The following is a 65,080-nucleotide window of genomic DNA, read 5'->3' on the forward strand; positions in this document are numbered from 1 at the left end:
GCTAGGTTAGAATATACCTCAAACTACCGCACATGATGACCAGTATTGAAAAAAATTATGCAACTGTTTGTTGATTGTCAAACAATTCGAAGATGGAAATAATTGATTTAAATCTTGACTTATTTTGTACTGTTTATTAAACATGTATTATATTCTTTTCCTATGGTATCTTTTTCTCCCTCCTTTCTACAATGTATGATAGTACATTTAAGAGAATACTGTTAAATCATTGCCATTATCATTGTCATTACAAAATTTGCAAATGTCTTGAGAATAAGAAAATTGCTCATTATGGGCCCGGGTTCGACTGCCTGTCTGTCGGTGTTATTTCATGCACGTGATAAAAAAAATTAGGAGATGAATAATGTTATACATTTTATATCCATTAAGAGTTCGACCTGAATACTAATTAAACAATACGTGAAATTAGTCATTATTGTACAAAGCCACGCCTTCGGTCTTCATTTCCATCAAAGATTAATTGAAGAATCAGTTAGTATTCAATCATTACTCAACATATTTTGTCTTATAGACAATAAAATTTCTTACTAAAATCTGGTTCACACTATAGGTTTATTCTATCTATATGAAAACGTAAGGAACACAAAAAGTTCACTTTTCAATAAATGCTGAAATATAATCAATATATCTGACCTATATGATAAGAGTTATTAAACTGAATGTTTAAATTCACGTATAAGATGAATGACATCACTATGGACTCAAGATAGCCTTAATCTCATAATTCAGTCGTTTAAAGCCACCACTTCAGAAGAACCTATATCTTTAATGGGACAATTTGAAAGAGTAAAAGTGTTAATGGTATCTAAAACATATTCTGTAAATAGTTTTATTAAGCATTTATTTTTAAAAGTCAATATGAATCAATCTATACAATTCATGATGCCAGTTGTGTTTTAATTTTCTGCAAATATAGAAATAGGTGTGGCTTTAACAAACGTGTTACTTGCAGTAAACGTACGGTACACATGGACCCTAACTATGGTATCGATAGTCGGTACAACAACAGTATAATATCTAAGGTTTACGAAAAACCTAAGACAGTCCCTATTTGAACAAAGGATATATAAGAAGAGTAGCTTACCCGTCACTAGGCACAAGATGGCGGCGCCTGTTGCCACTTCTCCGTTACCCTTACATTGGCCAACAAACAGGTAAAGAATGACTAAAAAGAACGACACTAGTATACCAAAGAAACCAAAGCAGCTAGCAGCCTGTGTAAACGCCCACCAGTCTGGAAAAAATGAATAATGTTTACTTTTTTAATTTAAAAAGGAAATATTATTGAAAAAAAGGATTAAAAAAGCACGAATTTCCCATGTTAATTTATATGGCTACGAAAATTATGAAAGATATCATTCTGCAATGTCATAAAATCGATTTGCAAGTTTACTTTACCACAAATTATATTGTTAAGTCTTGTTCTACACTAAAAAAATTGGTAATGTTATTTTATTGATTTGCAATGTAATTATAATAAGACTTGCACCGTTTCCACTGATGAGCATGATTAATGTCGGCGTGAAAATCAACACATTTTTTTAAAAAAATTAACCAAAAAAAGATGAATAAAGTAGGAAGGATCATGCGATGTATTGATGTTTGTGTACTCTGTACAATGCAAACACTTCAGCAAATAGCTTTGTAAGTGTATGTTTGTGCTATAAATCTTCATAGCTGCTGAGTTGGAAGTAGATATTAGTTTATCAAATTGTGATGTTTGGATCCATTCATGTAGTAGTTTATAAAAAAAATAGTTACCGTTTTGTATTATACATAGTTCATACCAATTTCCTATATATTGTGAAAATGTCTTTTTAGACATGAAGTCTCATATTTTAATACATTTTTCCTTTGAAATTTATTTGATTAAAGTCCTAGACGTTTCTCATTTCAATTGTGGAATAATAAGAATTAGGCGAAACTTGATTTTAAGAAATAAATTTTTTTTATTGAATTTGTAAATTTCAAAAAACACAAAAAACAAATTTGTTTGTATTATATAGTAAACTTACCATTTGCCCATCCATCAAGATCGCTACATGGCCCACCTGTCATAAACTCCTGATTAGTACACCTTCGCCACAACCCCCAGTGAATTTTATAACCACCACCAGCAGTCTCGTTGCTTTCTCCCCACCCCGTACAAGTAAATGCAATTAAAATGCAAAAACTAGCAAGGAAAAGCAAAATAAAAACGATTTTTCCAAAAATGCTAGCTGATTTAAATTCATCAAGAAGTCCCATGTTGATTGCTGTTTTATGTAATTTGATTCGTTAACCTATCTGATCAGTCTCTTCAACATGGACTTGGTCGATATTTATGTCGAGGCAAAGGGATTTATATAAATTATGGTTGCTATCAACAGATGTTGTTTGTTTGTCTCGCCGAATACCTGTTCGTCATAAGAAGCGTCTTCGAGATACTGTTGAGAGTAATAGTATGAGGATAGAAATGGTTTAACGCCTTTTGAATCTATGCCCTGGTTTGCTTTGCATATTTTATTAACATCAAAGTTAACTCAGTCATTGAATTAGTCTTGTCATTCACGGGAAAAAATTTGAACGTGATTTAAAATTTAGTCTATATTCATTTTTAACCATGCGTGTTAAACCTTTTCAGAAAGTAAATCTAATTTGTGAGGATTTTTTCCCCTAAATTTTAAGTTAATTTTAAGAGTCTATACATAATATTGGGCATTGTTGTCTTGATACGATTATAAAAACTGTAAATGCACTAAATTTTTCAAAAAGCAAAGTTGACAGACTGTCTTTAACATATCAGTGTCATAATTATTATTTGATTTAGCTTTAAATCTGTGTAGGACATTTTTCCTTGTTTTATGCTTCAAACACACTGCGCCACGTGGGTGAATAATCTATCATATGTTGCATACAATGATATGTCCTTTTATTCTTATATTTAAATTTGTTGAAAACTCCACGTATGGTAATTTTAAATAATGGCAACAATTATGCTTTTGAATCTTTTTAATTAGTTTTTGCAAAATTGATTTACGTACCCTTTTTCTAATTCAGTTGAATCATCATAATCTGCTATCAATTATTTTTGAGTGCATACGTTTTAGATTGTTCAAAATTCTATGGCGTCTCCAAAACAAAGTGTTGTCAATTGTAGCTTATGTGCATGCATATTAATCGTCCATGGAAACAAACATAAAGGAGAAAACGATGCAAATGAAAGATCTCTTTAACTTGTAAATACCAGTGCTTAGCCATATCTTTAATAATCATTATATTTTACTCAATCCTATTCAACAAAACTTAACGTGCTATTTTCACGCATTTTTGTACTATCGGTATTATGCACTTATAATTCTTTGTGTAAATGCAGAAAATGTAAAACCAATTAGTCGTTTACTTTTTGCGATCTTGCTTGAAGATAAAAATAAAAGTTAGATAAAGCTACTTGTACGCCCTACATATTATAAAATAATATAAAGTTAACGATAGATTACTTCAGATCTTCAAAAAGAGAATGAAAAAAATTTTCTTTTTCTTTCATTTTGGTGGATAAATTGAAATATTTCCATTTCTAATTTTTCTCTCTGTGATAACTCTTTGAAAGTTAGCGGAGTTAATTTCTTGATAATTCTACCGGAATAGGTCAGGTGCTAAGGAGGCCTAATATGCATGCAAATCTCGTGCGCATCTGTCTCTGTGTCTGACGCTAAGGATGCCAAATATGCATGAAAATCTCGTGCGGGCGAGGGCTATGGAAATTGGCATGAAAGTCCTCTTGTAATTTAAATCTATGTTTGCATTTTTAAAGTCTACAGCTGCAATTTTATTTCACAATGAAATGGAAATATAACCAATTACTGTCTAGTTTTAGTTTTTTCAACAATAGCTTGAAGAAAATGGGAAAAGTTAGCATAACGGGCTTCGCCCGTTAAAAAATTATAATGTTTCCCACTATTGTTGATTTGCCCTGAGCATGAAAAAAACTAACTAGACAGTGATTCCTTAAATAATTTTAATTTCAAAGACACAAAAACCAATTCTAAAGTTTTAGTGGTTGGTTCAAAATACTTGTTAATTTTTACTAATGTCTCTGCAACCAAAAAAAAATTAACTCATTCAACCTAAATTTTACCGGTTTGTATAAACTGTACTTAATAGATTGTTTACTGTGCCATTTGCGATTTACAACCTTTCATATCAATACTGTAGCTTGAGCGCATCGCAACGTAACAAGAAACATAAACAAGGTCAAGTCAAACCAGTTACCAGCTAGCCCCCTCTACTTTCAAAAATTTAAAGAGCAAGGTTTTAGAACCACCTCCTGAACAAACATATCTAGACTACGGAGTACACGCCTATAAGTACGTAAGAACCATACTGCATCAATAAATTCTTTTGAACACCAAAAACTGCTATAAACTTGTTAATAAAACATAATGGTTTTATATGACAAGCCATTAATATTGTTATTTGATTTCTTACGTATCTTGGATGTAGGCTGATCAGAGTATATTAATTTGATAAAAATATTTATTTGATAATTAGCAAATTTTAATTTTTTTTTCAAAACATCTCCTTTTTGCAAATACAATAAATATTTCATTAGTAATCATAAAAAAATCCAAAAACAAAGACAGAAATCGATGTTAAGTGGGAAATTCATTTAGAACAAAACTTAATGAGAATCAATGTGTATACCGAACCAATGCATTCTTGATGAATTGATTTTTTTAACATTGAATTTTAAAGTACAGGTCTCACCCACACATGATTTTCAAGGTTATTGTATTTAAATTGACAAAATCTTGAATCAGAGTCAGAGAGACTTGGTCACGTTCCTCTACATGTAAATACATGAACTAACATTACTTCTCATTGGTTGGTTGCACACAATAGTTGATAATTGATGCATGAGGTGTTTTAATGATTTTATGGTAACATTTTTCGGAACTTTAAATATGTTATTTTGCTATATATAAGAAAAAAAACATGCATGATTATTATGTCAACATGCAACAAGAATATGTCAACATGCAAAACAACTAAGATGACTTTGGGAAAAATTTAACAAATAATTGCCGCAAAAATATAGCTTATATTGTACGTGATCACTCCAACATAAACTAGTGCTAATTGTAACGGGGACCGTTACAGATGTTCCCCAAACGCTCCCCGACTCCCTTTTGGTGCCATATTCCCTGTAAGCTTCATTAAATAGGACAAAATCTATGCATTTTTGACTTTAACAACGCCAATTTCATTCAAATTTTAGCATTGCAGGCGTGCGCATGTGAATGCATGTGCGTAATGACCATATCATGTTGTCTACACAATCTATATATTTTGATATACTAAATACATGTATTAAAGTATTTAATCCAAAAGTATTAAAAAAAAACGCTCATTCAAGTGTATTTTTAATTTTACCCATTTCACGTGCACGCACGTGCATACATGAGCATGGTGACCATACCTTCTTGTAGATGTCCGTTACATATATCTATGTTCTAAATCCCACACCATTTGGTTGAAAACCAAGGGAGTTATAGCTGTTTAAAGTTTCAGCCAATCAGATTGCAGCGCACGTACATGCACGTGTATGCATGTGCATGGTGACCATATTTTCTTGCAGTAGACCAGTATATCTATCTATGTTCCAAATCCCATCCTGTTTGGTTGAAAATCAAAGGAGTTATAGCTATTCAAATTTTAAGCCAATCAGATTGCAGCGCACGTGCATGCACGTGTTTTCATGATAATTGCTATATATCATGTTGTATGATATTCTAATGCATGGCTATTTTTAAATTTTCAAAGAATTTCGTCAAAAAACAAGAAAGATATTGAGACTTTACTTTCAGCCAATCAGAGCAAAGCGCACGTGCATGCGCGTGAGATCTTGCTATTTTGACCATGTCATATTGTCTATGCTACTAATATATCCTTATTTTATAAGTTTCAAAGCATTTCATCAAAAATTTAAAAAGTTATGCCTATATCAATTAAATCGGTCATTTCACATGTTGCACGTGCATGCTCTTGCAAGCACGTGCGCGCAAAATGACCTTCGTTCCGCAAATCTACATAACATGTCTACTGACCCTAAAAACATTTCACCTTAGTCGGATGTATAGTTTACGAGATCATTCCCGGACAAAAAAGTACCCAGGAAGAAGAAGAAGAAGAAGAAAAATAATAATAATAAGAAACAGAGTAAAAACAATATGTTCCCCAACTTCGTTTGGGGAACATAATAATGAGTGGTATATCGATATCATAATATATATATCACTGAAAAAAAATGACTAGTAAAAGTCACTGAGAACACTTCATTCCGTAATTCGTTATATCCGTACACGGAATTCGTTAAATTTATTTAGCTGGGAATCCAAGATAACTTCGCTATATCCGTGAATTCGCAATATCCGTGTTCGTACTAAATGAGTTTTACTGTAGTAAATTTACTGTCCATACAATCACTACTTTAAAAGTAGTTTTTATCAGGTATTGGGCAGATTTACTAGATAACATTAGTAAATCTAGAATTTACAAGTAATGAGATATCTATATGACCCCCGCTTCACGTGACACCTACTACTCACTATATTTGCCGGTAAACGAAATGATTAATCACGATGAACACATCACGAGGCATACTAGTTAAATAAACTAGGTATTTCTTTCATTGATATGGTATTTATCCCCATCTTTACCGCGTACGTCAATATGTCACAATATTTGATAATTTCGGGGGAAAAATCCAAATTTTTTATTGATTACATATTTCTTGCATATCAACATAGTTATGTTGCATGCTGACAAATCCATGTTGCTTATTTTGAAGTCAACATAATTCATAGAAAAAACTTTTCCAAATTCTTAATATATCCTAATTCTGTTTTTTGAAAATTGCCTTTCCGTATTATCTTTCTTCGGTTTCTTTTCATCTTGGAAATATACACTATTTTGAGAGAATAAGACAGTGTACGATTTACTACATGGTCATAATTAATTGTCGATAATTAATTCGTACAATTATGTAAATCACACATAACCACAGTACACCCGATAGACCGGAACCATTTCTCAGCGCTCCGGATTTCTTCATCAACAACTGATTAGAAACTTCAAATACGAAGGTTGTTCAATAGGTAATGTCCTGAACTCCATGACATACAACGTAGAAATCATATGACATTAAGCTTGACTTTCTCTCGTGATTGAATCTTTGATAAATTGATTACCGTTTATGTGACCACTTTTCATCACATCATTGTGAGAAGCTGGAAAACAAGGGCTATTCGAGACACTGCATTAAAAATGAATGGTAAAGAATCAGTAAATTAGAGTGAAATTAAACACTTCCTGAAAGCTGCTGTGATGCTTGTTTAGATTCCCAAAGATATTTTTACTGAAATAATTTATGTGAAATTAGCAGTAACCAATGTCTGATTTATAGACACATTAGCAGGTGGATTTCAATGAACAAAAATGACATAATGGGCATATAAAATGGATACCGTCCTTGGCTATAAGGACTTACAACAACCAATGTACTGTTTGCCAAATTTTAACAAATTATCACTGTTGATGTTTGATTGACTTTAAGACACCTAGCAAAATTGATAGGCATCATTTTTGGGGTAGTTTACACTGTTTTAAAGAAACATTTGACAGTAAAAAACCTTAGTGCTCAATTGTCACCCTATGTTTTGAAAAATGAGTGAAAAGGACAGCGTGAAAGAATATCTGAACAATTATTTTCAAAAATCAAAAGTTATAGTTATCCATGTTTGTTTGAAAATCAAACAGATAATGAAGTTTGAATCCATTACTTTAAACCCTTGAAACAAATTTACAATAGGATGCACTTGACAAAAACAGCCAAGGTCTGAGAAGGGCAAAGAATTGCAAAAGCACAAATAACAGTTTTATATGCCATTTTCTTAAATATTAGTGGTCTTGTTTTTGAAATTCTTATTCGGGGAGGCAGTTCAATTTCTTGAGAAGCCTAGAAAGCATATTGTTGCAAAAAATCGTAAGATTTATGAGAGGATGGAACCAGAATCAAGAATCAACCACTTCCTTCATGACAGCTTCTAAACCCACACCCCATGAAGGGTAAAGAATTTTTGGGGATAAACAGATAATTAATGTTTTGTCTAGGCAAAAATATTCGCCAGATCTTTCACCCTTTGACTAGTTTCATTTTCCAAGTTTGAAAAAAAAAAACCTTCCAGAATGAAGTACCAGGTCCAGGAAATCATAGGATTTGACATATTCCAGTATACGTAGGGCCATAATCAAAAATGATAATCTAAAAACAATCAGAAATTGGATAAAAATGTAACGGACATGTGTTTCAATTAAAAGATAATATATAAGTGAAATCATTTAGAATAAATCATTGAAAAGTGTTTTTGATTTCTTTCCGAGCACCGAGGACATCATTTCTTTAACATACCTTGGGAACATGTAATACTGTAAATATTTAGTGTTTAGCAGTTTAGTAGTAGTGCTACTTGTTTTTTGATTTTTGTTTTCTTTTTTCCTGTGATTTTTATTTGACTTTTTTTTTTTTACTTTTTCTTTGTCCTGAGGAAGGGACAGGTCGTCCCCGAAAAATCGACAATTCTTATTGTTCGTGTCGTTGGTCATTACTGAATAATTAAATGCATATAGTTGCTGATTTATTTCTTTGGAACACTATTGACTGAAAAATACTAATTCAGTCATTATGAATTCATAAAACAATAAATTCCAAGGTTTGTTGTTTATTTCAAAATTTGTCATCAGTTTTGACGAGCCTATATCTACCTTCATAATAAGAGAATTGATTTGTTCGTAAACTTGAATATATCTGCACTCATAGTATAAAGAGAATTGATTTGTTCGTAAAAGTGAGTATATCTACACTCATAGTATAAAGAGAATTGATTTGTTCATAAAAGAGAGTCTAATTTTATGCACTGTTGAAGAACTGTGCTTTTTATAGCTATTGAACCATAAACAATGTTGTTGCATAGTTGTTTTGTTATTCTTGTTTTCGATTTTAATTGACAACAACAGTCCCTTCGAAAATACTTGTTTGTTTCGATTATGCACTTCTGTATTAGATATTCTGTTGATCAAATCAATACATTTATGTATACTCTTCAGCAAAAAAATTAACAAAGAGCTAATGCAATATTATTGACTTCACAAAATTAACTGGTAACGCCTGAATATTTAACGATACGATTTGTCTTGGCGTTGATTTGTTTTCAAAATAATTCTAGGTCTAAGTAGATCTAGGCGCGACTTAATATAGATTTGTAGATGTTAGTGGGTGTTTACTAGTGATTCTGTGACGTAATTATTATATCAAACAGATGACACTTGATGACTCATAAAACAGGTTTTAAGCAAAATTTCGATTTAAATGAGTTTTAGTTTTTTTTAATACTTTTTATCAAATAAGTCTTTAAAAAAAGTAATAAAGGGAATTAATACACTAGCCAATTGCAAGAAAAGGCCTTGTTTAAAAAGCCTTACAAGGACATTGCATTGTCCTTGGAAAATTTGGGTATCTTTTTTATTGTCTATTGCATACATTTTACAAATATTATCAAAAATATTTTTGAAGGTAGAATTTCAAAGAATGTTAAAATAAATCATAAGCGAAGTATTGACTATAGGCTGGATTAATGTCCTTGTATCATCAACGTATATGGAAATAGGTTGTCTCATTTTAGAACTTTTTCGTACGTAGAGCATGCTCTTGCATATTTTAAATTAGAAGTCATTCACTATATATGCCGGTGAAAATAATATAAAAATTATTTTAACATAACTGAGAGGAGTTGACGACAAAAAAGTTGAAGTCATAACATTTATCACAAAACCATGTTGTTAGACTGCAATTAAAGTCTTTTTCTTAAAAAAATACAAATATAGAACAGAAAATTTGTACAGTATGGTGTGTTATATTTCGACTTCAAAGAAACACATTGAACCCACATAGGAATAAAGATTATTATATCGTGAAATCAAATGAGAGACATTAAACAACTAGAGGAACTGTGAGCAATGACCTCACTAAATGACACCCCCCCCCCCATATAAATATACTATCAGTGTCCGTGTTTTGCTATGGGAAACCCAAAATATGTGTCAGATCAAAAGGTAAAATAGGAGGTGCACAAGGCAATATGTAATAAAGATTCTGAGAAAATTTCATCAAATTTCATTCAGTGGTATGAGAGGAGTTGCGGATAGGAGATGAGTACCCCAAAGCGTAACAGACGGACGTACAGACGGACGGATGAACATCCCGATTACTATATACCCTCCCGTTTTTCAAGCGGAGGTATAAATATACAGGTGATAAAGATACATGATGCTACACATGTAAGGGAAGTTGCAGCCAGAAAAGTAAAAATCATCACGTTTATCAACGAATTTTGTTTAAAGTTACCCTTAACAAATATTTTTTTTAATTCGATGGCTAAATATGAATCGGAAGTGTCAAACACCGTGGAATTTTTTAATTCAACATTCACTTGGATATATATCGAGTCTACATATGAATGAAAGTTACTATTGTTAATTGATAAATCTAAATGTTGAGTTGAAGCTCATGACAAGTGTATTTTATTCTTCCCATGTACAAGGTTTTGAATTATTCCTACTTCATGTAAACACAAAAATTGGTCTATTTACATTGTGGCACAATAGGTTTCCATTGGAATTCCAACTGACTGATCGAAGACCTAATCTCTTAAAACTAAAAAGCGACAAGAAACTCAAGCATCCTTTTTATATCAACTTCAGAGTGCTTATGTGTACAATCAGAATTTTTTAACTTAATAATTTTGAAACTAATCGGTCAGCAAATTTACGTGTTCCATTTTTATTCCATGACCAGTTGTCAATGATATCAAAAACCCTTTGCTGTAATTTTTTGAATGGAATGGTTTTATATACCGGTAGTGTTTAAATATTATTTTTTCAGAGGTTTTTCCATGTAATTCCTTTTAAGCATCCGCTTCTTGAATAAATTGTTAGATTCTTCTTCGTTGTCACTGTTTATATTTTGGTGAAAGTGAAAACTTTGTATGTAAGTTGTTTAACGTCCCGTTCGAGAATTTTTCACTCATATGGAGATGCTTGGTGAGAAGCAAAGAGACACTTTGGAAAATTTAATGGAAGGCACTATGTATCTTTATATGGACTTTAAGTTTAAGAATCAATTATAGGTATGGTAGTTTAAATTCAAGGATATGAGCATACCATCTCCTTTATCATTAGTGACTCGAACGCATGTCCACCACAATACTTTTTTACCTTTCGTTGTTAGTATTTTAAGAATATTTCAAATCGCTGAAGAGTTTTAAATGATTTATCTGGTGAGTGTGCTGGCAGAAAGTGTTGCCTATCCAAATAAGAATGTTTTTCGCCACGGGTGATGGTGCATTGCGAAATTTTTTTTTTCATTTTTTCATTTAGGAGGAGGTATGGAACAATTACCATTGCACTTTTTTCTCTTATTGTATTTTCTAGAAGGTCCCTTTACTCCATCTTCCCATGCGCCTCAACAAGCTTTATCTTGCTTGTCTCCGGGTTTTGTCCTTCGTCTCCCAATTAAAATATGCCATACACAGTTTATTTATAATCTATGAAAAATTTGGTACGGTCCTGTTACGACTACATCTTTCCCAAGCTTTGTAAATTGCTTGATAAGTGCCATTAGATGATCTTCCCGGGTATATTTTCAAATCCAAATTTTAGATAATATTTTTTCTGTATCAATGTATTTGGAATAGTTTCTTGTTTTAGTCCTTGGTCCATGACAGGAACATAATTAAGACCACGAAAGTATTTGAAGATTCTGATAGATCCACATTTTTTCTAGCTCTAACTGCTAGTGAAACACATACTGAAACAGTTGGTTCAAAAGTATTTCTGACTCTGTTTCGTCAGATTATCCATTGGTAGCAATGCTTATTCGGTTTCTCCTCCTCGCTGGAGTCAATAAGCATTATTACGTAATCATAATGAGAGCACCTAGAGGGTATTTCTTCATGAGCTGTTACCAACAACTTGGGGTGAAGTGTTTGGTTTCTTCGCCATATCAACTTTGTAATCCATATCAACAACACTTTCTGTACAATTTTATAAGGCCAACCCATTGCATCAGGTATTTATTTGACTTTGTTTGTGTAGAAAAAGTAATTCGTCACCAGCTTTCATCTTAAATGAAACATACAAAGATGTATTCAGGATCAAAAGTCCATAAAACAATACAAAACAATACAAACAAGAAACATATTGACGCAAGCGTCAAAAATCGGCCGCAAACCAATATTATATAACTGTTAAAATTATTTTAGAAACTGAAATTTGCTTGGGTTTTTTAAATTTCTTATATTTTTCTGTTAAAATATCCTAGTGACACGAAAAAAAAAATGCATGCGACAATGCCGATTTTCTTCATGAATAATGCATGTACAATATTACATGTATAGGCAATATAAACTGTGCATAGTCCTCTGCGTCTCTGCACTCAGTTTGGTACAACTTAACGAACTCTTGTGAGTTTGCTGTTTAAGTAGTCTTTACATAAAACGTACAAAACTGAAGTTTAAATTTAGCTATAGTTTTACCTTAATAAAAACGCAACAAATATATAATATGTGGGGCTCCTCGCTCTCTCTCTTAGAGGATGTTAAACCCCCTCCCCCCGAACTCCTTCTAGATCCACCACTACATTACTTCTCTTTCAATCTCTTTGTTTTGGTGTTGAGATGTGGCGGGAAAGTGTTTGGCACATTGTAAAACGCGGTCTATCCTAGTCTTCTGGATGAACATGTCGTAATATTCTTTGCTTTTAAGAAATCAATATTTCATCATATTTTTGAAAAACATCTATAAGAAATGTTTAAATATACACTTCATTTCAAATAAATACAGCAGATCCTGTTTTAAAAAGAGAAAGTAAAATTGTTGATTTACAACGCGGTCTTTGTTTTAGACTATGCCTAACACTCGTACCAATTTTCTCCGCACTTCAGTTATATCAGAGTTTGTCAATCAGGATTGGATGAAATATTTACCCCATTATTTATAAAATTTAATTTTACGATTATTGTGCCTTTTCTAAACATTTAGACAATCTTTGTTTAATATTGACTCGCCAGCGATATGAATATGATGAATGTTGAATATTTGTTATTTAAATTGTTAACTCCGCAGAAACGCACAGCGACTTAAAACTTTCATATCATATAACCGACCGCCTCCTGGCGGCCGGTAAAAAGGAGCACAGCAAACACGGACCTCCAAAATATTAGATGTGGGATCAGGTGCCATCGAGGAGTTAATTAGCATCCCCTGCCCACCGGTCACATCCGCCGTGTGCTTCTTGTCGGGAAATAACGGAAAAATCCGACGTCAATTCAGTGTATAAATAATGGACTAACAATTATTATGAAAAAAAGTCAGTCAGCATTTGACTATAAATTGTATTTGCTGACAAGGTCATTGTATCGACCATACAACTTACGAAATGATTACTTTAAACGAGACTGCTGATATTCTTCTTTCATCAACTTGTTTGTCAATCATTTACCTCGTTTTAGAAATTGTTCGTATGTAGAGCATGCTCTTGTGTATAGAATCAACTGAGAGATATAAACTCCGTATGCAGGTGATGAAGGTATATTGCTGCATCAGTAAGCTTGGTAAGTTGACGATAGAAAAGTTCAAGTCATCACGTTTATCACAGAGCTTTGTTGTTAGATTACCATTAACGTCTTTTTAAAGTAAAATATCCAAATATGAAACAGATGTGTTAGACTCTTTGGTATCTTATATCTCAAGCTCACTAGGATATATCGGATCGACATAAAAATGGGAAATAAATATTAAAATTGTTAATTGACAATACGTCGTCGAGTTGAAGGCCACAGCAAGTGTTTTCTTCTTTTCAAGCATAAGATTTTGCGCAAATTCTGCTTCATATGAATACAAAAAAGATCTGCTAATAACGGGGCGCAATTAGTAGATTTGGTACTCATGGAAATTCCAATAGATTGTTGGAAGACCAGAGATATTGTCAATCAAAAACCTAGATATTGTCAATCGGAAGCATCTTTCTGATGTTAACGTTAGAGTACTTTAATGTGAATTACAATGTTTTTAATAAAATAATTTTGCAAATAACCAATGACAATGTGAGTAAAATCAATTGTTTCGTGAACTTTTTTCCTGAAGTTTTCTGGTTTTTTCCAGCGCTTTGGAAGCAATCTTAAAAGTTCTTACTAAACTCTAGATTTCATCGGTACAGAGCCTTATTCGTCTGTTATCCTTAGTCAATATCATTGGTCTACGCATCGATCAACCATATAGTACCTCAAAGAATGAAATTTCACAATAATCTTCTGAGATGTTTCACTATAAGCAAAGATTTATCTTCATCCAAACTGTCTCTTCGACCCTTCACTCCTGCTCAATCTCGATATTATACGAATAGCCCTGTATCACAAACATGTCCGTTTGCTACATTCAAAATATTGCTTAAATACGACTGCAATCATTATTACGACTGCCTTAAATATAGAAAGGTGTCTACAGCTACGATTCTGAAACGGGAATATCAAGACTGCAACTGCTAAGTGGGAAAATATGTCATAAGGACCAAACGCGTAAAATACAATTAAACTACTAATGATTGTCACAGGCGACAATTCTGCATTGAGGGTAGGTACATATTGATGCTGGTGACAATATGTACACGTACTAGTATAGTTTCCGGATTTCGATAATATGCACCGATGAACAATGTCTGAAGTTAGGGGACCTGCATGTGGTCTCCGACAACACCATTTTACTGGACGACGATGTATACCGTCACGTGAGTGTTTCTGGGCAGGGATTAATCACTCCCGATCTCGAGGAGGGTTCACTTGAAGATTGGACTTTGGACAATACCACCAAGATATATTCTGGAATTTCTTCTCTGAAACCAAGAACAACCAGGGAAGTCTGGGTCACCTATCCTGAATAAGGAAGACACAATCTAGATAGACAGGAGGGAGTCTGTGAAGATAGGCAACTAAGTCATGACAGAGAGCTCTTAAAATCTACTACAGATCGACACATAGACTCTAAGAGAGAAGTACAAGAGCGGGAGAGGATGAACGAGCTCTACTGGATAACAGACTGTTCATGATTGAGAGTTTGAAATCGGAGGTACATAGAGTTTTGGTAAGGTCTTTATGAATGAGCGGGTGCTGAAAATATAAATAGAAAATATGCAAAGTACGATTATTCAGCGATATACATAACACTTATAGCAACCTGGTCAGACTGGGAGATTGGGTGTCCGGGCTCTGGGGCTTAGATGAGTTCATTTGGATCTAAGTCTCGCTTTTCCACTATTAATTCGTCATTTAAAAGTGATACGATGTTCAAAAGTGTGATCAAAGTGAGCTCGACTAAGTTTAATGGCTCCAAAAGTCATAGCGATCCATTAGCTATTAATCGATGTGGACAGCCAAGTCGAGTTGGTAACATCAGAAGAACACACGAAGCAAAAGAGACCTTTGTACACGTCAGCCCAGAAAAACCAAAAAGGAAAGCTAAGATAAATTGGCAAGCCACTTACAGCAATGACAGCAATGAGAGAAGCTTGATAGTAATATCCAACTACTGTCACTGCATCATTCTGATGAAATATAGACAGAAAGGTTGAAAGCATAGAGTTTATAATATACAATATAGGGCTGCACAGATTTTGCTTAAATTACAGACAATAGAACAAAATAAGATAGATAGAAAAGAAGGAACAAGAACATAAGATAGAGAGCAATTACAAACTTGGGGGAAAATTTGAGATAAGTGGCTAGAATGCTCGGATCATCTGAGTAAGGAGGGCCTGCTCTTGCAGAATTTGTGTATTTTGGACAATTATGAGAAGAGCAAAAAAATACAAGAAAAAAGTAATGAGCAAGGGCAAGCACTTTTCATTCCATTATCTGTCCATCATGTAAGACAGCAAAGAGTAAGAAACATTGACATTTAAGGAAAGAAGTGGAACAATACCTGAGGGATATGTATAGCGACCGAAGCAGAGTCGAGGGAATTTAAGGTAGTCCTATCCTCAGATTTATAAAATTAGCAGTTAAGTAATCAAAAATACTCATTAAAGTGTCTCTGAATCCACAAAGTTATGTAAATTTATCCACAGTATTTCTTTAAAGTTAAAGATTAGAGTTAATCACATAATATAGGGAAAATTGTCAAATCTCCAATATTTATGCAGAAAAAGCGAACTGGAATATCAGCAATGCATTTTCTAATTACAAATTGATCAACAAATATATTCAAGGTTAAAAAACAATAAGTATCCAGGTATTCAGAAAAATTGTGATTTTTTTTACTTATTTGGTACTTTTTGTCTTCTATTTCCGTCATGCATTTTATAATACATAGTGTAAAAGGGTTTTGCTATCATTACAAGACACCACAAATCACTATCTAAGGCTGGATTCAAAAAATCTTATTTCTCTAAAATTGTATTAATTTTTTTTCCTTTTATGGGCACAAATGTCAACTTTTATAAGACCTTTTCTAAGACTTCCAAAAACTTTGAATCTTATAAAGATGAATAAAATGAAAATTGTTGCATGAAAAAATTTCCTTTTCAAGCTTCATTACGATGCATTTTAATTTAGATACCAGGTATTAATTTTTGGGGTTATCCTTCCTGGCTGAGGATCGGATATCCTTAAGTCAAAGTGAAAAGCTGGTTCAACCTTATTAGCAAGATCAGTTGTTTGATGAATCAATATCAAAGCTATAAGAAGAAAAAAATGTCATAAGGAAGGCTGGAGCAGCACTGCACTGAGTTTTACTCATTCTATCCTCTTTGTTCTTTGAGCACAGAAGTCCTTCACCGACGATTAATATTTAGTCCATTTTGTCTGATTTACTTGACTAGGTCATCAGTTTTGCTTTGCATTTGCAAAGTCAAGATCCTCTAGTGATTGTTGAAATGTCCAAGATATTCCTTAATTAGCTTGACTGGTAGTGATTTTCATAACCCAGTCTATGCAGAATGTAAAGAGCAATGGTGAAAGCAGATCGAATTCCCATCGTACCCCCAGTTGGATTTGGAGGCTGTCTTAAGTTTAAGGGCAAAATAAAATTCTTAGCATAGCCAAGGTTGACAAAACATATATGAAAACATGTGAAAGGCGTGTAGTGAATAGGAAGAGTTAGTACTAAGCTGGGAGAGCCTTCATCACAAATGAGAAAATTCAGTACTTTATCACTGATGAACATTGGAAAAAATATCTTTTATTCTTTTATCTACAAAATACACATACCAGATAAGATATGGATTAAACATTAGGGTAGCTTCGACAGACTGTAGTTACGGTCCACCATTTATGCCTTCACCCCACCATGGCAACACGTGGATGTTAGAATCATCATCACAGACTTAAGAGATAAGTAATTATGTTCTCTGCTGCCATGAACACGATAGTCAAGTCAGTGTAAAAGATTCATAGATGAAAGTAAGCAGGAGACAATTCCCTGTCATAGCATTCATATTTGATATGATAGTCACCACGTCTGGACATAAACAAGGATGGAAATCCAAGTAGTTCTGGGCTAGACTTTATAATTTCATTTTTCATTTTGCCTCTTGATGTTATGCTGGACAGCTCTTCACACTCAAGAGGGAAATATGAGAAGGAGTTTATATTCTCAATTTTAAATTTTGATCCAATTGTGTTTTCTACGCCTATTGCCAATGACCATAATATGAACAATTTTAATATGAAGATGCTTGCGCCTTAAAGTGATTAGTGTTGGTCTCTTGTTCTTAAAGATAAGAGAATGAAGCATGATTATGGAGATAACGAACAGTATTTAAGACCAAAAGTCCATAAGACAATACAAAATAGGAGCAGAGCAAACAGGACCTCCAAAATCAGAGATAGGGATCGGGTGCCATGGAGGAGTGAGCATCCGACCAGTCACAGTCGCGCCCTGTGCTCCTTCTCATGATCGGGATATAACGGGAAAATCCGTCATCAATTCTATGTTTAAATAATGGACTAACAATTAATATGAAAAACGTCAGTCAGCATTTGACTCAATGATAAATTGTATTTGCTGACATGGTCATTGTATCGACCAAAGAACTTACGAAATGATGACTTTAAACGAAACTGCTGATATTCTTGTTTTATCAACTTGTTTGTCAATGATTTAACTCGTTTTAGAAATTTTTCATGCGTAGAGCATGCTCTTGCGTATTGAATCAACTGAGATATATAAACTCCGTATGCAGGTGATGAATGTTTATTGCTGCATAAGTAAGGGAAGCTGACGATAAAAAATTAAAGTCATCAAATGCTGACTGACGTTTTTCATATCAATTGTTAGTACATTATTTAACCACTCAATTGACGACGGATTTTTTTTTCCCATTATTTCCCGATTGTGACAAGGAGCACACGGCGGGTGTGAACGGTGGGCAGGGGTACTCACTCCTCGATGGCACCTGATCCTAATCTCTGATGTTTTTGGAGGTCCGTGTTTGCTCTGCTCCTATTTAATTGTATTTTTATGGACTTTTGATCTTGAATACTGATCGTTAACTCCATATACTAATATTTCATTCACTAGTTTTTTTATCATCTCCCAGTGAATAAGTGTGCCTTTTTCTTTGCACAAATTTGAATCTGAATTCTCTCTACCTAATTCTGCTTTGTAAGTTTGGTTGAAATTTTGCCAGTGGTTCAATAGAAGTCAAAAATGTGTAAAGCAAGCAGCATCTTTGCAAGTTTAGTTCACAAGTCGCATAATGATTTTTTTTCTATCAAGTACGAAGTACATGTACTTTTACTTAGGAACAGTAAGTACCGTTGATTTGGAAAGTAAGAAAATACAATACATGTATATCACTATTCTTTACCTATAAATAGTAATTTAACAGATTGATTTAATTTGTTAAAATGGATCTTTCTGCAAGGCCTAATTGAAGGAAGATAACTCTTACTGTACCAATCAAATACATGATCCATTCCAAAAATGCCAAAATTTTCAGAGAAATCCATGTTTCTTTTTCATGCAGCAAATGAGCCGAGATCCCTCAATACACTATTAAAAGGCCCAGGCCCACATCACTCACCAGAGCACTTTGGCTGGGAAAAAGCAGAAATCAGATCAGTATTGAAAAGTTTAAATTTTGAAAGTTGTTCAGAGAATGGGGTTATAATTTGAACAACTTGGATAAACACTTACTGAGGATGCTTTAAATTAAAATGATACATAATGCCTTTGCTTTTCTAAAAAAAAATTATTGATATATCTTTATATTCCTTTGTATAACTATGATCCCCTGTTATGGCCCCTCTTTTCTCCTTGGGGGGGGGGGGATTATTTGAACTAACATGTACTTGTATCTACACTATTGAGGTGCTTTCATTTAAACGTGATCAATCATGGCCTGCAGTTCTTGAGAAGAATATTTTTATATTACCTTGATCCTTCATTTTGTAGGGGTGAAACGATATTTGAATCTACACTACCAGAGAATGATTCCAAATGAGTTTCATCTTTCCTGGCGCAAAGTTTCTTGAGATTAGATTCTTAAATTATGCCATTAATTCATAATATTTGAACAGCAAAACTTGTTCAGTATGAACAGGGATATTGCAAATTCACGGATATAGCAAAGTTTTCTTGGATCCCCAGCTTTATAAATTGACTAATTCCTTATATGGATATAATGAATTACAAATTTAGCGAAGTAATTTCATAGTGCCCAGTGACTTCGTTATAACCATGTTTTACTGTTTAATTATATCCTCTTGTGATTACTAGTATGCCTCCTTGGAAGAGGGCATGGCCCTTTATTTGAACAAACTTGAATCGATCCCCTTCACCCAAGGACAATTCTGTGCCAAGTTTGGTTGAAACTGCACAGTTCTGAAGAAGCTGATATTGTTTACAACGACAACAACAAACAACATACAAATTTTGATTGTAAAGTTCACTTTGGTCTTTGGCTCAGGTGAACTAAAAACTGTTTTCTGGACAAAAAGATTATAATAGCGAATAAAGTAAACAGATATACCTTCAGGGGAAAATGTTCAAAGGCCATATCTCTGTGACATAATGATGAACAAAGTCATAATTTATTTAACTGGGAAGTGTAAATCAAAGAAAATCTAAATGTTCAATTTCTTTATCGTCGTCTTACTTATGAAATGTTTAAAAGTTCTAAGCAAAAACAGAAAACAAATCATTTGATACTCTAGTAGTCTTTATTATTTACTAATGTAGCTCCACACATCAGATTGATATACTTTTACCTTGTTTAATGTCAACTCAGCTTTTAAAAGCACTGGTACATTGTACAAGTTTCTAATAAACAGAAAATATCAAATATTTCCTGTTCAAAGTGACAATGAATAGAAACTTCATCATTTTGTGATAGTGTCCCTGAAACAATTAACTGAGTAAAATAAATTTTCAACATAATTCTTAATATAGCATCTTAGAGAAATACATATACCATGTAAATATGAGTTTGATTACTAGTATGCGTTAAATGACTTAGAGAAAATAAACAAAACAAATAAACAAAAATAGGCACTGATCTCCGTTCATCAAATAAACACAGCATGTATTGCGTCCAAGAGTTATGATTCCTGTCCTATAACTATGTACTTATAGACTCGGATCTAGATTAACATAAAGTATTCAAGTTTATTTACACTGTATATTGTTGAGGGTCTATTCTGCACTTTTCAAAAATGAAAATTAAGTTAAAAGGTCCATTAGGGCCTTAACTGTCTAAATGTTGTGAGTTTCTCAAGTTCTGATCACTTGGAGCCCACTTAGAAATCCTTTGCCCAACTGAGGATAGGAAGAAAAGGACAAAAATAAAATGGGGCAAAAATATCCCTGTATACAGTAATTTAGCCCCACTCTGTGGTCTGGATGTTGGACCTAAGAGGCATCAATTCCATAATTTTGCTTAATAGGGTTAACTACTCATCATAATCATGCAAACAGCTCTCTGATACATTTTCCTGAGTAACAAAGACTTTCTAATTTGCAATTTTCTTAGAAATATGGACCAATGCAACTTAGACCTACCTTGGAGCTGGAACCTTGGAGACAGATATAAATATTACAGCACTGCCAAAGAATTAATTAATTTTAAAATTCCAGCAGAAGTGATTTAATATAACCATGCAATTACTTTCATTGGTTGGCTAAATCAATCAGAGAAGATGCTAAAAATGTTTAGATCTGTACTGACAATGGACAAGAACAGATAGCAATGGGACTCAGGGGACCTATAAATTGTGGTGTTGAAAAAAGATTGCTAAGATTGAAAAAAATTTTAATTACCCATATACTGCTAATTAAAACACTTGAATGCATTCTTTTCTCTCTGTTTTTCTCTCTATCTGCACGAGTTAATCATTTAGTAAAAATAATTAAACCATTGGAATTTTCAGGTGCTATGGTGTTTTTTTTTGACAAGTTCAGGTGAATTTTTTGTACCAATAGCATGAACATTGACTACTAAAATTTATGATAAATGGATAACTGCTTAATATCCAACTTAGGGATCAACATTTCTCAACAAGCATAACAATGAATTTACACTTCAAATGTAAAACTCATCTCACATAAATAAAACAACCCATCTCTCTAGACAGCAAGCCAGTTCTAACTGTCATCACAGAAGTCTTTAAACTGTCTTAATAACACTGTCATAACCAACTCCTCTGGGTCTACATATCCTGTGATAAGTTAATCTCATTAAAATATACACACAGCTTTGTACATTTTAAGGCAACAGTTACTCCCCTTTAACTGATCAGCTGTCATGGCTGATGTGTTCCTCTATACCCTCACTCTCAGTCACCAGAGCCCTCTCCAGGATCACGCGACCTTCTTTGTATCTCTGATTGTCCTCTGTGGCAAACTCGTACACCCAGCCAAGCTTGGCGTCACAGTTCTTACAGGATACATCTCGGACCATGTGTCGACCCGTCAACATGACGCGGTCCTGTATTTCGCTGTAGTTTAAGTTAACCACTTTATTGAAAAGGAAGGCTCTTCCTGTTGCTCCTAGATTAAAGAAAGAAATAAACTTTTTTGAAGAATGCATTTATTGCACTTTATCTAAAAGGAAAAACTTAAATGAAAACTGAATTAACCTTTCTTTCCACATATTGCTCTTTATATTTGACTATATTTAAATTAATAGCTGGAACATGAGCTATATCACTTTCATTGCTCTGACACGTCCATGCATATGATTAATTACTGTCAGAGCTCATCATAATTATTTAAAAATACAACAGATCATGTACCTGTGAATCTTGTTGAAATCAGCTCTGCTCTGTTTGTTAGAGGTGTATCACAACTAGCACAGGAGAATAGCCTGGTCCCTCCTATGTGTCTCAAAAATATTCTTCCCATGGCTGTCTATTAAAAGATTTTTCAATTTACTTAAAGTTTAACATTGTTTGCATCATCATATGATGATGAGAGAAGTGGATTTGCATGGATCACTTCATTTCAGATGTACATGTACTGATGTAGTCAAATTCATGTCCAAACTGTCATATTCATTTAGTTCCATACTTATTTTAAAACCATTTAATTTTATTCTGAATAGTTAACATGCAAAAATTCATTTGTTTGGATCTGTGGCAGTCAGCCGGGTTTGATCACCGGTGTCCAGATAGTTCAGTTGGTAGCTAGAGCACCTGACCAAAGATTCAGGGGGCCCGGGTTAAAATCTCGGTCTGGTCTGCTGCATTTTATCCTCTCCCGCTACATTTGGTGCCACATGTTATGCCCTGGAACTGACAGGTGAGAGGCCTGCCAGTGATGAGTCTAGGTTGGGGTCTTTGGAGGGCCAAAGACTTTTAAGGAGGGAGGAATGTGGCGGTCATGCAGCCGGATTAGATTGCCATTTTGGCCAGATAGCTCAGTTGGTAAAGCACCTGACCGGAGATTCAGGGGGCCCAGGTTCGAATCCTGGTCTGGTCCGCTGCATTTTCTCCTCTCCCACAACAGATCAATATATTACATATTATTTGATGATGCCATAATAATTATATTTTCATGTCATATATTTTGCATTTGTTAAAGCTTCGTCTATCAAATTTTCTACTTTAAGCAGAGACCTATTAATTTAAATATGATTTCTTAAAAATCTGGCCTTTCAGATGTCATTAGTGTTTATGATATAATGAAAATAGTACAAAGCCTAACTTTGGACTTTAATACAATGTACATGTACTATCAATTTGACAACAACACCCCCCCCCCATTTTGCCAACTTCCTGTCCTTGTCCTACATATCATGTCAAATACCTATGATATAATTATATTGTGTGTTTTTTCTTTGATAATTTTTTACTAAACCAACAACCAAAACAAATAAGCCTGATAAGTAAAATTCATTTCTATTTTTATCCTTTCCTTTTATAGATGATGACAACAAAACACTTGATGATTATCAATGATTATACGAATATAATCAGGACAAACGTCGCCATTTAGCTAATATTTACAAAGTAATTTATCGAAAATGACATACTCTTGCTTTATATGTTGAAAAAATCTGGAAACCCTGAAACAGTTCTGTTCTTCGTCTTTAGTTTCCTTGGGTGTCAGCTGTGCTAAAATGAAAACATTACTATTTCTACGTTGCGGTCACGTGTTCAAAATAGACAGCGATTCTCTAGTTTTATCATATGAAAAACATGAAAGGTATAGAAAGCTTACGAATAAATTTTGCGGGAAGTGGGGTTGGGTTCTGTGAGGTCATCGACTTGCGCAATAAGGAGGTTGGGTTCTCATTTCCGGTATCACAAACTCGACAGACGGTGTGTCAAAAAGGAAAGTTGGAAAACTGATTGTATAGTGAAACCAAAACTACAAGATGCTGCGGTGGTTGACGGGCGACGAAAAACGTCGCAAGGAACCCGAGTTCTTTGAAACAGTAGGCGAAGGACTTAAAAAGCTGTACAAGACGAAGCTGTTACCTCTGGAAGAGCATTACAAATTTCACGACTTTCACTCCCCTCAGCTCGAAGATCCGGATTTTGAAGCAAAGCCCATGATTCTCCTGATCGGACAGTATTCTACAGGAAAAACAACATTTATCAGGTATTTGCTGGAACAGGATTTTCCAGGTATTCGAATCGGTCCTGAACCAACAACTGACAGATTCATTGCTGTGATGAATGGGGACCAAGAGGGGGTCATTCCTGGAAATGCCTTAGTAGTGGACACTAAAAAACAGTTCAGACCACTTTCAAAATTTGGAAATGCTTTCCTGAACCGATTTCAGTGCTCTATGGTAAACAATCCAGTTTTAGACAGTATATCGATCATTGACACTCCAGGAATCCTTTCTGGTGAAAAGCAAAGGGTGGACAGAGGATATGATTTTGCAGGGGTACTCGAATGGTTTGCGGAACGAGTTGACAGAATTATTCTTCTGTTTGATGCACATAAATTGGACATTTCAGATGAATTCCGAAGGGCTATTGATGCCATTAAGGGTTATGATGACAAAATCCGAATTGTTCTGAACAAGGCTGATATGGTGGATCATCAGCAGTTAATGAGAGTGTATGGAGCTCTAATGTGGTCTTTAGGGAAAGTGCTAAATACACCAGAAGTAGCCAGAGTATACATAGGATCTTTTTGGGACAATCCATTACATTTTGATATGAATAGAAAACTATTTGAGTTAGAAGAGCAAGATTTGTTCCATGATCTTCAGAGCTTGCCACGTAATGCTGCGCTACGGAAGCTGAATGATCTTATAAAGAGAGCTAGACTAGCAAAGGTAATAATGATTTTATGGGGGGTTTTCTAACTAAATTTATCACAAAATATGATTCTTGAGAAATTGTTCCAATTCTTTGATTACATTCATATTGGCAGGGTTTGACAATAGTCCATTAGTCTTACTAATAGACTAATAAATTTGCATTTAAACTAATAAAATATGTGGCCAGTTAGTCTGCGCAGACCAATAAAACTTTCAGAAAAAAAGAGTAAAAAATTGATGTTTCTTTGGACAGACTCATCAATTCCCATGCCGCATTGCAGACTAGTAAAAGTAAAGAAACATTAGTCCGTCCAGACTTATTTCATCGACGGAAACCCACGGGTGATCTCGTCTTTACTTATCACGATAAGTATAGACGAGATCACCCGTGGGTTTCCGACGATGGACTTATTTAAGCCTAAAAATTTTGTTGTTGAACCCTGCTTTGGGGGAGTTCAAAATGTGTCATTTAACTTAACATGCTTAATATTAAGGTTAATATACATTGTATATCTAAGGATTAATGCTTGGAAAAAAAACTACTAAATATTTAAATAGTTTTAGGATGCGGGTATCATAAGCCCCCAAAATACTTGTTGTTGTCCCCCGCTTGAAAAGTGGGGGATATTAATTTGGGTCTGTCCATCCGTCCATCCGTCTTTCTGTCTGTCTGTAACGCTTTTGTTTCCACACGATATCTCGAGAACTCTTTGAGCTTTCACAATGAAAATTTGCATAGCAACTCCCTATAAACTAAAGAAGAACCCTATTGATTTTGAAGTCAAACGGTTAAAGGTCAAGGTCATAAATGCGCAAATTCTGTCTGTTATAACACTTTCGTTTCCACGCGATATCTCGAGAACCGTTTGAGCTTTTGCAATGAAATTTTACATAGCAACTCCCTGTGGCCTAAGGAAGATCCCTATAGATTTTGAGGTCAAAAGGTCAAAGTTCAAGGTCATAAATTTATACATTCTGTCTGTATGAAACACTATCATTTCAAGAAGATTTTGAGCTTTTGCATTGTAATTTTATATCAAAACTCCCTAAGACCTCTCTCAGTCCTTTCAAAGTGTCCCGCCCCGTTTGTTTTATTAGTATTTATTGTATTACATGTCGCTATTTTTAACACGGGCATGAGGAGAGTCATTACGTATAAAACAGGTTCTCGGTGGACTTAATATTCTCATTACATCTATTAGAACAGTTTAATAAAGGTTAAATTAGACACCATGCATTGTGTAAAATTTTGACAATATCGAACGTGAATATATACATCTATGTGACTTCATATTTGCATATCATTCTCGCTAAGGCCATAATAAATAAATTGCTTGATTCTCATCCGAATCTTTTCAAAAATCGAGGCAGGCGGGCGGCTTTTATTTTATATTTTATATTTTTTCAATTCTGCAGATTTTTTATTGACCTGGTCAATCGGTGTAATTTTATCTACAATACCCGAATAAAAGTCATAGTAAAGGTTCAATTATCTCTTACTTCTCATCATCATCAATCTTTTTCAACCAATGACCCTTGTTTAACATATATACGCATGTATTACAGCAATTACCATCCTTTCAGCTGTCAAAATCATGTCAACTTTCAACTTTCGCGGGATTTAAAACGAAAGTAGAATTTTATGGCCATGATATGAACCTGATCCCGATCAAAATTAAGACAAAGGAAAACAGAAATAACAAAAATCGAGGCGGGGGTAAAAAATCGGGGCGGGCGGGGATGAGAATCTAGGAATATTTTTATTATGGCCTAAGTTAAAGAGGCTCCGTGGTCTAGTGGTATGTCTCTCACTTCACATGAGAGAGGTCCCGGGTTTGCGTCGCGGACGATTCATTTCCTTTTTTTTCGAAATACTTTTTTTTTTTTACTAAATGATAGTATTAAGCATGTGAAATGAAAATTTTTTTAGGTCTGGCTTGTACAAACTCATAAAATCATCATTACAGTGTGATAAATATTCCATACAAAAAGAAAATTCTATACACATAATAAAGAATACACAATCAAACCTTTATATCCATATTGGCATATTTTATTTGCTTCAGTATACATGATTGTATACATTTAGTAATTCTACAAATTCAGTCAAGGGGATCCGAATCCCCCCCCCCTGAACGCCATCCCACAAATTCTCTGAAACTTGTTTGACATTGATATGGTTAATACTTTTTCATCAATTTAAGATGGGAGACAAAATCAAATTCTGACATAGTGAAGGAATTAAGCTTAATATTGTTTGTGACATTGATATTGATAAATTTTGTATTTAATACATTAATAAGTATGCATCAATTTAAGATAATTGATTCAAAATCAGCCTTGCTTGTGCTGTTATGTTTCTGTTACAGAGGAAACTCCCTATTCTCATGTTCTCAGTCAAATTAATGACCAGTCCATGTAGACACAAGCATTATTATACAGTTTAAACTAGAGTTAGCCTCAAGACATTGAGGGATGAGGTAGTGCTTCAAATCTTCCATCTGAATTTATACAAGCTGGAAACACACTAGAGGCTGTAATTATTTTTTTTCCTTCAAACATAAACTATTTACACTTTCTCATATATATACTAAACTGTTAGAAAAAGAAGTCATGAAAAAGAATAGAACTTCCCATTAATATTTATCATACAGTATTAAAGAATTAGAAAAAAAATCCCAGACATATGGATTGTAGCTGAATACAAAATCTCTGCATATGGGCTGTTTTGGCTCACTTCTATCTTTCTTGAATGACTGTGCATGTGCATCAGAATTCCTGATCAAATATATACGATATAATTATATGATCATACCATATCATACCCCCAACTGAAAATATATGGCTGTACACCCCCCCCCCCCCCCCCCCAGCTGAAATTGATTCCTGAATGTTCTGTTGATGAAGAACATTCATTTTCTGAATGTTCTGTTGATGAAGACCATTCATTTTAAAACCACGTAGATGAATCAGAATGTTGATTTAGTGTAATTGTCTTCATATTAGACATACATTTTCAATTTTCATTTGTAAACTTATTTATAAGAGATGATAAACGATATACAAGTACATGTATTAAAAATTGATGGAAGATATGAGATATTTTTTATGTAAACATTTTTATTTTCCAATATTTTTATATAAACTGTAATTCTTACAGGTTGTAGAATGAGAAGGCAGATCAAATTGTAAGAAAATAAAATAAAGTTTGTAAATTCCACAATTTATTATGTGGTCTGATAAGTGAAATTTTGTAACTATATATACACATACACAGAGCTATCTATGAGAGACTTTTATGACTCATACCCACAGGAATAACATTTCAGAAGGTGTACATGTATATTTTCAAGATAATAAATTTTAACTCAGTGTGGATCAAATTACATGGTTTGGGCAAAAAATATAATTTCATAACATTTACATATGTTTACTTTCATCTTGTAATACTATCATTATATAAATAATAAAAATCAAGGAATGTGGAAAAATAAGTGCAGTGGCGGATCCAGGAATCTTAAAGGGGGGGGACAAGTTAAGGGTTGGGATAGGGGCCCACAACAACACCTAAAAATACTGATTTATTAAATCATATTTTGAACACAAAAAGGCCCCCCTCTAAATCCACCAGTGAAATGTACCCAAAAAAGCACACTATTTTTTATTGTTTAAGTTCTGTGAAATTTGTTATAATTGACACCATTATTCAGTCACCTTCATCATAATCATGTTTAAGGAAAAGCTTGGAATTTTTTAGCAGTTTTACCATGTTTAATACTGTAAACACTCAATCCTAGGTGTGGCAATTTGAATATATATATATATATAATCGAGAGCTTCATATAAACATAAGGTTTGTGATAAATATAATGTTACCTTGCTGCAGGGAAGAAAATTATTTTTCATATCTTACTGTTTTGTAAACAGGGTCACTTTCAGGAAATTATCGGACAAAAATATATATACAGCTGTACCTGTAGTACATATATATCAATTTTTTGCGTATTGCAAAGATTTTTAACAGATTGACCTTAAAATGAAAATAATTTATAATTAGAATTTTCACTCATGACCAAGATTCCAGTAGACTAGATAAATGATAATGTTGGTGGAACAAAATAATTACATATATACCTAAGTCCTAAGTAGAAGTACAGAGTTTGTAAACACTGGTTGAACACAACCTAGAAGAAGTAAGAGCCTATAGCAAAATGACTCCTCATGTTACATGTCAGAAACGCCACTTCAGGTTTAATACGGGAAACTCTTAATCTTATTTCTTTTCCTTATCTTCATGTAGTCTTCCTCATCCTTATTTGATCCAGTGTTTCTCTTAAAATTGAATGTTACTTAATGTCAGGGACATGTTTTTAGCAATCACCATACCTTAACATCAAATAGCAGCTATATCTTATTTCTGCATTGAAACATTTTGTCATTATAATTTAAGTTTAATGTCCTTGAAATCAGGATGTAGGAAGTTAGGTGTTGTATGTGTATTCTCATTTTATGAGCTTTTGTTCGTGTTGTAGTGGCAGAAAATAAATGCCTTTGGCCATGGTTTGAATGGACATTAAATGTAGAAGTTACAAATATAACAGCTGTATTAGGCCAGATAAAATTAAGTTAATACACATAGGTCAAAATGTGACATGTTTTTTATTTTGATTTTTGGGTGTTAACAAGTATATTTTAATGTCTTTTTATTCAGTAAGAATTTGTATCAAATGTATTCTCCGTTTGTATCAAAAGTCGCGTGTCACTATTTATAGCAAAAGAGCCATGTGAAGAATGGAGGAAAATCGGCAATAAAAGCATTTTAGATATGAAAGGAAAAGATAATGCGTCAGTATAAAAGAGGCAGAGAAGAAAAAATAGCATAAACACATCTTGATAAGCAAGTTTTTGAAGAGACTTTAAACTACTAGGTAAAAATTGATGAGGGAAATGCACCTAATGCTTTTACTGTATGTGAGTTTGTATAAAAGAAATATATAAATAAAAAATGATAATAAGAGAATAATTTTTAAGAAAATATTAAATTTGAAACTGTGGAATGCTTTTGTAAAATATTTTATGAGTTTGCAAATAAAGATTGTAAAACGTTGGTGATTTATACAGTGTACATATATTTTTAGAAAGGTACATGTAGAAATCTGATATTTTACAAAATTTTTAAACAGAAGGATTTGTTGGCGAAACTAAAAAGTATTTGGGGGGAAAGGCCAAGAAGTCATACAAATCTATTCATATAGGCATTTACACTGTGAAAAATGTTATTTTTTGAAAATTATGTGATTCATCAGGCCAATTTTTTAGCAAATAAAAATTAGTTTGTTTGGCCTTAAAGAAACATGGTAGAATTAATACACATAGGTAAATGACATGTGTATCAGTAACAATGTCATAACATTGAATCAATAGATTTAGTATATTTCTGTTTTAAATACACAATGTAAATTATCTGTGACATTGGACATTTTTAGTTGAAATGGCAACAAATATCTAGCATGACCATAGATAATATTTTACAGATTTGTTGTATGAGCTCACTTTTTATACCTACTAATGCTTTTAGGGTTTTAGGTTACATGAAAATGATACATGATAATTTTTTGCATAAATTTACCGTGGAATGTTAAACTTTATGGCCCTGCAAAGATTATAAAACGTTGGTGATTTATACAGTGTACATATATGTTTAGGAATGTATAGCTGAATATTTGCAGCTGAATGTTCAACAAAGCTTCAAACCAAGCCCCCATACCCACTTTCCCAACATTCACTGTGAAATGTTATTTGAAAATGTGTGTGATTCATCATTATGTGTTTACAAAAGCATACAGGCTTATTTGGCTAATTTAGAATTTGCCTTATGAGACTGGCACACAATGATAAAATGGTCTTTAAGGTTCATTGATAGGGCGATAACTCTAACTGTTATGTCTTCTTAAAATTTTTATGTTAATCATGCCAGTTGCAACAAACTTTGCCTTTCAAGATATGCTGAAATTGTTTGTATTAAATTTTAATTGTAAAGTTATGGAATAATTGTACTGTTGAGCATTGGGATGAACCTTAATCTGTGTCATTTCCCATTTCAGGTCCATGCATATATTATCAGTGAACTTCGAAAAGATATGCCCTCCATGTTTGGGAAGGACAGCAAGAAAAAGGAATTGATCAAGAATCTGGGAGACATTTATGGTCGAATACAGAGAGAGCATCAGATTTCTCTTGGAGATTTCCCTGACATGAAACGCATGCAAGAACAGCTAATGCATCATGATTTCACCAAATTCCATGCTTTTAAACCCAAACTTATAGAAATTGTTGACCAGATGTTGGCTTCAGACATTGCCCGCCTGATGCAAATGATTCCAAATGAGGAAGCAGTCATGTCGAAAGAGCCACAAGTGAAGGGAGGAGCATTTGATACCATGAATGAGAGTATGTTTGGATATGGAAGAGGGGAGGGTGTTGATGAAGGCAGGGGAGAAAGGGAATGGGTGGTCAACCAAAACAAGTTGGAGTATGATGAAGAGTTTGATAAGCTGAACCCAATTAATGGGAAAATCACTGGTGCTGCTGCCAAGCAAGCCATGGTCAAGAGTAAACTACCTAATTCTGTTCTAGGAAAAATCTGGAAACTGGCAGATATTGACAAAGATGGAATGTTGGACACTGATGAGTGGGCTCTGGCCAACCATCTTATAAAGATTAAGTTGGAAGGCCATGACTTACCAGCAGACCTACCTGATCATCTTATTCCTCCTTCCAAGAAAAAGGAAAAATTCTAAAAAACATATCATATAACTAACTCAAAATTGTCATTGACTTTTAACATCCATGAGGAACTTTATGAAGACACTTTTAAATGCTTTCATAAGGAAAACGATAAAACCCACTTGACACAAGATGTTACTTAATTGGTATCATAATGGTGGCTTTGAGTTTCAAGTCATAAATGCTGCTTTTTTATGTCACATATTCTGTCCTGGGAAATCATTCTGTTGATGTTTAATTTTTTCATGTGTGTCTTGATTTTATGTCTAGGAATTGTACTGTGTGATCATGAATTTTGGGGGGGTGAAGAGGGATATGATTATCTAGTCTTTACTTTGTTCTTGCACAGCTTAAAAGAATTGGATGATGCTTTTTAATTTTTATTTGTAGAGAAATAGAGAATACCTCTAGTATTGTGGGACACAAGTTTTAAACCATATTTAAGTAACAAGACCTTCAATAATTTTTTGGTCTTCAGGATTTCCACCCTGTATTGTACAAATAATGTTAAACCTTTGAGCATGATGTGCTTGATGTATATTTACTGGTATTTAAAGGACTGTCAGAGATCTTTAGATTAAGCAAATGATTGCTCATAAATTACACTTATAATTCAGTAACACAAGAGGTATGAATTGCATGTTCTAACAGTTTAATATGGCTTTATATTTTCAAAATTTGTAAATAATGTAGTTGCAAGATATATTTCAATTAAATTATTTGTACATATTTTGTTAAGAGAATACCCAAAATAATGATATAGAAAGAAGATTTCTATAACTAATAATATGCAAACTTCAATTAAAATAACTTACAAATTATATAAAGTACATGCTTCCTTAGCATTCTGTAGTCTGCCAATAGTGTCTGTGTTTATATGTAAGTGCAATACAAGTATAATGTATACCTACTTTTGTAATTATATAAAAAAAACCTATATCTCTGGTTAACCCAAAGTAGCCAAAGTAATATGTGTGTGCATAATCTTCCATGTATGTATATATAGTTGCTGGATAGTCCATCTAATTGAAATAATTGAATTGGCATTGGTGTATGTTACTTTGTATTAATTGAACAAGTTAATTAAGATAACCTTTGTGTAAGAGATATGGCATAGTTGAGATGAAAATTGTGAGTAGTATGTTATTTTGTCCTTTCAAAATTAAGTATATCATCAGTTATTATGTTTCATTTCATTTATTTACAACCACACACCAATATAAATATGCGATTGTTTTATTTTGAAAGAAATTTGTTTTTAACTCACAAACCATACCTGTTGATTGTTTTGTTTTCATTTATTAGTTGGGTTCTTTTTACCTGTGTACTTTGCATAAAGTATCAGTGAGCATGCATGTGTATTTTGTTTACTCTAAATTTTATCATTAAGGCCAGCATTTTTTTATTTTTAGGTTTACGAACATCAGAATGAAAAAGTCCCGTAGGAGGAGGAAATAAAAAAAAAATAAAAATTATATTTTGGATACATTATCGACTTTTCTACATTAGTTTTTGCTTCTTTTTTTATGCTCTCCTAACAGGCTTCTTGCCACTGGACACATAAGGGTTACAAAGGGGAAAATACAACCTTTAATTGTTTATTTCATCATCTACCACTTCGGAGCAGTGATATAAATCTTTTGATGTTGGACAAAATACAGATTATTTTAAAAATCAATTTTTTAAATCTCTTTTAATATACCTTCATTTTTGTTTTTAATGTGTGTTAGGTAGAAATTATTCTAAAATATTAATATACTTGAGACCTATAAAAGTAATAATTCCTTTCATAAAACAGACGGAGTATGAAATTCCCAAGGAGTATTGAGGAGTAGGGTGGAATTTTTTTCAATTAAGTGTAAAATAATTTTTTCTGGCTGCCATAAACGATACTACATGCCTGTATATATTTGTACATTCTTGTTTTTAAATAGCTGAAATATTTTATTTCTTTAGGCTATTGTTTATTTCTTCCTCAAATGGACTTAACTTCTCCCATAGTTTTATTCATTATATCTGATGCATAAGCGACCCTTTTCTGAAGAATGATGCTAAGACTGTAAGCTATGACAGAAACCTAAACAATGTCTCTGCAATAGCTACCATGGGCAGTTTTAAACCTGTGGGAGGAAAATAATTTACAACTACCAGGTACACTATTTACAGGCAGTTGCTTTTGAATACGGATACATAATTATCTCACCAACATGTCACTTTGCAACAAAGTCGTCAGCATTTTATTGTTCTCTGAACGGGTGAAACATTTTGAATGGCACTCCTATCGATAAATATGTACATTAAACCAAGCTTTAGTGCTGCTATGGACTTGACACATTTCGTTACCCGCCATGTTCAATTAAAACCGGAAGTACGAGTTTGGTAAATTTGAAATCTCGATCCCGACTCAAATTTGACATCGGAAAGAAAAAAAATCTGTTTTTCTCAATTTTATTTTTTTTCTGAAAATTCAAAAACTTGAGCGGCGGGTTTGTAAACTTAAAAATAAAAAAAATGCTGGCCTAAATGAAACTTAATTTACAATTATCTTGAAACAGTTCTAAAATTTAATGAATAATGATGTGAAAACAGCTGTTTCAGTAAATTTGGTCTATGGGGGAGACTGAGAGTACAATCTACTCATCATGCAGATTTCAGGGCTGAAACTAATGATTGCAATAGTGCAGGATGTTTTATGTTATGCCTATTGCCTTTATTCTGAATGATAGTAGTCTTTGTTTATGATATTTGAAATAGTAAGATGTAAGGATTATTCTAGCTTGGCATGGCTGCAAATCTTCAGTAGTGGTTTAGGCTCTAATGACCCAATAGTATACGCCTTGGTAGCTCAGTAGTTAGAGCATATCTTAGCAGTAATGCTAGGGTCCTATTCCAGTCCAACCATATTTAAAGTATCAAGGTTTAAAGATAAATGTTTACAATGGAATTATTTGAGCATGTGAAAATCAACTCAATTTTACTAAGCAAAGCCTCAAATATCATATTTAGGTTCCAAATCCAATGATGACCACATTTATGACAGGTGCAATAGAATTTTCTTTCTTTAGTCTCTATGATGCCATGGATTGTGTCATTGTACCTCCCCTTATGTGAATTTCAGACTGTATTTTGAAAGAAAAAAAAAAGCACTCCAAACTTCACTGTACATAATATAAAAATTCTATAAAATTCAAGAACTTCACAATTCCATAAGCCCTGTTCCCCAATAAGTATCTTATTTCAGGAAGGAAATTGCTTAATAGTACATGCAATGAAAGCTTCAAGACCACTTGGTAAATTAAAGTTCAATATTACATATAGGTGATGACTGATTTATAGTTTAGTATACCTGTTTGGGCTTTATAGTAAAAAATTTGAATTCTGAAGCCCTTTCCAATTTTGCAGTAGTCTATCCCAGTACAAAATGTACTTCAAAGACTGCAATTTTTTGTGCCATTATTATTACAGAAGAGTGCAATAGAGTATAAATTGAATATGAGTAGACCTGCTATAAGGTACTATAAATTCATTGGTATTCATAAGGCTTGATTCATTTGTAATGCTTACATTTATGTATGCTCAAGTCAATGTTAGTTACTTGCTTTTTATGCTTTTACTGCCGAGTAGAAAGGTGGGAGGGGGATATTCTTTCTATGAATTCATTCTAACACATGAGTAATTAATTAAAATTGGGGCTTTTTAAGTTGTGATTCAAATTGTTTCATGATATTTTTTTTAAAAATATGCCTTCATGATTGTGAACTAGTCTAAAAGTTTAGAGATGCATTGTATCATTAGTACTGTTTTCCTTATGTATCATATGGTTGTTTTTATATATTACATGTACATGTACTTATCATTTCAAATCCATTTATATCTTCTTTTTAGTTTGTTTTTTATGAAAGTTCCAAGTTGAAAAAAGAAATTAACATTATTATACTGATATTTTTTTTCTTGTCTTTGTTTCTATTGACACCTAAGTATAACATGCAGAATATGATGACACAATAATTCTGAAAAATATATGCGAATGAATGGTTTTCTTTCAGTGGATTAAAAAATTTAATTGTAAATTAAAAGGATTTGATTTTACATAACTTATTGTATAATTTACATAACATGTATATGTAATATTTCTAGTATCTAATTAAAAGAATGTTTGCAGTTATTTGGCCTATCGTATAATGCATGTTTAATATAAAAATAGTTAAAAACAAGACTTGTGTTGAGTTTGATGTTATGCAGAAATATAGATACTAGAGGCTGCAATGTAAGAATTAAGCGATTTCTGTGGAATTTTTCATTGTAGTCAAAGTTGCAAAAACAAAATGTGCAGTACATACAACATTTTAACCTTATATTTTTAGCTCACCTCAACGAAGTTGGGGGAGCTTATGTAATACCCTCGTTGTCCGCGTCGGTGTCGGCGTCCCAGGTTAAGTTTTTTTGAGCAGTTTTCTTTTTAAGTACTTCTATGTCCTATATTGATTAGACATGCATGGAAGATGCTTCTAGTACGTGTGTTTCATTGTACCAGTCAAAGTTTCAGATGCTGCAATTTCAGCAGAGGAATGACCAGGTTAATGTTTTTGGAGCAGGTTAACATTTTTGGTGCACTATTTGGTGTAGGTCTCATTTCCAAGGAACTATAAGCCCTATGTTGACCAAACTTGCATGGATGGTACATCTAAGGATGCATACTACCAAGCTTGCTTCGGATGCTGAAACTGACCTACATTTTACGGTTGAGTGAACAGGTTAAATTTTTGGTGCAGGTCTCATTTCCAAGTAACTATGAGCACTATATTGACCAAACTTGCATGGATGATACATCTAAGGATGCATACTACCAAGCTTGCATCGGATGCTGAATCTGACCTACATTTTCAGGTTGAGTGAACAGGTGAAAGTTTTTGGTGCAGGTTTAATTTCCAAGTAACTATAAGCCCTGTGTTGACCAAACTTGCATGGATGATACATCTAAGGATGCATACTACCTGGCTTGCTTCGGATGCTGAATCTGACCTACATTTTCTGGGTGAGTGAACAGGTTAAAGTTTTTGGTGCAGATTTCATTTCCAAGTAACTATAAGCCCTATGTTGACGAAACTTGCAAGGATGATACATCTAAGGATGCACACTACCAGGCTTGCTTCGGATGCTGAATCTGACCTACATTTTACGGTTAACTGAATAGGTTAAAGTTTTTGGTGCAGGTTTAATTTCAAAGTAACTATAAGCCCTGTGTTGACCAAACTTGCATGGATGATACATCTAAGGATGCATACTACCTGGCTTGCTTCGGATGCTGAATCTGACCTACATTTTCCGGTTGAGTAAACAGGTTAAAGTTTTTTGGTGCAGGTCTCATTTCTAAGATACTATGAGCCCTATAATGACTTAACTTGCATGGATGATACGTCTAAGTATGCATACTACCAGGCTTGCTTCGGATGCTGAATCTGACCTACGTTTTCTGGTTGAGTGAACAGGTTAAAGTTTTTGGTGCATGATTCGTTTCCAAGTACATGTAACTATGAGTTCTTTAATGATCAAACTTGCATGGAGGATACATCTTAGGATGCACACTAATGGACTTGCTTCGGATGCTGAATTCGACATTTATTTTTCAGATAATGGACCAGGTAAAAGTTATGGGTGCAGGTCTATTACCAAAAAGCTATAAGGCTTATATAACATTGTATAAACCAAGCTTGCACAAATGGTGCATCAAGGGACGAAAACTATCAAATTTGCTTCAGATGCTGGATTTTAATTACATATTCATGAAGAACTAGTTTGAATTTTTTATATAGGTCTATTTCAAAGTATCAGATCAAAATTGCATGAATATTTTCATTTTTGGATGTACACTTTTTGTTGTGTGACTTTGCCTTACTTAAAGACAACATTCGTTGAAGTGAGCTCTGTAATCTCTGATTACCTATGTTTGGTATTGTACCAGATCTGATAGAAATACAAAATCTGCAATGGCAGGAACAATTCTTTTTAAGGATCGTGTTTCAAAAAAGAAAATAGAATGGAACTGAAAATAAAAGCCCAAATATTGACTGTTCCACCAAGTTTATGTTACAGTTTTGGGGATCATAATTATTTCAATATTACCATTCTTAGTAGTAAAGAATAATTTTTGAGCTTTATATCATTTGTTAATACTGTATACAGGGTTATTTTCGCCCTGTCACCTTTGGAAACAAGTTTGCCCCGTTTAAAAAAAGATTTTTTTTAAAGATATTAAACTATATTTGCATGGAATTCGCCCCGTTTTAAATTCGCTCACCTCCGATGAGGGCAAAAAGGGCAAAAATAAAACGGGCGAAAATTTCCCTGTATACAGTAATTGTGTCTAATGCTGTAAATTATATATTTGGAGAGAGAAAAAATGAGCCAAATTTGGTCAAAGTATCCTTGGATGAAGAGCTTGTTCATATGAGAGACCATGTCCACTTCCAAGAAAAAGGCAAATATAGGGTGGGGTTATAAAAAGGAACTCTGGGCTGTAAAAAATGAAATTTTAAAAAAAAATTGTTCAAGCCTTGACCCAAGTTGGGGCTCTAATGATTATATAGTGAAAATGTGTTTATTCTTTGAAAATCTTTTCCTTTGCTCCTGGATAATATGCCAATGATCTAAGCACATATTAATGATGATGGAAGGTGCCTCTTCCAAAATTGTTAATTTCAAGGCCCCTGGGTCAGGGGAACTTGGGGTTGGTTACATATAGTCTGAAAATAGATTAATGCTTTGAAATCTGCTCTTTGGTATTAATCAACCATCTAAGATGAAATAAAATTTCCAGAATTTTGAAATATGTGCCCCAAGGGTCAGTTGTTCCTGTGAGGTGGGGTACACAACTTGTTAAAAAGCAAGGCCTTGTCACAAGAAATACACATCTGAAATATGACAAGATCAAGTTATAACTCCAACCAAATAGAAGTTACAGACAGTGTTGAAGATTTTGTGGACAACAGACAGATAGACAGGCAAAAACTACCCCATTTTATACCTGGTATGAGTGGAGACACAATGCAGAGCTCCCTGTATGTGTCGATCACTAGTAGCAACCAACAGAAATGTGGAAACACTTTGTGAAGGTCATTTATATGAACATCACCAGCCACTTTGTAACCATGGGATATTCAATGTCTATATATAAAATGCACTTACTATACTTTAATTGAATTTTTAGTATATATTGTATGATGAAATGTTAAATTATGGTTGTAAGGGAGTTGTTTACACAGTTAAGTAAGGAAAATACTTGAATTATCAAGGAGGTTGTATTAATAGTGACATCATAGAATGACAAAGCATATTAAATTAAAGGGAAAAAAAGTTTATCGATACTGTGTAAATGGGAAAAATACACAAAGCTTTACAAAATGAAGAGAATAAATAGGAAAAAAAATCAAGCTTTAAAATTTGTTATCTGCAGATGTTGAGCCTTTATAATTGTGTGATTTTATACTACAAGGACCTTTATCCTATTTGTAAATTTGCATAGCAAGGCTCATAAATATACATGCATTTATCATCTCTGTTATTGGATTAAGCTAATATACCATAAAATTAATACGTTAATTTAGTATAAATATCCTATACACAAGTAGAGTATAGGTGTGGATCTCTGTTCTAATGTTAAGGACAAAAAGAGTACCATCTGGACTTTGATCTCTAGAGATCAGAGAGATTTTAATCCCACCATTGCTGTATAGATCTATAAAAAATCAGAATTCAATCCAACTGTTGCTGCAGATCTATAGAGATCAGTGAGATTTTGATCCCAATATAGTTGCAGATCTTTAAAGATCAGACTTTTATCCCACTATTGCTGCAAATCTATAGAGATCAGACTTTGATCCCAAATTGCTGCAGATCCCACTATGCTGTAGAGATCACTTTGATCTCACTATTTTGATCTTTATCCCACTATTGCTGTAGATCTATCAAGATCAGATCAGACTTTGATCCCACTATTGCTGTATATTTATAGAGATCAGATTTTGATCCCACTATTGCTGTATATTTATAGAGATCAGACTTTGATCTCACTATTGCTGTAGATCTATAGAGATCAAACTTTGATCTCACCATTGATGTAGATTTATAGAAATTATTCATTGTTACCACTATTGTTTTTGATGCTTGAAAGATCAGACTTTGATCACACTATTGCTGTAGATCTATAAAAATCATACTTTGATCAAACTATAAAGATCTCTGTAGACCTATAGAGATCAGAATTTGATCAGACTTTGATCAAACTATAATGCTTGCAGTAGATCTATAGTGATCAGACTTTGATCCCACTATTGCTGAAAATCTATACAGACCAGACTTTGATCCCACTATTGCTGCAAATCTATAGAGATCAGACTTTGATCCCACTATTGCTGAAAATCTATGTAAAGAGACTAGACTTTGATCCCACTATTGCTGCAGATCTAGAGGTCAGAATTTGATCCCACTTTTGTTGCAGATATTTAGAGATTTTAGTTGGCATCAAGAGGAGGCTAACCTTCTGGTTTTAATCGTAAATATACAAGTCAATGAAAGCTATTAACAATCTTGTATATAAACACATCCAAGGAGAACATCTTACACATAATTGTTCTACAGAAATCTAAGACATAAAACTTGGAGGATCTAACTTTTTTAATTCAAAAATGCTTGCAAGGGAGAGTAATAAGTCAACTTTTTGGAAACAAGCCTCTTGCTGAATTTCACCATGGATTGGAGAAGATTTACCATAGATTGCACAAAATTTTACTATAGATTGGACAAAATTTCAAAATGCATCAGACTTAATTAACAATGAACTTGTGATAGATTTTTTTTATTATCGTTAAACATTGCATTATCCAAGCATTTGTGGAATGTGTATAGATATGTAATATTGTATAAACATTTCAATCCTGCACAATATAAATTGCACAGTATGTTCACTAATAAAATATTTATTTTGACATGTTTAATTCATAACACAATCCTAAGAATCCTGTGAATCCTTTTGGAGTGTCCATATACAGGTTTGGCCAAGGCCAGTCATGGCTATCACTTTATATCCTCTCTTCTCTAGCTTGTCCAGTATAATCCTCACTGGGTCTTCAGAAATGTATTCTTTGCTGTAAACAGAAATCTACACATGTATATTCCTCATAAACTAAGCACACAAGATTGTTTCAGTTATTAATTTTTATCTATCCACATGCAATTAAGCAAGCTGCAAGTGATAGTGAGGGACATTAAACTATATCTTACAAGTTATTTCCTAGGGCTTTTGTTAATTTGGCTCCAAGATATTCCATTAACTCTGGATCACTCCATTCATCTCCACAAACCGTTGGACCAGTTTCCTGAAAGTATAATTATTTAAAAATTCTAGCTAACTATATACATGTATATTAAGGAATCAGAGAATATATATAGATCTATAGGTAATAGCAGGGCATAGAAATAATAATAATTTTAATTTACATTTATTAAAGAATTAAATATACAAAAGCAAAATTTATTTCTTCTATACACTTTGCAATGGAGTAAAAATCATTCAAACTGCATGGCTCGTTGCTTTATAGGTAAAAGAGAAATTGTTGCTAAAATTCTTTTAAAAAAGAAGCAGTGAAAATTATTCTTTTTTAAAATAAGATTTCTCAAAAGCCATTACCAGTCTTATTTGTGTACTAATCAAGACAAAGGGCATTTTATTGTACTACTGCTGATCAAGAGAATCTTTATAAATGCCTCCTCTTCAGTTGTCACCCTCTGTGTTTATACCAGAGTAATCTCCCTTGACGCACTTGCTTTACGAGTGTTTACACCTGCATCTCCAAAAGTACTTCTTCAGTATCACAATTTTCACTCGAAACAATTTGTCTAGATAATTTAAAGCATCGTCATATCTTTTCTATGCTTCTTTTTTGATGATATCACCACAAACACAATATCTTGTATCACAACTTACAATGTGTTTTCGTTGATGTCATGCTAGAGTGAACTCCCTTTATGCATCAGAGTTCACTTCCGGTGCGTGTGTTTACATCTCGAAGCTTCATCACTCCCCTCACTCATGTCGTAATCTTTCGCAAGATCTCGTCAGATTCAGGATGTCAACGTTCCTCAGACATAATTCTTTGTTTCTAGGCGGTTTAGGAGCGGGAATCATTGTCGGAGTTGGTGGGTCACTGATTTATTTTCGATTAACAACGAATGTTGATAGAGAGTTACGACTTATTTCTGAATCTATTTCCAATCTGAGGAAAGAGGTTGAGGAATTGAAGGAGAAGGTAGTCAAACGAAGAAGGAAGAGCCCTGCATTCTATGGCACCACTTCCAGCAGTGGGGAGACGGACGATGACGCTTATGAGGATGCCTATGGAGGGTATGCATTCTATTTCGAATTTCCTCTTTATCCAAAAATAGATCTACTGTTGAGAGTGAAGATGTGGCAAAAAGTATATATACATGTACTGTGCTTTTTTTGATTGAGCAAATATAGATTTTCCCAAAAGTAAAATAAAACTGACAAATAAAACGTTAGTACCAGTGATTTGGTTGGATTTCTTTTCTTTAACTTTTCAACTGTCAGAATTAGTAACAAGGTAATTTTCAGTGCAGAGGTTCAGAGATTAAATATCATCATTATTATTTCTATTTAAGGTCAGATTACGAGTTCCACAACTTTCATGACCTTCAGACAGAAATCCATACACAGATGAACACAAGAATCGGCTGGGAAGAGCAGGGGGAGGAGAAGAAGGATGATGATGATACTTTCTTCAAGGATGTTGACAAACTCTTTGATGGAACTGATGAAGATAAACTAAGAGCTTATGAAATGCTAAAAAATAACAAAGAGAAGGTATTTGAAGAAACAGATCCTTTGCATTGATCAAAATGATAGGAAAATCTACAATGATGTTTTGTTACTGAATATTATAAAGATCATTTACAAGTATATCCTAGTACCTGATAGTTTGCATTTGTGCCAGAATGAAAACTTGACATATAAAGAAAAAATTTAATTATCAATGCACTGATTTATCTGAATATTATCCTCAGTATTTTTGTATGCATATTATTGTTTTGTAGTTTGTTGACAATGTGGAGTATTGCTGGAGATTAGCCAAGAGTACATACCAAGTTGCCCAGATTGAGGGGAGCAGGGGGAATCAGGATAAGAAGAAACAGTTGGTGTATGCTTCAAAGATCTGTCTCAGAAAGCAGTGGCCATGGAGGAGAAATGTGCCAGTGCCCATAAATGGTAATGTTCAAGATAATATCTTATTTGAATACAAAATTTTGTAGATGAGAGTGGGATATATAAACACACTGTAACTTAATCTCAGTTATATATTTTGTTCATATTTATTGTTTAATTTAGATTTTTGTTGAAAAAATGGATATGGTTACTTGTAGAAAAACTTAATTAAACTGTCTTGAAAAATTAACTTTTGCAGGTTTGCCATAACATTAGGAAGTATTGGTGATTATGAGTCCACACAAGAGAAGATTAAGAATGGTTATATATTTAAGGTAATATTAATGTATACCCACTTATATAAATATTCAAGCATGAATTTTTAAAAAAGTATAATAATATAGTGGTTGTAAGTGATTAGCTTATGCAGTCATATTGCTTTGATCATAATTTTTTTCTTTTTCACTCCTCTGGGGGCCAAAATTGGACATACAAAATCTTACATCTTTTGCAGGAACATATAGAACGTGCAATACAGCTCAATCCAACAGACCCATCTAACCATCACTTGTTGGGCAGGTGGTGTTACGGGGTAAGAACTGCAGAAAACAGTGGAATTGTTTGCCAAGGACCTTCATACTTGATCAAACAATCCTACTTTTATAGATTTAAATAGACATAAGAAGTGTATTGTGTATGTTTTTCCATATTATTTGGGAAAATTACAGTCAATATTTCTTTTTCTTTTGTTTTAGGTTTACATGCTTTCCTGGATAGAGAGGAAGGCAGCAGCCACACTGTTTGCCACGCCACCTACATCTACTGCAGAGGAGGCCCTCACTCACTTCCTGGAGGTAATAACCATATGAATCTGTCTCCATAAACAAGAAAGACAAATTCTGTTCAGAATTTTCATATTAATAATGTATACTTTTATCTTTATATATCTTCTTAAACGTGCTTGAACACAGATTTGAAGTTAATATTTTTCTCAAATATTGGGTATAAAATAATAATACCATATGGCTTATATGTTTCTAAGGCATTTCTCACAGCATTTCACATGGAAATAAAAAAAAAAATTAATTTTTCCTGAAAATTATTGAAACTACGAATTTCTGGACACATTTGATTGACACATCTTTGCACTTTCTGAAGACAAATTATTTTCTGATTGTATAGAAAGCTATATATGTAAATGTCAATGAAGAAAGAAAATGTGATCAGAACTTTTAAGCAAGATGATGAATTTTAGAGTTTCCTCCCTTTTTACAATACACTTGTCTTTCTCTTTACAGGCTGATCGTCTTAACCCTGGTAAATGGAAAGAAAACCTTCTGTATATTGGAAAGGTAAGAACATTAAATCTTTTATGATATTCATATTATAAAATGATTTATTCCTCAAGTTCATGAATAAAAATAAAATAAAGAAAGTGACATTTTTTGAATTGTATCCCTTTGAGTGACTTATGTTTTGCTCTCATTTGATTATGCATTATTTCAGTGTTACTATCAGATGTCAAAGTATAAGGAAATGACACAATGGTTAGACAAAGCAGCAGCTATTCCTTCAGTCAGTCAAGATGTAAGTCAGAAAGCTATGTAAAAGGCATACTTCATGGGGTCTTCAGATTTGTTAAAAAACCAACATTCTTTTGATACTTGCATGAAATTCAAGAGATAGAAACAGATAATTCTGGTTCTAAATTATCAATGATGTTAAGTACAATATTGTAATTGCATGATTTTCTTGATAATTTGCCTTGATGAATTTATTTTCTTTAATAAAGTAAATAGAATTACCAGGTATACAAATCTACTAATAAAGTCATGTAATCAAGGGTTAAGATTTCCATGGTATACATTCAAAAGACTCTTCTATACTGCTATCAAAATAATTATCTTTAGTTTATTACCATTGCAGGACATAAAGGCAGAAGAAGAAATCCAGACATTAATGAAGTACCAAGTCAGATGAATTTTTATAGATTCTATTTTTTTCGACTTTAATTTTTATGACGCAATCAAAATATGGGACCAAATCACTGTTGTGAATTCTATTGTGTTGTGTTACAGTTCATTGTATTGTGATGCTTTTTGTTTTATTTACTTCCCAATCTATTTTTTTAACACTTTTTAAATGCAATCAAATGACAAATCCTGTGCAAAACCAAGAAAAAACACATTTAAAAGACTTAGTGACTGTTTGTAGAGTATTTTAAGATCAAACAACAAGTTAGGTAGATGTGTGTTTCACTACGTGATTATATTTGTTTTGACACTTGTTAAAAACTTTTACGATATCTGCACACTAGAGTTTGTTCACACATTTTGATTATTTCATCTGATTCATAGAAGAAATTTTTGTCAGTGTTTTCAGAATTATATTGTAAAGCAAGCACATTTAAAAGTCGCATGTATTTTCTTCTCTTGTTCATCATTAATAATGAAAGAAAAATAACTTTTCTCATAAAAAGATACATTTCAAGATTTACAATAGTTTGCATACATATTAATAAAGGGTCTTGCAATTCAGGATATTTTAACAATCAACAAAATATACTTTTGTAAAGATATGTACATGTGTATATTTGTGTATATTTAAAATTGCATATAATTTGCAGGGTTTTATTGAATTTTTGTTTATCTGCAACATAAAGCTCAATTTTATGCTTCATCTAACACTTGGTTGTGTTTAACAAATAAAATGCATAATTTTTTTTTGGTCCCATATTCTTTAAAAGAACATTGTTTTCCTAAAGAAGTTCATCAGAATTGTTTTCAGAATTTTTTTCATTGTATTGCCACAAAAATGTTTTCAGTTTAAAACTGAAACAAGAGCATGCAATAGAATAGGGCTCAAAATTTGTCAGTAAGATTTACCGTGTAATTACAAATACTTGTACATCTATATTTTTTTCTTTTGATCAAAAATGAATATGTATATGTCACAAGGGCTTAGAACTTGTAGTTAATGACCCCAAAGTTTTTCTAGGCTGGTGAATGGTAGATATTAATGGTAACAACCATGCAAGTAAAAACCTTCCAAAGTATTGAAATGTACCCAGCTGTAATCAGTAAACGAAGAAACTGCTGTTTGTATTAATAGTGATTTATAGAAAATTACATTGTAAAAATAATTTACATTTTATATTTTTTTTACAAATATATAATTATTGTCCTGGTAAACATGTACATTGTTTTTTGAAATTTTAAAAAGTATGTGAAATTACATGCAGCTAGAGAGATATGTAAATCTTTTAAAATGTTTTAACAATTTATAAGATTATACCATTTAATAGTGATATTAAAAAGATGTAATGTTAATAAATTAAAAATTTTGATACTCAGTAAAACTGTATAGATTTGGTTATTTATATACCCAGTATTTTATCTGTCTCTTTTCTAGTAATAAACTATAAGATATACCTGTCTGACTGAAATATTGTTGTAGAATCACAGTCCATAAAGAAACACCATAATGCTCATCACAGCCACAAGTAAGATCTGTTGTGAAATGGTTACAGGTATAGGAATTTTAGTCAGAAACATATTTAAATTTTTTTTTTATACTTACACCTCCCTACAAACAAGGGAGATTTTCAGTTTTCATTTGAAGGGGGGGGGGGGGCAAGCAAGTTGCGGCCTTAAAACTCTCCTTTTTATCCACAACCCAATGAGGACATGAATATCATGAATATTTAGGAATATATCTGTAAATAAATTCTACAAGAACTTGAGTTCTGCAGAAAAAAGATATTTCTCTACATATACAATGCTATATTCTTGGATGGTTTTTTGAAACATCTAATGTTACATAGCATGGTGACATTAAGAATCTTGATTTGACATGCATGTTTTATTGGTATTTAAATTTAAAACCTTGATTCTGTGTCATGTTCAATTGTAATTTAATTTTATTACTGAATAGTTCCTTTACCATACTATAGTATGTTAAAAAAATTCTTATTCCCTCAACCCACCCACCCATCCCACCCCCCGATATATATTAACCTCAAGGGCAACAATTTATAGATGCAAAAATAAAGATTCGTGCAGTTGAACATCGGACAATAACCTAATGCAATTGTATTTACAACCAGTCATGTCAGTATTTTAGAGCATGTTGGTGCCTTCTGTCTAAGGAAATTAAAGAATTGCACTGAAATACATGCACACAGGTGCTCGTGGACAGAAACCTCCCTCTTCCCGAAAATACACCCAGGGACCAAGGATTATTTATCTGCTTTCATAAATTCGCACAAATATGGGAAATTATTTTCAATAATTGATAGTAAAGAAGAATAAACTGGTGAGGGAGGGGGGAGCTTTTTTAAAATCATACGATTACCCGCGAAATTATTTAACAGAAAATTCTTTAAGAGAAGGCTAAAAAATACTTTCTCCACTGATACATGTACTTTTTAGACTCTAACACGTTCAAGGGCATTAGAATAAATTTCACTTGCGAAACAAAATACCCGTACTCTATAATCTTTGATTCTCAGGGCCAAGAGATCCTTGCTAATGAAGCATAATAAGTACTGACCTTGGCGTAGACAAAGACGTGAGATTAAATTTCATTAAAACCAAGTATTTACTGGAACTTAGCACGGTAAAACAGTATCTAAAAATCTCTTGAACTTCAAGACTTTGCCAAAATGGCATATTTTTGAAATTAGTGAAGAGTAAATTTTATCTTATATATTTTGCTAAATATCTAGAGATTTCCATGGCCAAACTGGACACTGGTTCTTGAAATTGAGTTATCATTGGCTACGAACACGTTTTCTACACTGAATTTCAAATACATGTAAACATTTACTTCCACTAAATATTCTATTGACACAAACACTAGCTTGTTTCTCTGTATTTCGGTCTGTTTTTGCCAATGTTGTGATGAAACCTTACATCGCAAGTGTCAATCAGTTCTTTGTTTAACGCCTATAAATATTTTCTTTGATAAAGTAGTCCCAGGTTTGTCTTGAAATGACGAATCGCAGATGAATCTATCATGTGTTGAAGAGGTTACTGGTTTGTTGGATCTTTAAATTTTATCTTCCCAACACAAACAAATAACTGATAGAAATCATACGTTGCTGCATTTATTGAATATTTTGAACAATTTATTTAATAGATCTACAGTAACTTTAAATGGGAGGCATACAACCTGACACCCAGGGTGTGAACAATGGGAGTTTCAGATGTAATTTATTGAGTCCTTTGTCTGCAATGCTCCTTCTTTATGGGAATTCGTCGTCACATTCTAATTTAACAATTCAATAACACTCAAAAATTACTTTTTATCTGATAATTTGAAACAGTTATTACAAAGCATTGGGAAGTTGAATACTAAATCTGACTGACAAGTTGTGTGGATAATTTAGTATTCTCAGGGCAGGGTGGTTTTTGAGTGTTATGCAGTTTTAGATTGTAAGGAAGGAAAATGGAAATGTCGTAAGTTTAATTAAAATTTAATATCTAACATTTTTTGAATAAGTTTATTTTACGTAAAGGACGCGGTGATATATGTAGCAATTAGGTAAAAAAATTCAATTTATGGAATGCAAAAATTTCATTTGAACATAAGCATTAATTCAATATTATCGGTGCTCTCTCTCTCTTTCTCTCTCTCTCTCTCTCTCTCTCTCTCTCTCTCTCTCTCTCTCTCAGTTTGCACATAAACATTGGTTTGAATTTGATTCAGCAGTGAAAATTTATGAAATATTCAATTTAGAATTACATATCTATTTTTTGGGTTTAATGTATAAGTAGATTAAAAAAATATATTTGTGTATCTCTTTCAGCACGTTTTTCTCTTTATTATAAAAACAGTTCAATTTATTTCAAATTTTCATTAAATCAATGTTTAATTATACAAATAAAAACATATTTTTTTAATATAACTAAATATCTCACATCTGTTCATTCTTTATATATATATATAATTTTTTTTTCGTTTATATAAATCAAACCTCAAATCTTTTATGAATTGTGAAATCACTTTGAATATCCACTTCTTGTATGGTTAACCATTAATAATTTTTTTGTCCTTAATATTTGGAGTTTTTAATTGATTAAAAATCAAGTTTTATTAAACATAAAATTGAGGGCAGAACACTTACAAAAAAAAAATAATAAAAGAGATAGTGTGAGTGTAGGAGAGAGACAAAAGAGAGAGAGAGAGGTAAGATTTATAAGATAACGATTATTTTCTCCAGAGTTTCAACACACTTCTGGTCTACTCTCAAAACTACACTGGTCCACAAAATCTAATAAAATATATAACCTTGTATAGAATTAGTTCTTGAAGGCTACAGATCCTTCTCTCTCTCTCTCTCTCTCTCTCTCTCTCTCTCTCTCTCTCTCTCTCTCTGATGTAGAAAAAAGTTCTAAATTTATCGTCGATTTTTTTCTTCGTTGTTTTAAAATTGAAAATGACAATTTAAAATACATTATTTTGTTATGCATAAAGAAAAATTATGCCCCAATACACCTTATTTAACCAAGATATATGTTACTTAATTAAGGAATTCATTTCTGATGTTCGAAAAAAAACCTGTAAGCTCTTCTCTTTTAATATAGATCTTGATCTTTATATACCATGTGTTTGGTTTTTTTTTTTCAAATATGTGAATTTAGTTGTATGTGTCTGAATTATCTGCATGCATAGTTGTGTATATGCATATGTTAGCTTGTACTCACTAGAAGCTTGAAAAAAAAAACATGAGACAAACTTTTAACCAATTTTTCTAGGTTTGTACAGACCTTACAAGACAATATATTTTGTAGATATTTGATCTCTGATATCAGAAAGGTCTTTTTTAATAATTAATTTAATTCCTTTCTCTCATATTCATTTAACCCCGTCCTCTCCTTTTAATTATCCTACACCCACGTTATCTTTCAAAGACTATAATTCCACTCATTGTTATAAATTCTAGGGCCAGATTTTTATGGTTTACAAAAATACCTTGAAGGACCATCATAGATTGATCCCTTTAAAACAAACCTATCAATGGGCGTGATTTGCCTTTACCTTTTCTTCTGTCTTCTTTGGTTTTGTTATTTCAGAGTGATGGAATGCAGATCTCTATTGCGTTATAGCCCAAAATCGTGCATAAGAGGACTTTTTCTGTTTCTACCTATACATTTCCAATGTTTGTTTAAAATTTATAAAAGCAGTTCAAAAGAGTGAAAAAAATGAGTCAGAGAATTTACGAATCTTGCATGCACAACTGTACTTTTATGTGACCTTGCTTTATTTAAGTTAAATTTAATAATTCATTGCATCTTTAAAAAGCTGGCGTCAAGTAATAAACTTGTTCTTAATAGATCTTTAGACATTGAGCGTTACAGATCTTGTTAACGTTTTCAAAATTGTTAGAAAGTCAATTAAAGCCATTTCAATAATTTACATAACTTATCCTATAACTACCAGAACTTAATTCCCTTACTATTATGTAAATTCATTCGTCATTTATGCTAAATTGTTCGCTTCTGTGGGATTCGACTTCAATTTATTCTTCAAGAATGCTGAATATGTGCTTCTTCCACTTTGAAAGGAGGTGGGGGGGGGTACTATGTATATTCAAATAAAATGAAAAGTGTAAAGTATTCACAAAATATAGAAATGGATTGCCAACTGAATCACCAACTGTGTTCAATTGTAGGTTTATGTATGGTCATCTCCATCAACCGTCGTTCAATATTCATCTCTACAAATGAAAGAAACAAAATCATATTTGATACACAAAAGATTTATCAAAAAATTCTTTTACCCATTACATTTATGCATGCTCATTTATAAAGTCTAGCTTAACGAGATAACAAAAATCATCTTCTTCTATCATTAATTATAGTCCAAAGTAGAATGAACAACTGCAAAAATTATTTCGTGATAAATTTATCATTCCAACCATTTAAAATGTAATAAATCATTAATATCTCTACTTGACATGGTTAGAATGGAGTTTAATCAATATGCGGACAATCTTTGATGCATTTTATTTAATAGTTTCATCGAAGTTTTATTTAAGTGCCATACTAATGGGTTTGACATGAAAATTAGATGGAAATTTCCATGCAAAGAAAAAATATTCGTTTAAAGATTTCCTCGATGCCTTTTCGAATTCATTAACAAAAAAAAAATTTTCTAAATCCCTCCCCCTATTATAGTGTAATCTTTATCATTAATTCCAAGAAATTAGTCACTAGGTTTTACCGGATTTTTCGTATAATATTCAAATGTTCTCCTGACGTAACTCGCCACATCAAGCCCCCCTCCCACCTACCCCCTCCCCCCTTCCGAGAACAATAAGCATTCTTTGGGACTCTCTCGCCTACTGACTCACTACCGAAGCTTAACTGAAACTTGCTACGAAAAGATTTTTTTATAATAAATTCATAAATAGCCGTAAAGATTCGCAGATGTAAAACATAATTAAAAGACATTGAAGAATAAAAGAAGTGCTTGAGTAATTTGACAAACTTTTTGGTGAAAAATATGGGGTTTATAAGAATTTTGTCAATACACGTATTAGCATTTCTCCTCCAACAGATCTAGGTTCTAGAGGTATGCAATCATTGTATCGTTAATTTACTAAGTATATCCCCTGTAAATATAGTGCAAAAATAAAATTCTTTTAATGAAATCTTTTTTATCAATAATTGGAAACAGCACACATCGCTAATAATTTGGTTCGCTTCTTTTGTTTGTTCAAGCACACGACGATTTATGGCGCTATGATTTGACAATTGGGTACTTCTGGGGAAAAAATGAAATTTTTATTTTAAAGATAATTTTCATTGTCAATTATATTTTGTAAAAGGAGATTTGAAGCCGAGAAATAATACGTTGTATGACCTTCAGAGTACATGCCCCCACTTAAGTTTAAATCAACATGCTAAAATCTTTCTGCATCTTTTGTAATTCCATTCTTCGTGATACGAAAACAAAAGACTTTTATGTCAAAAGGTACCTTAAAACAAAGTTCGGCGTTATGTCTTCAATGACGACACAAGAAAAAACAGCGCCTCTTTAAAGTTCGTGCTATATAAATACTCATGGACATGTTGATACTTATGGTTGGGTTGACATGTTAGAATAGTGATTGATAAAGTATCAAGACTTATTTATATCAAACAATCCGAAAAGTGGTATCTTTGTTAATCGATTATGAACTGATCATTATGGTCTGACCATATATCTATAAATAAAGTTTCGGAATCATATGAATGTTGTTTTAAGCAATTGGCGATTGACGTCAATCGAGAAATACCTCTTGAAATTTAAATCAATTTCGGAATCAAATTGTAGGTTCTTAGCGGAAATATCAAAGTCTTGGAACTTGACCTTGTATTTAAATCATTTTAAGGACCGTCCCGTAGCCGTGAAACGTATCAACAATGCAAAACACTTCCGATTCCAATTTTAAAACAGCAGGCTATATTTAAATGAATGATATGAATTCAGAATCAGTTCTTCCGAAATATCTGAGGCAAACGTTTCGTTGGGTTCATTTTTTCAGCAATTTCTTAATCCGAGAATCGCTATATTAATTTGTAACTTTTTAAAACTTTTCGAAAAGGTATGCTGTGAGTTTTTAATGTGATACATAAATTGTCTTTTAAAACCAGAGATTTCTTTGAAATGACATGAAATCAACCGAGTCTAACTTAAATCTCTTGATTTTAATTTGAAATATTTGAAAGTAAAGTACTTTAATTTTGCCAAAGTTTTTCAACATTTATCCTTGAAATAGAAATGTTCTCTTAAAGTACGATCATAGTGAAATTAAATGATTTTTCCCAATGTCTCCTGCAGTTTTCATGTTTATTGCCATATAAAGTGGAAATTATTGGCAGTAATTTCCAATTTCGAGATAATTTATACATTTATGAGAATGTAGCAGCTAAATGGTCTCTTTAATTTTTTTTTTTCAGAAAGAAGATAAAATTCACAGCAGTTCCAGATTTTGGTGAGTACTTTCTACATTTCTTCAAATTTTAATTATTTAAAAAAACCCGGTCTTTTAGTCAAATGATTATTTTTTTCCTAAAAAGTAAAAACGGTGAAAAACTGTGACACATTGTAAATTCACGTTTTGTGTCACACGAGACATTGTTTGCACGAGGAGTTTGAAAAGATCAGCGGTAACATACGGCAATCTCCTGACTATTTAGAAAACCTGACAGAATTTTGTCTAAGTTAAATCCCTTTTCTGTTTTCCGTTCAATATATTGGATTCTTACTGTGATATACCCTTCATTTATCTTCCTTTCCTTGCTTAACGTATTAACACAGATCCGACTCTTCTTAGACGACTTTTGGCGACTATCATTGTTTACGGTGTTATCAGAATTGTTAAGCTGTTAATTTTCTACTGTTCATCCTTTTTATCAACAGAGACAACGTCAACAGAAGACCAGAACACAACAAGCAGTCAAAGCAAACAGACAACGACTCGACGCGATGGCTCTCAATGTTCACCGTAACACTGTGTGGACACAGAATACAAACAATATTGGACATTTAGGGCTTCACAGTGAAACCAGAAGTTTGACTAGTACCAAAAATACTTGTGCCAAGAAACATTTTGGTGTTCTGATTACTGCTTTGAATAATAGTGAAAAACAGAATTTCAGAATCATGAGTGGACATAGGCGTGAATTGGAACAGTCATTGCTGGCTCTTTCTCAGAGAATGCGAGAAATCAACGAAAGTAGATTGTCGTTGCCTGCTTCTCGAAAGACTTCTTTTCCACATAAAGACTCCAGGTCTGTTTCGGATGCAAGCACATTTTCGTTTGGATCATCAAGGTCTAGTGTTTCGTCGTATAATTCTTTCTCGAAATACATTGGTCGAAGACTTTCACCTGTGAAAGGGAAAAGAAAATTGCGGAATTCTTTGGATACGGAGACTAACAAACCAGAAAATGTAGAAAGAAGGGAGCGGCGCATTGCGACTATTTCTCCGCCAGACGTCGGGGAGCTTCAGAAAATGTCTGAAAACTCATCAGAACTTTCTGAAAAATCTAATTTCTCTTTATCAGACTTGCAAGAGAGAGTCGCTTTACGCAAAAGTTGCGTTCGTATCACTCCATTTCCAGATCTTCCACCCGACACCGAAAACACAGATAAGGAGGAAACATCTTCCATTTCAGTTGACGAAACTGGCAGTACCACTACTCCAAGACGCACTTCGCGTAAAAGATCTAAAGCAAGAAAGAAGTCAAGCAATGGGGGTATTGAGGAAGCCTCCGTTCACGAGCAAGAAACGGGTCAAACAACCCGCAATAACCCACATGCAAGAATGATTGCTCTGCAGAAACTTCAAATTGAAACGCAGAAGAGAGCTGCACTTGCAGAAAAGCAAAGACAGGAATTGATCAAGAAAAATCGCAAAGAGGTGACGGAAAGTTTTCGTTACTCCCATGCCATTGAACAATATCTTATATCAAGACGACAAAATTCTAAAATTACCCTGTCTGAGGTCCCAGATGAAGTGGAGTATGATTCTGAGGGACGGGAGATTCGCCGACTCGGACCTTCTGTTTTGTCGGTCATCAATGTTGACGACATATATAGAATGACAGTTCGACGCAGACGTCACACGACAACAGGTCTTGGGGAGAAACGGCCCAGTTTCTACAGAATGAAATCAAGAAAATCGATTGCTTCCGTTTATCACCCTTTGCCAGACATAAACAAGGAATCCAAAACAAACTCAGTTGAAAACCCCTTGTCTACAAAAAAATTTCATCCAAAAGACAATCTTCCGCCACTTACAGAGAATCAAGTTGTGGTGACGTAAAGTTCACAGTGTGGAGACACCAATTCTCAGTTTAATATATTGCAGATTATTTGATATATTGCAGATTATATTTATTTTCTTTTATATACATTTTGTTCTACTCTTCCTATATTGAAAGCTATGTCTTGCCCATGATATATGCATGTACATATATTTTGCTTACGTACTTGCCATTTATTATCAATGCACGAATAGCATCGTTCATTGAAATAACATTTTAGAACCATTTAGAGTATACGATTTTGCCACATACATGTACATATACTATGAAAAAATTAAACTTTTTTAGACCCCAAAAGTGTTTTTTCTTTCTCATCGAGTTTTAACACTACAGCCGAATGTGCTTTATGTAATGTTGGTTATCCCTACCCCTTTTCCCCTTGCAGTACTATACGTACATATACTGCATGTGGTGTAATAGTTCGGGAGTTTGTTTTTTCAACTGCCAAAGCTACTGAAGACAATATCAAGTGCGGACTAAAGCTGATAAGATTTGGAATTTACCAGCATTGATAAAATCAACTATTAGTGAATAGCCAATTTATAAATTGGATTTGTTATTTTTTTGTTTAGATACATAACTAATTTTGGGTAATAGTATTTAAAAAAAGCATTTTATATAGTTCATGTTCTAGATGACGGAAAATGTACCATCATGCATGGGCAAGGAATTTTTACATAATGGGATTTATGACTTGGATTTTTCGTTTATAAAAAAGCTAATAATAAATAAATAGGTACCAGTCTGATATTGAAAAAAAAGCGTTGTGTAATTTTTAATAAATAAATAAATGGGTACCCCCCGCCTCCCATATGGTTATAACTGGTGAAAAATATGTTTTCCTGTGGCCGGGAAAAAAATGATCAAAAAGTAAAAAAATATATGTAATAAAGACTGTGTTGTGGTATGAAAAAAAGATTTTTGAAGGGAAATATATACCCTGCCGCTTTTCAAAATTATAATTCCTTGTCACCATTTGTTGATGGAAACAAAAAATCTTAACTTTATTGCGCTTCTACTAAACACAATTATTAGGCCCCTATCAATAATCAGATTTACGGTAGCTACTTATTTGACTAGTAAACATCCTTTTTGTTTTAAAAATGAGGAAGAAACTATATTTGGTCTGTATGGTGAAGTGGAGATTCTAATACATGGACATGCACAAGACACCGCGGAGGTAGCACTATTCCGCAGGAAAAATGGATATTGCATAAAATGTGAAAGGAGTTCATGGAACGAATTTTGCTGACAAATATCATTTTGGTATGAAAATGAAAAAAAAGAAACTTCTTTTCACGGCCACTTGATAAATAGTGCCCCTCCCACCTTCTGCGAATTTTTGTTAGAAAATGTTATTTATCCAAACTACCTGAATTTCTACATTTCGAATTCTGATATCATTTTCCGGTTTCAATGTTCATTTTGTTTCATACATTGGACCTCAATGGGCAGTTCTCCACCGGCAAGTGGTGGGTCTCCATGAGTGGAAAATTCTCGAGAGGGACGTTAAGCTGCAAAATTAATTAAACAACTTGATATTTTTGAGGAGTTTGATGGAGAAGTTTTAACAGACGAATGGATGGACAGACCAGAATAGCAACCATATATAATCACCTGGGGTTTTTCCTCCTAAGTAACAAAATACTGAAAATTTCAAAGGAGGCAGCCGTAACACCCTTCTTTCTCTCTTTCCTTCGCGTACACACCTTTAAACCTATTTACTCTCTCTCTCCGCATGTCCATCGTGCGTCACATGCAGCTGCTTGGGGAAGAGAAAAATCCAAAATTTAAGTTAAAACTAACCTTTTATAAAAATTCATACTCTCTGATGCTACAAACGTTTTAGTTTCAGAGGGAATGTTTTTTTTTAAAGGCTAGTTTAGCATATTTTTTGGATTTTTCAGTCGTAATATTATTTTTGTGATTTAAAAAGTCAAAGGACCCTGGGGGGGGGGGGGGTCCCGTCCCAAGTGGCTGTGTAGCCTGGGTGTGATTATTTTACCATTGTGAGTAAAAACCTGCGGCAGATCTGGTCTTTTAATTGTTTATGGCGAAAGTGAAGCAAAAAATGAATATTTTTACAAATATAAAAAAATAAATACATGTAAAAGACATTCTCAGCATCTTATGTGAGATGAAACTCGTTGTATTTAATGTTTTAGAAATTTGAAGGCCCTAACTTCTTTCATATCCAAATTTTATTCATACATTACTGTACATTACCTTACCCAAGCTCGAATTTATTGCAACAGTGGCGGGGAAAGGGTGGAGGGAAACTAGCCTTTCAATAATCATTTAGATTAGTAATTATTTGAAAAAAAAATAGATGAGTCCCTTGATATCATGTATCTGCAAGCTTGACCGATGTAGGGGCATTAATTTTGCAAGTAAACTTGTATATAATTTACGATAGATCCGCTCCCGATTGAGTGTCAACTGATCACAATTTTATTTCATGCTTGATTTCATCTTTTGAACCTCTACAGCTCATGCGCATTAGCTCCAACTTCCGACATCGTGATTAGTATTCTTAGACAATCCCATGGTCGGATGAATTCCATTTCCCGCCATCTCACTGGAATCTCCAAAAACTTAGTTAATCGTGAAAGGTAGTGTTTCTAAGTATATTCAACAATATTTATTTTGTATTTAAAGCTTATAAAACAATTGCTAACAAGGTTGAAATGGGCGCAATGGTAAAATCCAGCGAACAGTCAAACCAGACTTAGGTCGGGTACTTTACTCTACGAGTCGTAAGACCCCCCCCCCCTCCCCAATAAAAAAGTTTTGACTTGTCATTATTATGGAAGCATTCTCAGGTAGCATCACAGGTGCTTATGGACCCCCCCCCCCTGGAAAAATAAAGTAGAATTGACGTTTATATCTAAAAATCTTGCCACTTTAAATTGATGTTTTTAATAAACATATATTATATTTTGTATGGAATACACTGCAAATATGTACTAGAGAAAATAATTAGAGAAAGAATCCAAATAGAAAAATTTTTTGACCTGGAATGTTGGTAGCTGCAGAAGTGTAGCTCTCCGAAAAAATATTTTGACAGACAGGAGAGTTACAGTAAAACTGTATATTTATTGCGCACAAAAAGTGCGCTGTGAAAAAAATCTTGAATTATTTCTCCATGTTTTAAACTGTCAATCCTCTCAAAATATTACTTACTGTGTGTTCCTAACATATTCTTTCACTGTTTCCACAAAAAAAATTCCTTATGAGCCCTCCTGGTCCTGAAATTGAGATCATCGAAAATTTCATCTATTTATACTGCCATTTTGGTTTGCAAGATAATTTGGTTCAGTGCACTTCATGAAGATGTCAACTACGAGAGTACTTCATAGAGGAGTAAGGAATTTTTTAAAATCTATCTTTTTTGCAATTGAGTTAAGAATTTGGAAGAATAAATCCAGAACTAAGCGCAACTTTTTGTGCACAATAATTATACAGTTTATACAATGGGTGGCACTGTAGCTCTCCGGTCTGTCAAAATATTTTTTTCGGAGAGCTACTGAGTTCTGCAGCTAGGATGTAGGATGTATATACAAGGGAAGGGGGTTGTTGTTCACAAGCAATTTTATGACTTTATATAATATTCATTTTAAAATGAGTTGCTACTACCAGACAATTAAGTTGAACAGTTTTATATATAAACAAAAGATGCACTTGTATTTCTATTGTTTGGTAATTGTATACACATGCTACAACCTTACGTGGGAGAGGCATGGCTAAGTATATATTTACTTTTCATTGTGCTGAATAATTACCAACCAATTGTCATTGTTGGCCACAATTGACCAGTTGCTTCATAGATAGAAAACTTTCAGACTTTTGAACACAAATTCCTTTGTTTGATGTAATTTTTTCCCTAATTGTTTTCAGAACAACACAAAGTTAAAACAAAGTAAAAAATAATTTCTGAATCAAATTAGTGCAACTTTTTTGCTTGCTGAAAAAATGCATAAATGAAGAAATATGTGTAACTTATGTGTTAGTTTCTTGATGTAATGTAAATTTTATGTTGTTGAAATCATGGTTCCCAGGGTAAGGGTTGGGCCACAATAATGAGTACAATTAGTTTAATGGAATTGCTTAAACTTATGTGGAAGCTTTCTGAGGTAATGCATATTCCATATTGTTCAAATCATGACATCCCCCCTTCCCCAGGTTAGGGTGAGGCCACAATAGGGAATCAAAGTCTTACAAGGGAAAAATCTGATGGAAAAAAGCAAACCTATATATTTTGACCAAACTTGCAAGGATAATACATCTAAGGATGCACACTACCAGGCTTTTGTTGGTTGCTGAATCTGATCTACATTTTCTTTATGAATGGTGAGGTTAAAGTTTCTCAAGCAAGTTCATTCTAAAGTATATAACTATAGGCCCTAATGTTGACCAAACTGCATGGATGATGCATCTAAGGATGCACATTACCACGCTTTCTTCAGATGCTGGATACATGACCTACATTTTCCAGATGAGTGACCAAATGAAAGTTTATGGGACAGGTTCATTCTGAAGTAACTAAAAGCCCTAATTGACCAAACTTGCATGGAGGATACATCTAAGGTTGCACACTACAAGGCTTGCTTCAGATAATTCTGATTTTCCCTGTGAGTGCATGGCCAGGTTAAATTTTTTAGAGTAAATTTATAAAAAAGTAAATACATGTACAAGGTCTAATGTAGACCAAACTTGCATGGACAATACATCTAAGAATGCACACTACAAGGCTTGCTTCAGATGCTGGACTTAACCTATTTTTTTCCACATGAGGGACCAGGCAGGTTTAGCTTTTGTGAGCAGGTGCATTTTAAAGTAAATATTTTCCATTATGACCTTGATCCAACTTTCATGGATGATACATCTAAGGATTCACACTAATTGACTTGCCTGGATGTTGGATTTGACCTACATTTTTAGCTCACCTAAGCCAAAGGCTCAAGTGAGCTTTTCTGATCACATTTTGTCCGAAGTCTGTCCATCTAGCTGTCCGTCTGTCCATCCACCTGTAAACTTTTCACATTTTCAACTTCTTCTCAAGAACCACTGGGACCATTTTAACCAAACTTGGTTTGGTAATGGGAGTTTAAATTATAAAGGGCCAAGTCTCCTTCCAAGGGGAGATAATCAAGAAAAGACCAAAATAGGATGGGGTCATTCAAAAATCTTCTTCTCAAGAACCAGTGGGCCAGAAAAGCTGAAACTTATGTGGAAGCATCCTGGGGTAATGTAGATTCTAAATTGTAGAAATCATGACCCGGGGTTATGGCGGGCCACAAGTTTTACATAGAAATATATAGGAAAAATCTTTAAATCTTCTTCTCAAGAACCAATGGGCCACAAAAACTGAAACCTTTATGGAAGCATCCTGGGGTAGTGTAGATTCTAATTGAAAAATCATGACCCCCGGGGGTAGAGCTGGGCCACAATAGGAAATCCAAGTTTTACATAGAAATATATAGGAAAAATTTTCTTCTCAAGAACCAGTGGGCCAGGAAAGCTGAAACTTATGTGGAAGCATCCTGGGATAGTGTAGAATCTAAATACTTAAAATCATGACCCCTGGCGGTAGGCCAGGCCACAATAGGGAATCCAAGTTTTACATAGAAATATATAGGAAAAAATCTTTAAAAATCTTCTTCTCAAGAACCAGTGGGCCAGGAAAGCTGAAACTTATGTGAAAGCCTCCTGGGGTAGTGTAGATTCTAAATTATTAAAATCAAGATGGGGATGGTGGGTCCTTGGGGCCACAATAGATATAAGAGGCGGGGAAATCTGGTAAAGAACTGCATCACCAAAGTTACTCAGGTGAGAGGTGTGGCCCATGGGCCTCTTGTCTAGATGAGTGATGGTAAAGGTTAAAGTTTTTCGTGCAGGTTCATTACCAGGAAAAAAAATATAAGGTGTGAACCAAACTGGCTTGGATGGTGCAGCAGGGGATGAGCAATCTCTAACTTAATTGCTTAAGCTTAATTTTTGAATTACATATATTTATGGATGAGTTAATAGTTTGAAAATTTTGGATAAGTTCATTCCCAGTAACTACAAGCCCATGCAAATAGATATCAATAAATGTTGCATCTTGCATCATGTACATTGCCACATTATTTGTTTAATGTGGGACTTTACCTTACCTTAATTAAGACAGCATTTTAGAGGTGATCTCTCTTCTCTTCTTCTCTGCTTTTGCATATTAAATAAACAAACTAAGTAATAGCTATGATGAGCAAGAATGCTTTTTCCAGAATTGTGAAATTTATGGCCCCAGGGTCAGAGGTTCTGGTGTTAGGGCTGGGCTCTATTGATTATATACTGAAAATGCATTAATTCTTTAAAAATCTTCTCCTTTGCTTCTCGGTATTAAATAAATTAACTAAGTACATAGTTATGATGAGCAAAAGTGCCTCTTCTAAAATTGTGAATTTTCGGGCCCCAGGATCAGGTGTTCTGGTGTTAGGGTAGGGCTCTATTGATTATAATTAGTGAAAATGCATTAATTCTGTGAAAATCTTCTCTGCTCCTGGGTAGTAAGCAGATGAACTACCTATAAAGTTATGATGTGCAAGGGCTCTTCTTCCAGAATTGTGAATTTCCAGGAACCTGGGTCAGGGATACCATAGAGGGGGGGGGGGGGGTTCTACTTATATACTGAAAATGAATTGTTTGAAATCTGCTCCTTGGTATTAATCAAACATTTTTTATAAGCAAGTGTGCCTTTTCAAAAATTGTGCAATGTGTTGACCTAGGGTCAGGGGTTCATGTGTGGTAGGGGCACTTCTGATTATTGGTGAATACTTGCTGATTAGTAGATATGCATTTTTTGTTCCCCTACCCTACTTATGGGTATTAAGGAGGCTTGGGGGTCAACAAATTAACAACAAATTAACCACCAGATATAACTGAAATTTTTAGATATGATATCTTTAGCTGTCAACTACCATTTGACAAAGAAAAATTTCAGACATATTAGTTTTAAAATTTGATTATTTTTGTATATCTTTATATAGAGCTCTTCTAAAGGAGATCGAAATATTCTAAAAATGGTTAAGCAACCAAACTAATCAATTGCTAAGTTCATAGTTATGATTAGTAATGGTGCCAGCCTCTTTCAAATTTTAAATGCCATAGCATCTACCTTAAAACATGAACCAAATTCAATCATTTGAAAGTTGTTGCATGATTCTCAGGTGACCTGTAAGGCCCATGGGCCTCTTTACTGGAAGACATCTTGACATTCCAAAAATGTCTGGTTTACATTTTTAGCTCACCTCAACGAAGTTGGGGGGAGCTTATGTGATACCCTCGGCGTCGGCGTCGGTGTCGGCGTCCCAGGTTAAGGTTAAGTTTTTTGGGGCAGTTTTCTTTTTAAGTACTTCTATGTCCTATATTGATTAGACATGCATGGAAGATGCTTCTAGTGTCTTTCATTGTACCAGTCCAAGATTCAGATGCTGCAGTTTAAACAAAGAAATGACCAGATTAATGTTTTTTGGAGCAGGTTAACATTTTTGGTGCAGTTTTTGGTGTAGGTTTCATTTCCAAGTAACTATAAGCCCTATGTCGACCAAACTTGCATGGATGATACATCTAAGGATGCATACTACCGGGATTGCTTCGGATGCTGAATCTGACCTACATTTTCCGGTTGAGTGAACAGGTTAAAGTTTTTGGTGCAGGTTTTATTTCCAATTAACTTTAAGTCTTATGTTGACCAAACTTGCATGGATGATACATCTAAGGATGCATACTACCAGGCTTGCTTCGGATGCTGAATCTGACCTACATTTTCCGGTTGATGAACAGGTTAAAGTTTTTGGTGCAGGTTTCATTTCCAAGTATCTATAAGTCCTATGTTGACTTAACTTGCATGGATGATACATCTAAGGATGGATACTACCAGGCTTGCTTCGGATGCTGAATCTGACCTACATTTTCCGGTTGAGTGAACAGGTTAAAGTTTTTGGTGCAGGTTTCATTTCCAAGTATCTATAAGACCTATGTTGACCAAACTTGCATGGATGATACATCTAAGGATGCATACTACCAGGCTTGCTTCGGATGCTGAATCTGACCTACATTTTCCGGTTTAGTGAACAGGTTAAAGTTTTTGGTGCAGGTTTCATTTCCAAGTAACTATAAGTCCTATGTTGTCCAAACTTGCATGGATGATACATCTAAGGATGCATACTACCAGGCTTGCTTGAACAGGTAAAATGCATTTTAACTATCTGACCAAACTTGCATGGATGATACATTTTCCGGGATTGCTTTAGATGCTGAATCTGACCTACATTTTCTGGTTGAGTGAACTGGTTAAAGTTTTTTTGTGCAAGTTTCATTTGCAAGTAACTTTAAGCCCTATGTTGACCAAACTTGCATGGATGATACATCTAAGGATGCACACTACCAGGCTTGCTTCGGATGCTGAATCTGACCTACATTTTCTGGTTGAGTGAACAGGTTAAAGTTTTTGGTGCAGGTTTCATTTCCAAGTAACTATGAGTTCTTTAATGACCAATCTTGCATGGATGATACATCTAAGGATGCATATTACCAGGCTTGCTTCGGATGCTGAATCTGACCTCCTTTTTGTGGATGAGTGAATATTGTTAGTTTTTGATGCATGTTTCATTTCCAATTAACTATGAGCCGTATAATGAGCAAACTTGCATGGACGATACATCTTAGGATGCACACTAATAGACTTGCTTCGGATGCTGAATTGGACATACATTTTTCAGATAATAGACCAGGTAAAAGTTATGGTTGCAGGTCTATTTCCAAAAAAATATAAGGCTTATATAACATTGTATAAACCAAACTTGCACAAATGTTGCATCAAGAGATAAAAACTCTCAAACTTGCTTCAGATGCTGGATTTTGATTACATTTTCATGAAGAAGTACTAGATTAAATTTTTTATGTAGGTCTTTTTCAAAGTATCAGATCAAAATTGCTTAAATATTTTCATTTTTGGAATGTACACTTTTTGTTGGTTAATTGTGTGACTTTGCCTTACTTAAAGACAACATTCGTTGAGGTGAGCTCTGTAATCTCTGATTACCTACGTTTTAATACAAAAAGACATTATCTTAACAAATTTTAAACAATTGCACATTAAGTTTTGTTTCATTTGATTTTATTGTATTTCATTGTATTTGGACAACCTGAAATTCATTCGGGCAACCTGTGATCAGTACCAAGGTTGCCCAAATGGCGAGCCCAAATTTTGACGAATGTCGGACCCTGATGTAGGACTTCAGACTTGTAACAAGAAGACATTGAATACAAGATGCAGTGCACCAGACCTTTGAGCTTGACCCCTTTTTCATCAAGGTCAAATAAAGAAAAATGAACTAGACCACAACTTGAGAACTCTTTGACAATCAGACCTCAGACTTAAAACATGGAAATAAAGTATAGGTGAAGGGTGAATGCCTACATTTTCTCACCTTGACCTATTGATAAAGTCAAGGTCAATGTTTAACATGAAAATATAGTCTAAATCATAATTTGAGACCTTTATTGACATTAGAATTTCAAACTTGGAACAAGTAAAGACAATATAAGCCTACATGCACTATATCAGTGTTTGACTTTGACCACTTTCAAGTAAAGAAAACCCAGACCAAAGTAACTTTAGATCCTTTTGATCTCAAGACAAAAAAGATGCACTGCATTATTATTTTTGACCTTGATCATAAAATATTGCACTTGTTAATGTTGTTAAAGAAGGGGAGACGTATTTTTAGCTCACCTCAACGAAGTTGGGGGAGCTTATGTAATACCCTCAGTGTCGGCGTCGGTGTCCCGGGTGAAGGTTAAGTTTTTTGGAGCAGTTTTCTTTTTAAGTACTTCTATATGTCCTATATTGATTAGACATGCATGGAGGATATTTCTAGTGTGTTTCATTGTACCAGTCAAAATTTCAGATGCTGCAATTTCAGCAAAGGAATGACCAGGTTAATGTTTTTGGAGCAGGTTAACATTTTTGGTGCAGTTTTTGGTGTAGGTCTCATTTCCAAGTAACTATAAGTCCTATGTTGACCAAACTTGGCATGCATGAATGGTACATCTTAGGATGCACACTATCAGGCTTGCTTTGAATGCTGAATCTGACCTACATTTTCTGCATGAGTGAACAGATTTATGTTTTCGGTGCAGGTATCATTTCCAAGTAACAATGAGCACTATAGTGACCAAACTTGCATGGATGATACATCTAAGGATGCATACTACCAGACTTGCTTCAGATGCTGAATCTGACCTAAATTTTCTGGCAGAGTGAACAAGTTAATGTTTTTTGTGCAGGTTTCATTTCCAAGGTACTATGAGCCCTATACTGACTAAACTT

General features: G+C 33.6%; 5 protein-coding genes and 1 pseudogene across 6 annotated transcripts in view; 3 read left to right on the top strand and 3 right to left on the bottom strand.

Moving 5' to 3' along the window:
• LOC134246042 (uncharacterized) overlaps positions 1-2,310 on the bottom strand; it is a 3,709-nt gene extending 1,399 nt beyond the window's left edge. Inside the window, exons 1-2 of the mRNA XM_062728305.1 lie at positions 2,037-2,310; positions 1,106-1,255 (exon numbers count right to left, since the gene is read on the bottom strand). Coding sequence (XP_062584289.1) covers positions 1,106-1,255; positions 2,037-2,268 — 382 coding nt within the window. The 5' untranslated portion in view covers positions 2,269-2,310. The remainder of the gene's footprint in view (positions 1-1,105; positions 1,256-2,036) is intronic.
• Positions 2,311-20,311: 18,001 nt separating this feature from the next.
• LOC134246062 (protein yippee-like 5) lies at positions 20,312-23,791 on the bottom strand. Its single transcript, XM_062728323.1, has 3 exons — positions 23,639-23,791; positions 22,401-22,515; positions 20,312-22,155 (listed from the first exon to the last, which is right to left on the bottom strand). The coding sequence occupies exons 2-3, from the start codon at positions 22,507-22,509 to the stop codon at positions 21,902-21,904; spliced, it is 363 nt and encodes a 120-aa protein (XP_062584307.1). The 5' UTR covers positions 22,510-22,515; positions 23,639-23,791; the 3' UTR covers positions 20,312-21,901.
• Positions 23,792-23,881: 90 nt separating this feature from the next.
• Positions 23,882-31,765, top strand: LOC134246061 (EH domain-containing protein 3-like). The gene is made up of 2 exons (XM_062728322.1): positions 23,882-24,898; positions 30,988-31,765. Exons 1-2 carry the CDS (start codon positions 23,984-23,986, stop codon positions 31,681-31,683), a joined length of 1,611 nt encoding a protein of 536 aa, XP_062584306.1. The 5' UTR covers positions 23,882-23,983; the 3' UTR covers positions 31,684-31,765.
• An 8,552-nt stretch (positions 31,766-40,317) lies between these two features.
• On the bottom strand, positions 40,318-41,677 carry LOC134246064 (GTP cyclohydrolase 1 feedback regulatory protein-like). The gene is made up of 3 exons (XM_062728324.1): positions 41,355-41,677; positions 40,949-41,043; positions 40,318-40,812 (listed from the first exon to the last, which is right to left on the bottom strand). The coding sequence occupies exons 1-3, from the start codon at positions 41,388-41,390 to the stop codon at positions 40,677-40,679; spliced, it is 267 nt and encodes an 88-aa protein (XP_062584308.1). The 5' UTR covers positions 41,391-41,677; the 3' UTR covers positions 40,318-40,676.
• A 9-nt stretch (positions 41,678-41,686) lies between these two features.
• On the top strand, positions 41,687-45,248 carry LOC134246063 (regulator of microtubule dynamics protein 1-like; annotated as a pseudogene).
• Positions 45,249-48,223: 2,975 nt separating this feature from the next.
• On the top strand, positions 48,224-54,992 carry LOC134246043 (uncharacterized). 2 transcript variants are annotated; one of them, XM_062728307.1, is made up of 3 exons: positions 48,224-48,346; positions 52,835-52,869; positions 53,298-54,992. In XM_062728307.1, exon 3 carries the CDS (start codon positions 53,364-53,366, stop codon positions 54,702-54,704), a length of 1,341 nt encoding a protein of 446 aa, XP_062584291.1. In that variant the 5' UTR covers positions 48,224-48,346; positions 52,835-52,869; positions 53,298-53,363; the 3' UTR covers positions 54,705-54,992. The 2 variants fall into 2 exon arrangements, with proteins under 2 accessions (XP_062584291.1, XP_062584290.1); XM_062728306.1 differs by lacking the exon at positions 48,224-48,346 and having other exon boundaries at positions 52,741-52,869.
• The last annotated feature ends 10,088 nt before the right edge of the window (positions 54,993-65,080 follow it).

Source organism: Saccostrea cucullata, unplaced genomic scaffold (genome assembly GCF_032062105.1).
Source record: "Saccostrea cucullata isolate Sc308-1 unplaced genomic scaffold, CSIRO_AGI_Scuc_v1 ctg217, whole genome shotgun sequence".
Taxonomy (NCBI): Eukaryota; Metazoa; Mollusca; class Bivalvia; order Ostreida; family Ostreidae; genus Saccostrea; species Saccostrea cuccullata.

Coding starts and splice junctions, on each gene's coding strand:
- LOC134246064 (XM_062728324.1), bottom strand. CDS start 41,390: ATGCCCTTTGTCTTGATTAGTACACAAATAAGACTG. Junction 41,044..41,354: donor TTAGTACACAAATAAGACTG/GTAATGGCTTTT, acceptor TTATACTTTCAG/GAAACTGGTCCAACGGTTTG. Junction 40,813..40,948: donor AAAGCCCTAGGAAATAACTT/GTAAGATATAGT, acceptor TTCTGTTTACAG/CAAAGAATACATTTCTGAAG.
- LOC134246062 (XM_062728323.1), bottom strand. CDS start 22,509: ATGGGAAGAATATTTTTGAGACACATAGGAGGGACCAGGCTATTCTCC. Junction 22,156..22,400: donor GATTTCAACAAGATTCACAG/GTACATGATCTG, acceptor TCTTTAATCTAG/GAGCAACAGGAAGAGCCTTC.
- LOC134246061 (XM_062728322.1), top strand. CDS start 23,984: ATGCTGCGGTGGTTGACGGGCGACGAAAAACGTCGCAAGGAACCCGAG. Junction 24,899..30,987: donor AGAGAGCTAGACTAGCAAAG/GTAATAATGATT, acceptor TTCCCATTTCAG/GTCCATGCATATATTATCAG.
- LOC134246043 (XM_062728307.1), top strand. CDS start 53,364: ATGGCTCTCAATGTTCACCGTAACACTGTGTGGACACAGAATACAAAC.